Source organism: Ambystoma mexicanum, chromosome 6q (genome assembly GCF_040938575.1).
Source record: "Ambystoma mexicanum isolate Mex_15411 chromosome 6q, UKY_AmexF1_1, whole genome shotgun sequence".
In the NCBI taxonomy this organism is placed as follows: domain Eukaryota; kingdom Metazoa; phylum Chordata; class Amphibia; order Caudata; family Ambystomatidae; genus Ambystoma; species Ambystoma mexicanum.
The window spans coordinates 1,480,406,706-1,480,478,794 of NC_090937.1; positions in this window are offsets into that span (position 1 = coordinate 1,480,406,706).

The window sequence follows — 72,089 nt, forward strand, 5'->3', positions numbered from 1 at the left end:
ACATCATGCAATAACATCAACATTGGCAGCATGGTGGTGTGTGCATCACTCCCCCCTTTTCAATGCCATGTGCCAGTCCTGCTACTTACCAAGCAGCCAGGCACGTCGTCCAGCTTGTCGCTCCATGAAGCGTGGTACCGTGGAGTGTCGCAGGACCAAAGAGTCATGAGTCGATCCTGGATATCGGGCACAACAATGTGTGATGATCTTGCTTGCGTCGCATACCATCTGCACTTTCATGGAGTGGTATTGATTGCCGTTGCGGTACACCACCTCCATGGAATGCGGGACCACCAACTCCACGTGGGTGCAGTTGAGGGCACCTACACAATTTGGCATGCCTGTCAGTGCATGGAAGGCAACTTTTGTATCAAACACTCATGGGGAGTCTATGGTAGGAATGTGTAGTCCCTTGTGTGCTTGAGGAGGGCATCCATCACTACTACCTTCAGTAGAGGGGGGATGGCGGTGCATATTTCAATGAGGCTCACTATGCAGTTGTGTATCAGGTCCACTATGGTGGTGATGATGTCCCGGTCCAGACGGTACAGGGTGTGGATCTGCTCTGGGGTTAGGTTGAAAGGACTAGCTCTGATGCGAGTGATTGAGGGCTGCCGGCATGGTAACGATGGCTGCACTGGTGGGACATGCTGGGCCTGTCTCACCCTCCTTCTCATCCTGCGTCTCGTCTGTGGTGGCTGTTGTTGTTGTTGTTAAGGCAATGCAAGCAAGTCCTCCAGCTCCAGTAATGCTACTACTATTGAAATCATCTTGGTGTGACAGGGGGTGTGGTGTGTGGGTGTGCTCCTTTTGTACTGGACTCCATTGCCTCCACCTGTGCTGATTGTGTGCACCTGTGGCAGTTGGGAACACTGTTCAGGGCATTTAACGGTAGGTCGGCGATGCCGGTATTTACGGCATGCCGGTAAGCACTTTTTACGACTTCATGAGGCAGTTATTTGCATCTCTGCCTCACTTGGGATCTACTCCAGTTTACGGCATGCCTCTAATGCCGGCATGGTGGGTCATGTGCGCGTGCCCAGACCGGTATTAACGGTCCTGTACTTTAGGATGCCGTTAATAGCGGTCTGGTAGGTCAGAATATACCGTAGCAGTAATCAATGCCGGTATTCCTTTACCGGCATCATTTTTCCATTAGCACCAACCTCGGAATGAGGGCCATAGTCTTATTTCATATTGTTAAGTAACATAATGAAAAGTTTGTGAACAAACTAAATGAATTTAAATAATTAAAAAATATATATATATATTATTTGAGTTAAACGAAAATGAAACAGAGAAACAGTGTATTGAAATGGAAGCAGATATTCCAAAATATTTAAAGGTGGCAACTCTACAAAGAGATACAGCCACACGGTTAGAGGAGAGCACAGAGGTTCCTCCATTGGAGGATATCCCAGAATTTTCAAAAATGGTGGAGGAACAGGCTCAGACTGCAGATGCATGCACGAATGAAGAGGAAAGAAATGAGTTGAGAAAAATATTCATGGATTTTAAAGAGATTTTTGCCAAAGATGCATATGATTGCGGCCTAACTGATTTGCATTTTGCCACATTACCAGAGGGACATGGTCGGGAACCAGTATTTGTGCGTCAAAATCGGTTGCCACTAGTATGTTTGGAATCATTGGCTGAGATAATTAAAAATGTATAATCCAGAGGAATTATTAGGCCCATGCATAGTACCTCAAACACTCCCCTTTTGGGCGTGTTAAAACCAAATGGTCAATAGCGTTTGTGTGCAGACTTAAGAGAGTTAAACAAAAGAGTGCCTGTTTCCAGGTGGCCTCTTCCATTTATTGATCAGTGTCTCGCACAGGTCCACGGGTCAAAGGTGATTACCACATTGTTTCTTACAGCTGGATACTGGTGTGTGCCACTGTCTGAAAACATACAAAATTTGTTTGCATTTTTGTTTGTTAAAACCCAATATGCCTGGTCACGAACATCGTTTGGGTGTGTCAATAGTGGGAGTGAATTTGGGATAATTTTTAGGCAGTCGCTCCCTGATGCAGCAGAAAGGGGGACCATAGTTTATGTAGATGATGTGCTGGTTAAAAACGAAAACCTGAAGAGTCATTTCAATGAGATTAGACATGTGCTTGGCCAGTTACAGAAGGAAGGAGCCAAAGTATCTTTGCAGAAAGCACAATGGTGCAAAAAGATGGTACATTTCTTAGGCCATGAAGTGACTGAGCATGGGCTGAATCCACAAAAGAAAAAGGTGAAACAGTACAGAAATTGAAAAATCCTACTAACTTGAATGGATTGAAGAGTTTATTAGGGATGACAGGGTATAACAGGAGGTTTATTGAGCATTAGGCACAGATCACTCTACCCTTAACTAAATTACTGAAGCAGGGTGTATCCTGCAAATGGGAAAAAGAGCAACATGAAACATGTGGATAAATTGAAAGTATGTCTCATGAAGGCACCATGTTTGGCCTATCCTATAAAGAACCAGGATTTCTTTGTAGAAATAGGATTCAATAACCAATGGATGTCAGCTGTATTAGCTCAGAGGCATGACTTAAATCACAAAACTATTGCTAATGCAAGGCATTATCTCAGGTTGAAACTAAATTCAGTGAATGTGAAAGTCATTTTTAACCACTGTTTGGGCACTGCAGCACTTCCGCCCCATCATTCAAGGAGAACAAGTAATTATTGAAACAAATCACCAACCCCTACAGTTTTTGCAAAGTAAAGTTAGGTCAGGAGGTAATTTGGCACAGTCCAGGATTACATCCTGAGTGTTGGCATTACAGAGATTCCCTGCAGAAATAAAATACGGTCAAAATAAAAAGAGCCCAGTTGCTCAAGGGCTGGCAGATCTACATGATTGCGCATCTAAATATATGTCTGATGAAACCAAAATAGAAACCAGGTTGAATGAATTTGAGCAATACCCACATAAAGTCTTAAACGAGGAGGTGTGTAGAGGTTTGCCAACAGTGTATGTGGATGGATGCGCATATCATGTGGAAAATAATGTAGAAAAACAACTGGCAGGGAAAATAAATATGTAGTTAAAATGTGAACATATTCCAAGAGCGATCCTAAAAATTGGAGCTAGGAGTAGCCAAGTAGCAGAGCTGGCTGCTATCTATAAGGCAACTGCTAGCGCAGTTGAAAATAAATTCAAAGAGATAGTTTTAGTGACTGATTCTGATTATGCACAAAACTGTTTTGTAGAGTATTTACCTGGATGGAAGGCAAAAGTATGCTGACATATAATAACAAACCCCTTAAACATGGCAAGATTTTCCAAGCGATCGACAAACTAGTATCAGAAAATGATTTAATAGTACATTGGAGAAAAGTTGGTGGCCATTTAAAGGTACCAGGAGAGGACAAGGAGGGAAATGACAAAGCAGATCAGTTAGCCAAAATTGAAGCAGTAATGGGAGCGTTGATTCCCATTGAACACCTGCTTGGTGAAATACAGGTAGATGTGACCACATGCTCTAAATCACCAAAAGAAGTGGAACAGCCTGTAGTGCAATGGAGTTATGAATCCCCGGATGAGGATTTGATCCAAGCGCAAAAAAGAAGAACCAATTTCAGGCCTGTTCTATAATCATTTGGTAGATGCATAACAAAATCCTCTGTCTGAAAACAATTGCAAATGAAAAGAAGTGCTGTGGGTGTTGTTAAAAAAACAAAAAGAGACATAGGCTACAAGATGGTTTGATGATTAGGGAATCTATAACAGGTCAAATCCAATGGCTGGTGCCTCTGTCATTTCGGGGACTGATCTTACATCATGCACATGATGCAATGACTGCAGAACACATTGGTTCACAAAAAACTTTTGAAATTTTGAAGGATTATGCGTGCTGGCCACATATGTCCCAATATGTTGTACTACACACCAGAGGGTGTCTGGTGTGTGCACAGTTTCAGCCTGCTTCACCTATGCATAGTGCCCCATTAATGAAAAGAGATTTGCAAATTGACTATGTTGGGCTTGTAAAAATGATCAGCTAGGGGAAATAAATATTTATTAATTGTGGTATGTCTGATGTCCAAGTGGGTGGAGTGTATTCCCGCACCGGATTACAGTGCGCAAACAGCAGCCACACTATTAGTGAATCATATATTTTCAAGATTTGAGTTACCTCAAAGAATAGAATCAGACAGGGGAAGTCATTTCACTAGCGCCTTGATGAGCAAGGTGTGGTAGATATAAGGTGTGAAAAGGAAGCTGCACATTTCCTATCAGCCATCCTCCTCAGGTGGGGTGGAGAGAAGCAATAGGTCTATAGTAGATATACTAAAAAAAGTGTTGCTGAGGCAGGATTTAGTTGGGGCCTTCGGTTGCCTTTCGTATTAATGGGCATTAGATCGACTTACGCTAAGGCAACAGGTATTAGCCCTCATGAGATATTGATGGGAAGAAAAATGGTGTTACCACACCATTTACTGTACAGGACACATGAGCAAACAATTGTGAATGCCTCCACAATTCACGAATATGTGGAAGAATTGAGGAAGCACATACAACATGCATTTGCGTTTGTGTAGTGAAATCTGGAGAGAGCTGTTACTGGTGAAAAAAAAATATTATGATAGGAAGATATCTACAAGAGAATACAAGGTAGGTGATCAGGTATAGAAGTACAACTTTGGGAAAAATATGCATAAGAACTCTAACTTTCTTGCGGCTTGGCAAGCGCTGTTTGAAATTATAGACAAAGTCTCCCCTGTGGTAAATAAAATGTCAAAAAGGAGGGTAAAGTGGGCACAGGGCACTTTGTACATGTGAACCAGATTAAGCCCTGCCACCCAAGTCAGGAGTTGAAAAGGCTTGAGCAGGTTGAGACTGGTGAATGAAAATAGTAAATGCAATGAAAATAGAGCTAACAGAGAAATTTAAGGAAACATGCCTATTTGTAAGGAGATATAATGAGATCATGAAAAAACATAACAGTAGTTTTCTTGCTAGCATCTACATTATACAGAGAATACATGACACAAGAGCAAATATGATATAGTATAAAAGGGAGTTTCATTCCATGGGTAAACAAATACACAGCCTATTGAGCAAGCAGAAGGGAATAGAGCCACACATAACATTTAAACATAGTCCTTTATTTTTATAATATGAGGCTGAGCTATATTGGACTTTCCTAATATTTTGTAGTGGGGACATGACAAGGTTTTGAGATGGAAATATTATGGAGGGGGGTGTGTGTATTTTTGAGAATTATTTTGATTGCATAATGTGGGATGTTGTTTTGTTTTTGTATAATGATGAATTTAAATCCAGTGTGGCAAACCCATGGAGCCACTATGTGTTACAATACGCCAAGTTTTATTTTCAGGCCTTGTAGCAGAAGAGGGATAGAAAATGGTTTAATGCTAGGTACTTAATCTGTTTTATTCTATTTGCTCTATAGTAATAATCCCTTACTCCAGCAGAGCTGGATCCTTGGAGCGCTGGACCCTTGGAGGATGCCACGGGAGGAGGCCCTGGGAAAGCCCCGGACTGAAGAATGGGGGTGAAGATAAGGAGCCTGAGATGCCAAAAAGATGACATCTGTGGAGGAGATTCTATGAAGTGCTGAACTGGAGGAATTCTGCTGATGACAGCGTTATGTGCAGGGCTGGTGCAGAGACTGATGGACAGGGCATCCCAGAGGCGCAATCCTATGTATTCTGGGTATCAGGAACTGAAAATACATAATATTGATTTTGTTTTGTTCATCTTCACTTTTGTTTCATTTTTCATTTATGGCTTATGGAGTATACTACTATGCTGTGTTCCACCAAATGGATATTGGACTGTGGACGAAAGATGTTGTTTTATTAAAAGTTGTTTTTTATACATTGATGTATCTGTGGGAGAGGTTGCATATCCCATGGAAAATGTACGTAAGTGATGAGCATGTGATTCAAGGTCTATGGTGTTTATTTTGCAATATGGACTTTCCATTTCTTCCGAGACATGCAGATGTGGATATTTCAAATATGGACATTTATATACATATTTATTTTATTTTGTTTTTTATTTTTTTACTGTATCTTGTTTTTATGGTGGCTTGAGGAAAAGGAGGGTGTAGAATATTGAATTCTCCCAGAGAAACTCATTCTTGTTGAGACACAAGAAGTTGCATACTAACAAAATGAATTTAAAGAAAGAAAATACAGGTTTGATGGGAGGAAACACATTCAACTGGGGGACCTGGGTAGAAAGAGGTATGGTGATTTTGGCACTCTCTATTGTGTTAATGGGGGGATGGTTTATTGTCCTTACCATTAAGTTGAGGGTGTTAGTCATGCTGCTGACAACAATCGGAAAGGAGAGGTGAACTGTGACGCATGCATTCCAGTAAATGTGGTTGTTGTTCCTCATGTAGTGGTTGTCGCAAGGGCTCCATAAATGAGCAAAAGGAGCGATGTGTAGGATACTGTGGTACATGGCATTATTTTCAATGGATATAGTCAGTAAAAATAAAGGCAAATAGAGACAGCAAATTATTTAGTGCATGTAGAGGCAGCAAATGAAAAGGTAATGCATTGGGTTCATGGGGGGCAGTGAACTAGACTTTCAATGGTGCTAGCAAAATGAATGCAAAGACAGCATATTTAAATGCACTGAGCACTTGTAAAAAATGTTCCATATTATAAATGAATTCACCATTTGTGTAGTTTTGCATTGAAAAACTAACCCAGATTAATCCATTAACAAATCCTTATTAAATAACATTGAACCCTGTTTATTTGTGTTCCCTTTAACAATGAAATGCAAGGTGGCTCAGATTGAAAATCCAGTTTTCGTTCAGTGGAAATGTGAATGTGCAACAAGATGTATTTGCTGTATTATTAATTTTGAAAGTGCTATTGTCCTGTGCAGGAAGCAAAATTGATATATGTAGGCCCTTGCCGAGTGATTGAACTGAGAAATGTTATGGTTCTAGAAGCTTACTTGGGTGATAGAAGATGTCAGGAAAAGGGCAGCAGGTACTTTTGACTAACAGGGCTGATCTATAAATGAAGGAGGCAGAAAAAGGTGGGGCAGTCTGTTCTTGCTGTCCGGGGAAGAAGGGGAGAGCAGAGAAGACAGAGGGAAGAGACAGAGGGAAGAGCTGAGCTGTCCAGGCCTTCTAGCTGGGGCTGTGAGTTGACCTTCGTGGGTGGCGAAAGCAGCACAGAATTTGCAACACTCCATTCGGAGAGAGGGTTTCTCCTGATAACAGTGCAGAGACTTCACAGTTTGATGTGAGTATCTGTGGAAATTGAGGAGAATGCAGAGAGAGTGTATCTTTTTCAGTCAGATATTCAGAATTAGACCATTATTTTAAACAGAGCTGTTATTTCTTTTCTCACACTGTAATTGAGAACACTGTAACTTTAAATTAAAAGTTGCTTGTAGTATATATGTTTGTTTCTGTTCTCTTAGAAAGTACGCTCTGTAATCGCATTGGGGTTCAAGCTTTGGAAAGGAAAAAAAATATGTTTTCACTGTGTACATGCTGGCTCATGTATTTTCCACAAAAGTGTTCATTGTGAAAAATATGTATTGCAACAGCTATTTCGAAATGCTACATGCATAAAAGAAAATAATCGCACAAAACCTGAAGCGGTAGGGCTGCAATTTTGTGTCTCTGTTGGTTACTTAGAATGAGGGGAATATTAGGGAGGTGTCATAGAGCAAGCAACAGCGGTAACATTTTTACCTCATGCGGTAAAAAGTGAAAATAAATGTTGGAGGACCAGATAGCAAGTTAGAAAACCTGTGATGCATGTGTGTGTGTTCAGCTGTGCATGCTGGAAGCTGAACAGATCCGTTAAAGATGGTAGGCCGATCTCATAAATAAGTTATCGGCAAAACAGCTCGAGCTGTTATGTTCCTCTATGTGTAAGGTCCAATAATCTGCGCTTACAATCAACCCTAAAGAGAATATAAATATAAGGGTTAGGAGATTTGTCTCATCATGTAGGGCAGTACTATACATATGCTCACCACTGTTATACCACAATACTAAGATACCACCACTTTACCACCAATTTACCATGAAACTAAAATACCACCCAAGTTATGTAATAGCCCTATGACAAAAAACCCTAACAGGAGACAGCCGCTCCCAGGGAAACACCAGTGTTATGCTGGCATCAAGGGCAATTTGTGGCCTGACCCTGCAATTGTGTCCCAGCCCACCAAAATACCTCCCCTGATGGCCCACTCCCACCCACACCACCCACTGACAATAGGCTCTAACCATAGAATAATAAAAAACAGTACTCAGATAACGTTGCAGCTGCTTGCGTGCAAACGGTTGTAGACAAAACAAAAAACATGTGTTAACTATGGTCTCCCAGGCAAAAACAAATCATAACTACCACTCTTTGATCACAGCTCCCCTTTCAAGCCATCGCTGGTGGTCTACTGACCCTCACCCCCTAGTAAAAACACATTTGCCCCTTTCTAGGGGCAGATTGCAAGATTGCACTAGCCATCTTCCCCTAGGGAGGGCTACATGAGAGCCCCACCATCCATTTGGGTGGGCCACCCTCCTTTTCATTGCATACGTCGCTGGTGATTTAGGGTGCCCCCCACCCACCAACAACAAAGTTTTGCTTTTGATTTTTGTTTTGCCCCTATCCTAGGTGCAGGTGGCCACATTACTGTGCCCACCTGCCCCGAGCAGTGGGCAAAACGTACTGCGCCATGCTTGGGGGGGGCTGTACCAAGATTTCTGGTGACCCTCTCCCCCCACCCCAAATGGATGCATGGTGGGGGGAGAGGGCCACCCACCTTTCATTACATATAATGGCTGGTAGTCTAATGTCCCTCCAACCGCACCAAAAACATAATTTGTTTTTTTTGTTTTTTTTGTTTTACCCTTGCCCAGGGGCAGATCGGCACAATATTGTGCCAGTCCACCCCCAGGGGGGCAAAACATGTTGCCCCACAGTTTGGGAGCAGGGGGGCACAGCGTCGCTTACATAGTAAGCAGCCCCCTCTCCCCACTTCACAAACAGATCCCTGGTGGTCTAGTGGCATTGCAGGAAGCGGATAGAGCAATCCGTGCCCGATCCGCGCACTGCAATGCTTCAAATAAGGTGTTATTGGAAAGGGGAGAATCTCCCCTTTAAAACGCCACCTCCATCGATCTGAACGGCTCAATAATGCCACAGTTCGAGGGAGAGGAAGGTGGACACTCACCTTCTTTCTCACTGCGGTAGCTGAAAATGGCTGCCACAGTAAAAATCACTTTCAGTTTCACATCAGCGTGCGTTACACACGCTGACCTGAAACTAAAGGAAATCCAACTCCTCGTCCGTGAGGAGGAACCTCCTCCTCACATAGCCTGGGGGTTGGATTTCACTTTCGTGCAATCCCTTCTTTGCAGGGATCGCACAATGTGCAGTGCCAAAAAGGATGAGGTGTCTCGTCCTTGGCACTGCAATGGTAATGTCAAGGACGAGATACCTCGTCATTGGCAATTAAGAGGTTAATTATTCGCCATGGACCACACACTTTAGTTAAGCAGCATGCTCCAAGCCCCTTGTTTTATGGCCGGCTGCAAGAATAACATATGCCCAGGTACTTTCTGCACCGATAACGAAAATCAAAACCTGGCACCCATGAATATACACACAGTGGGTGAACATATATCTTAAAGTGAACTATACAAATGTAGTTCATTTTAACTTCCCCTTAGAAGAAAGTGACCAAAACCAAATATCATTGGACTTTTTAAATAACCTGAGAGAGGAAATCTTCCAATAAATATGCTGGAAAAGTATAAAAGGTGCTCAACTTTTAAAACCAGCAATCTGTCGTAAAATATTCCCTGGTAAACTAAATCCCAATATGAAAAGTGCTTGTGGTCTTGTGTGTAAGCGTCTGCACTGGGAACATGACAACCTGAGTAAAATCCTGGTAGCCATATACTTGAGCAAACTTGCCAACCTCAAAAAACCCATATCTGTTTCGTCCGCCCTCTGAAATAATGTTACACTCTTCACCCACGTGTCCTTTATTTGTGTCCTGAAAAACAGCCACAATAAAGGAGAATAACTGCACCAGTGTCCACTAGCTAACTGCTGGGGCAGAGGAGTCCCAAGGGTGGGGTACATCTTAACAGTAACTTCCCTTTAACAATGTTTTTTCTGTCAATTCATATGTTTACATAAGTGAACATGTTTCATAATGTTACCCTACTATATGAAATAACTGTAAACCTCCTTTAAAAAACATATTTTTTGCAACACATATTTATGTGAGTCGTTATCAGCAGCGCATGCCCCAATAAGCAAAGCAGAGTAGACATTTGTCCTTGCCGAAGGCCAGGCCCTCTGCCCACAGCAGAAAAGTTATATCATAATTATTTTTGTATGTACGTTTCAACAATTTCAAAAAAGTGAAACACAGAACAGATTTCCACAAGCATGCTTTCAGGTCCTTGCTGATGCTCCCCTCATAACTTTGTTGCAATCCCGTCCAGCACTCCGGGCTGCAGCCGCAAGCAAATCCCACCCCCATTTACACCTAGAGCCTCGGCCATGCTGCATGCCCCAATAAGTAAATAAGAGAAGGCCTTCGCCCTTGCCGAGTACCAGGCTCATTGTCCATGCACCAAACTCATTTCACTATTTTTTGTGCTTACATTTTGGACACTTTGGAAAAATAAAGCATAAAACAGATTTGCAAAACCATGCTTTCAGGTCCTTGTGATGTTCCTTGTGCAGGTTTGTTATAATTCAGAACAGCACTTCAGGCTGTAGCTGCAAGCAGAATATTTCTTCCCATTCAAACCTAGCGTACGGCCAATAATCAAATCAGAGTACACGATTATCAAATAATGGCAGGACGACATAATGGATAGATCGCTGCGCTTCATCTAGTACTTTAAACAGATTACCATGCTGCTGGTGTGGGGGTTCTTTTGTGAAGGTGCCCTTCCTTCTTCAAGTGTTAGGTTTCGAATAGGAGAGTGACCCCTGTTCACCTCAGCGCTGGGCTATTCAAAAAGTAACTGTTGTCATAATGTAGCAGTCTTCAAAACTATTCCTGATGCTATATTTATTGTTAGAAGTCAGCCGACACGTGATTTGACTCTCTACAGTCTTTCTCAAGGCATGTGGATTGTGGGCCAGTCATTGCTGTGAATTTGTGAAACTGAGTCCGGCATCCAATTCTAATATCTTGTCCCAGTATGTTCACAAATAAGGGTGGTTAATGATTTCAAGGGGTGGCCTGGTGACCACTTTGGCACCTGATATGGCATGCTTGGTCATTATCTGCTGATTAGCATCATCTCGCAGTGTATGAAGCGATAGTCACAGTGATCTGTTGATGCAATCCTGTGCAGCACTTCAGGCTGAAGCCACAGACAGAAGTTTAGCCATGGGGAGAATGAATTTTCCCATTCAAACCTATCCCAATTTTGAAATACTTCACCACATAGCCAGACACTGGTGGCCATGCCCACTTTAACCCCATTGCCAGTCCCTCGTGGTCATAGCCAGTAGCCAGATTAGCAGAGTCATGGCCTTTGGAGTCACAGGCCATGACTCAGGCAATCTGGCCACTGCCCACGGCCACCAGCTAAACCTCAGTCACCAAAGGTATATGACTATTTTTTGTACCCACATTATGACACTTTTCAAAAAATAAAACATGGACATATTTGCAAAACCATGCTTACAAGTCCTTGCCAATGCTCCTTGCACACATTTCCTGCAAATTCATCCATGTTTTATTTTTCGAAAGTGTCAAAATGTACATACATAAAATACTCATTTAATTTAGCTCCCAATTGACAAAATCCATGCAGAATTTGCAGAAGAATTCACGGTTCGGTGTATAATCTTTCTAATATCTTTTGGGCACATTCGACAAATGGCTACAAAGTTATAACCCATCCAAAAATGTTTAAAACTCCAATCTAATTTTGCCCCCTCTTCACAAAATCCCACCAGACTTTGCAAAAGCATTCACATCTGGGTCTTAAATTGTTTTGCAAACTTTTGTGCAGATTCGTGAAATGGCACCACATTTATAAGCCTTTGACATTTTTTGTGAACCCCCTAAGTTTTTACCCTCTTGGCAAAACTTTGTACATCCATTCAAGGTCATGTCTAGAATTATATCACACAATTTCATACAGTTACATTGAGTGGCGCCAAAGTTATAATCCATCCAAAAACTGCTTTAACTTTTTCTGGAAATATCCCATCCCATGCTCATCACACCTCACTTCCCAGAGAATGTTTCATTAGTTTGTGCAATGTTGTGTTTTTTAATATTTTATTACCATGTTGTTCGTGGACAATGGGCGATGTCCACGAATCCAACATGGTGGGAGTTTCCCAAAAATATGACACACCTCCCGCTTTTCACCATCCAATTAGCGGGTGTGTCCGATGTCTGCTGACAATTTAACGATAACTACAGGCTCGCTACCACAGGCCCTGTAATATGCTTATGTTGCTCAACTCATAGAAAGAGCACAGAATAGGAATATTGCCCCGTCAAAAGAATTCTTCAAAGTTTGGTGAGGTTTCGTCCAGGGGGCAAAGTTATAGGGGGGGCGAATTTATTGGTGGTGGCCCAACATTTTTGAAATCCTCATAGAAACAATTAAAATAAATGTTGGTACGGCCAAAACGATCAGATTTTCAAAACATTTGAGCCAGGATTGGCAGCTTAGTCCAAAAAGCATGGGGTAAATCCATCCATAGTTCTATCAAAAATTGCCCAAAAGCTGGTCAAAACAATGTGTGATATCTGCGTCCGGTCGACAGACTAATTTCCTGATTCAGAGTCCGCTGACGCCTCTGGATTAATCAGGGAGCGGCCTCGATGTCTGCAGACACCAAAAACGCACATTTTTGGATGATGAAAAATGTGAGCTGGATCATAATTTTCGAAACAGTCACCATGTTGGATCCACTGACAGCCACCAGTGACCGCGGTCATCGTGGTGAGCAGAAAGTTTGGAAAACATGTTTGGGGTTATTTGGTGGCCAAAAGAGGGCCTGGAAAGGGTGCAGGAGTGGAATAAAGTTGAAATGGAGCAGTTTTTATAGGGAAAAAAAGTTTGCAGGTGCCACTGCGTCTGCGGACATCGCTGCTGACCACGGACAGAGCATGGGAAAAAAGTGTGGAAAACACATTTGGGGTAATTTGGTAGCCAAAAGACAGCCTGGAAAGGGTGCAGAAGTGGAATAAAATTGACATGGAGCTGTTTATATATGTGAAAAAAGGGTGTGCAGGTGCTGCTGAGTCTGCAATCGATTTTGCTGTTTGCAGACATCGTTTGGACTGCAGTGGGTTCTGGGTGAGTCTTGTTAATTTGCAGGTGTATTGTACATACGTGTTATATGGTTTAATTATATTGTGGTGGTTGTGGCCAGTGGCAGATTCTTGACCCACACTATAGTAATATGTGTATAGTAATATTAGATACTATAGGGGGAGTGTGAGTGTACAGTATTTGTTATATGGTGGAATTATATAATTGAAGTGTATATGGTATTTATGATTATAGTACAATTGAGGATAGTGTTTATATTTGTTTCATTCTGCAGATAATACATATGATAATACTTTGTATGGCTACTTAGTTGCGTACGGTAATACATCTGGAATCTCTGGTTCTTTTTCTGTGAAATAAAACAGCAGAATTTGTTAAGCAGGATCGTTTTAAAGCTTTAATTGCATTAAATTTTACATATAGATTTTCTTTTTTGACCCTCATAAATAGTACATTCTGTGTACTACTTTTGGTACAACCTTAGTGTGTGCTACACTGTTGTTGTATTGACATGAACTAATCATCCATAGAGGATTACACAAAAAACGACTGTAATTATGTGAGTGTTAATGTGTTAATATGTTGGTAAGTGTGTTATAATTAAAGGAATGTTTAAAGTCGTTAGATATCTGTTGGTGTAATCTATCTATATTGGACTTTACAAAAGTTTTGCAGTAAGAATAACTCTGATGGCATATTTGAAGTGTATTTCAATGAAGGGTGTTTGTTAATGTTGTTACATACCCGTTGGTGTATTCTAAATGTCTTGGATTTTCGCAAGTACTATTATAGTATTTTAGATGTAGTTATATACCAGTTGGCACATTCTAACTGTTTATTGTACAGTGGTTTAGTTAGTAAATTTGGGGGGGAAGGAATATTAAGTAGGCATTTGTAAGATTTGGTGTTAACGTCGGCGTATTGTAATTATATTGGATTTTAGAAGAAGTATTGTAGTAGTCTCGGGAGGATATCTTAGGGGCAACGTGCTCTCCTTGGAAGCAAGACTACATGGAGCAACACAGGTTCGAATCCCGGGTCTGCGCTTAGAAACCTCTGGGTATTAAGAGTGTTATAAATAACCAATCATATCATATTATATCACTAACAAGAACTGTAATGGCATATTTGAAGTGTATTGCAATGAAGGGTATTTATGAAGTAGTTAGATGCCTGTTGGTGTATTCTAACTGTCTTTGGTTTTAAAAGTACTATTGCAGTATTATGGATGTAGTTAGATTCCTGTTGGCATATTCTAACTGTTTATTGTACTATACTTTAGTGACTTAATTTGGGTTGAAGGAATATTAAGTATGCATTTGTTGGATTTGCTGGTAGCCTATTTAGAGTAACAGAGGTGTTGTTATATTCAAACCAACTACCTCTTTTTTGAAATATGCTACATTTGCATAGCAATTTACTCCAGTTGTGTTGCTGAATTTAAATGAACAAGAGAGTTGTGCTTCTGTATCCTTTGATGGGCCTGCATTTGTTTTTTGAGAAGAGACATTTGTCTTCTGATGGATATGTAGTTGTTTTTGGACTAGACCGTTTTGTGGTTGTATTATTTGATGGATCAGCAGTTGTTCTTTGTTTATTTAGCAGTATTGTTGAGAGATCTGCTATAGGTTCTGTTTGTATTGGTTTTCTTTTTAAAGGTTTTATTTTTTGAGGTACAGGCTACATATCTGCCTGGGGGGTGTATATTGCAAGTAGCGTGTTGTATTCTAGGATGCAAGGAATGTCAGCATTGACTTTGTTTGCATTGAAGTTAACTAGGAATAGACCATTGAGTGTACACTTATGAGAAAATGCTACATAACTCATTCCTTCTTTAAAGACTTTGCTTTCAATGTCAATCAATGCATGATCTAGGTTAGACCTTCTGATTTGTGAATAGTAAAAGCATATGCAAGGGATATAGAGAATCGTTCTCTGCATATGTACATGTCTTTGAAAAGAAGGAAAACATGCAATTATTGCAAGCAGCCTATTATTTTAACTTCTGCAAGTTTGTCAAACTGGATGTTGACAAACTGAATATTGTTGTCATGTGGATATTTTTGAAAGCCAACAACTGTACCAATTGCTCCAATGACTAAACCTTGTTCTACATCAAGGCTACATTTCAGAATTACTCTGCAGTTTAGACACATATTTAATACATTTTCTTATCCAGCTGTGTACGAGATACATTTCTGTAAGCTTTTTAGTCGTGCTGTTGCTTGCTGAAATACAGGGAGTGTCATGCTTTGCATTGACTACAGCTTGCAAGGGTTGGCATTAAGGACATGCATTTCATATTTTGTTGAGTTAATTGTTCTATGATAACAGGGGCATATATGTTTTTTCCCTTATAGCTCAAAGATTAGTCTAGTATTTGAGATGGATTTTGCCTCTTCAGTAAGCAGACCAGTTCTAATGTTTTTTTAAATGTTAGCATAGGTGAGATATGCAGACTGATGCATGTTTTGAGTTAGTTCTCTGTAGCAAAAATGTTGCCAGAGATTTACATTTCCCATGCTGCTGAGTGTGTTATGGCATTGTTTGTGTCCTAATGTTTTACTGGTGTTAACTGTAGGATTTCTCTGAAAACAATAACATGTTTTCATCCAAACAGTTGTTCGTAGACAGTTTTTAGGACTTCTTGCATTCTGAGATTAATTAAAGCCAACATGAGCTTGGAAACCATGCTTACTTCATCTATCAGAAGCACTTTTATTTGTTTCAGAATTCTCTGTACTTCGGTAGCAGCTTCTGCTGATAATTTGTAGTATTCTAATTTGTTTTTGTGTTCTACTGGGAGAAGCAGTAGTCGGTGTAAAGATACACCACCTATGTTGTAGGCAGCTAAATCTGTGGGGGCTGTTACAACAGATGAAAGGTTGTTATTTGTTAAGTCTTGTAGAAATTTGCTGATTATTTTACTTAAGAACATTTCCCCAGAACCAGCTTCACCACTTACATACAGGTGCAGAGATTTATCAATTATACAGCTACATATTTTAGTTTCATGTTTAAAATCACGTTCAATTTCTTCAGTCACTTCTAGATAAATGGTGAGTTGTTCATCATTTAGCTGTGATTTGAGCACTGTCAAGCCTTCATCAGATTGTTTAGATTGATATATGGTATTTTATACTTCAGTGATAGCTATTTCGGCTTCATTTAGAATAAGTGGTTCTACAAGTGTTTCGTGGCTTCCTGTAAGGGAAGGTTGACTTCCCTCGGAGTGTCTTTATCTAGTAGATCTTCAATGTCTTCCTCTTGTTGGCATTCATTGTTCAGCATTTGTTTGTATTGTTTGAAACCAACATTTATTATACTGCTTTCATTTGATTTAAATGCAGTTTCAAATGAGTCATGGTCACCTAAAAATTCTTCTATGCTCCATTGTTTAAAAAGTTGCAGTAGGGCCTTGTAATAATGTTCTCTATGTTGCAGAGATTTAAATGCTAACTTGATATGATTAATTTGGATGGGCTTTGTACGTTTTACTAGGCTTCCTTCACAAGTTGAGACAGAATATTTTCCAGTTGTCTCACTGGTGTGACATTGTTTTGTACAATTAGTTTTGGGATATATCGTACAGGCCCAATTTTTCCAAAGCAGTACTTCTGTTTTGGTAGTATGGGTCTATTAAATTGTTTTTTAAAATGTCGTGTCTGTTGGGATCATTTGTGGCTATTGTTTCTATCTTTTGATAGGATTTTACTACTCTTTTTCGGGATGAAGCTGGACCAAGGTTTAGCCAGACAATGTGTTCAGATTTTCCATATAAGGCTGTACCTGGTAAACCGTCTGCAGCTTTGTAGCATCCACATTCTCAATGGGAGAGCATTTTTATACCGAAGCTGTACAATGTTTGTGACAGTGTTTTGTCAGATGATATGGCATCCCAGACTTCTTTTAGCTCTGTTTTCAAAGCTGTGAAATATTGTGCATCTGCAGTGGAATTGTCTGCAATGTATTGTATGTCTATATTTGCATTCCACAAGAGGGCAATGATTGTATTGTAATCCTTGATGTACTTGGATGCTTCATCCATTATAATGTATGTGATTTTAGGGGATTTGCCTTTTACACCTTTGTCTAAAAGAAGACATCATGCTGTACATGTCCTTTGCACAAACTGGTCTAGGGAAGCCAAAGTGACATTTGGTATAGTATTTACCTTTGTTTTTATATCTAAGTCAGCAGTATTTGCCACACTAATGTTTTTGGAAGCATGATATCTGTGTACGTAGGTCACTATTTGTGGTTTCTGAAGGGATATTGCAGGTAATGTATTTTTCAATAAACTGTAAAACAGTAGCATCACTGTCATGGCCAAATGTGGTAGCATGTTTTTATCCACAAAAACATGTGGATGTGTGGTGCTCTCCTGGATTCATATTATTTTGTCCAAAAGAAGTGTTTCACTACTCTGAGTGGAGGGGTAGATGAAGTACAGCAGGGCAATGAAGCAATGGAGAAAGTACCTTGATACATTGACAAGGTCAAGAGAACAGAGTTCTCCTTGTGTTTTTGTAACGATTCCCTCTTTATTTTGGTTTGCAGTGTGTAAGAAGTCATGCAAGTCTTCTCTTGCATATTCTGCACAACTTGGTGATGTCAGAACCAGTATTATTTTGTACCACACATGTTTGCCAAGAGATTTGTGATACTTGATGCAAAACTTCATCTTTGTCTTTTATCTTTTGAAGCAGTTGGGTAGTGGACATGTTTAAAGAATTGGAGCCTGTTTTTAATGTGTGTGCATAACATACAGTTCATAATTCACTTTCGAACAGGAAGTGGAAAATGTATTCTACATTTTGTCTGTATTGGGTGTCTTCAGAATACATTTTTAAAGAGCAATATTCTGATGCAGTAATTTTAATGGATCTTTCATCATATCTTCCTCTTTTTTTCTTATAGGAAAGAGAAGAGGAAAAGAACATGCTTCTACACTTTTCTCCCATATGCTCATTGGGGATCCTTTGGCTTGACCCATTTTATATGTTTCTAAAGAATCTTCTATGGTGTCCTTGGAGTGTAGTGGGTGAATTGTATACGGGTCTAAAAGGTTGGCTGCAGTAACAGGATCTACATGTTCAAATTGGCCAGTTGTTGGTGAATCTTGAATTATTTGGGAGATTTCTCTTAAGTTAAGTTTCTCTTATGTAGTTCGAGTTTTGTAATGGGAGAAGTGAAATTACAAGTCACAGAATTCAAAGAAACAAAAAACCAAGACTTGATAAGCACCTACAGATTGGAATGGGTCAATTAAAAATGTTCTACAAATGTTTTCCTTCTGATGTTTCTTTCAGAACAAAGTTACACACAGTGCTGTTATAAATGCATTTATATACTTTCATCAAAAAGAAGGTTTCGTCCAGGGGGGGCAAAAAAAGAAACATTCCTAAAAAGAAACATGTTTAAATGCAGAGCATTGTAAGTAACTGCCACTTATTGAGAGCAGTTGCTGAATGCTGCAATACATGCCACTTGATAAGAGTGGTTAAATAGAGAATATGCTTATTGAGAAACTTGTAAGAAGCAGCAGCCCTTTATATATACCCTTTATATATATTTCTGAAGGTTGTTGAAAAAAATAATCCAAATATTAGCATACCTGTACTATGTCTTGTTAGGTGTAGATATTTTTAAATCTGCAAAAAGAAATCTTGGAGAGTTTCACAGTAGTTCTGATGCAGGTGGTTATGAGTAGCAGGAGATATGTACTTTGAGAGTTCAAGAGTACTTCTGAAGTGTTGAACTTAGTTGACAGGGTTGCATGTAGAGATTCTGGATGTGATTGGTGGATGGATGTGTGACTGTTTGAAATCAGCCAATAAGGGATTGTTACAAACATAAAACTAAAAAGGGTAGAAGGGCTGCCCTGTGCTACGGTGTCCACGGACACCGCGGAAGCACACGGAAACTGCACGTGCCATCCAGGTCTTTTAAGGATGCCTGCCATGGAAAGGGGACTGCAGAGACAGCAGAGAGTCGTGGATGTCCGCTGACATCGACGGATCAGCCAATTAAGTTTCGTGGGTGCGTTGCGCAGAAAGACTGGGTATCAAGAGTAATCTTTGTTGTTTGCAGTGATGATGGCTACGGCTGTGGCTTTGAGGAAGCAGAGTTTCTGGATTGTGGACGATTCTTGGGTCCATTGGCTAAAGGTGTATTCTGAACCGTTTGGTGGTGTTGATTGTCTGATAATTGATCGTGGTGAACTGTCCGGAAAATACACTGCCTACATGCGATCAATTATCAGAGGATTAAAACCACAAACCAAATGCACCAGCCCCAAAATTCCACCTCCACCCTCACACCACCTACCCTACTTATCTGTTTGCTTCCTGCCCAGACCCTTCACCTCTTCACCCCAGCAGAAACAACCGCTCTACATGTTCAGAATGTATTAGCCTAATAGTTTGTTTTTAATCGATTGAATGGTACTGGCCAAATGCAGTCAAATAAACAATTTGATCAATTAAAAACGTACAATTGTGCTCATACTTTCTGAGCAGTGTGGATTGTCTGAGAATCTTGCATTAGAATAATTTGAAGTTTCATTGTATGGAGTTCGAGGAATTAAGTAGGTGGAATTGCTCCCATTTTGTGAGAATAGGATTACTTTCAAGCATCCGGACATCATTGTGAGGCAACAGTTTTGGCTATTTTAACAGCATTTCTTTACAGTTTGCCATGAAGGATGCATTTGCAAAGTTAGTGGAACTGTTCCCACACTCCAAGGTATTTTTTTCTCAGATAGCTCAAAGACAAATGTGGATGTGTTCTAATTTATTTTGTCCACAAATCGAGAACGCAAGGCACAATGTGAATAAAGCTGTATGTGCATTTTTGCAGGATGGTTTTGGAATGTCTTCTTTTCATAATGAAATATCAAGTTTGATATTGTGAATATTTTTTGAGGAGTTGGAGTGCATTTGACTGATGTCAGAAATCAGATTTTTCTTTTGAATATCCAAAATGCACTGAAACAATTTATGTGAATCATGAAATATGTCATGAAGTGTTTTTTTGTAGTTGTAGTAAATAAAAAACAAAACCAGAAAAAAATTAGAAGCAGTTTTTGTGAAAGTAAGAAAAATACTTACATTCCATAGAACATTTGTTGGTTCAGTATATAAAACCCCCCAACATTTTTTTAAAAAAAGGTTCTTTTAAGAGCCACCATTTTTTAACGAAAAGCAAGTCAATTTATTTAAATTCCCAAACCCCATGCCTAAAATTTTCTGGGTTTCCGTGGACTGTAGAGGCAGCAAAAGGTCTTGTGATTTGTAATCTTAGTTCTATTTTGTAACTGTTAAATGTGACTCCTAAAGGAGCCTTTCAAGTATTTTACAGGAGAGGCAAGGTAATGCGTGCGATGGAAGGGAGGGAAGGGGCAAACAACCACAGATACGGAGGGGCAGGTGGACAGGGGAAAATGTTGGGCGGGTATTATATTTAAGGAAGGTGGCAGTGTTTCTCTTGCTCCTTGACCGCGGCCTCGAAAGCACTTTTAAACTGCTCCCGCCTGCAGATCGTTTTTTTGTAGTACAAACATAGTACTGTGACCCTCGAAATGTAAGTGTCAACAGTGTTCTGTGTAGACTGCGAGGCGGCCAACGTGATCATCTTCCCCACAAGAGTAGTGTGTGTTGTGGCAGGAGCGGTTGAGGAAGATGGGATAGAGCTTGTCAACATGCTTCTCCCTGAGAAAGGAACAGCCTTTCTCAGGGTGGTTGGAACTGGTGTGGCAGTGCATGGAGGTGATCCAATAGGAGCTCAACCCAGGTTTTCCACAACTGAGTATGACATGTCACTCAGTGCATCTCACCTTCGCTGCCCAAGCCTTCAGTCCACCCTCAGTGGTGGTAATAAATCGTCACACCCATGACTCACTCCAGGTGCTGGAGGTAAGCATTTCCTCTACCTCATCTTGCTCTTCCTCTTCATCCTCTTCTGCATTTCCACGCCTGTTCCCCTGTGCAGGCCCTCCAGGTGGTTGGTGTGGTGGTGGTGGCTGGGGAGGTGGGATGCCCATGAGTGATGACATTGATATTGGATGCAGTTGGTTTGCCAAAGCAGGATGCTCTCTCCTGGAGTGACATATTGAGAATGACTAAAAGTAATATGTGGGTCCCTTCAAAGCAGCCGTATGCAGACTGCGCAGCTGCCCACAGACTGATGAGTCGAAAATTGGCCTGTAAAAGTTTTAAAAAGTGGACAGATCAACTAAGTATTGGTCTAGGCACCGTGCAAGTGTAAACTTTCAATTTGAAACATCCTCAATTGTACAAAAAGTGCAGTTTTGAACTGTCTACGGTCACAGTCATGGTCCACGGAAAGTCTGTCACGCAGCACAGGTGTGGTCACATGGGGTCCGCGGATATCCAATGAGCGGGAGACACAGGGCGCATGGATGTCCGTAAATGGGTGTTCGGTCTATAGAATAATTAAAAATACATCATGCAAGAACGGACATGTCTGGACACAGCATGATATCCGCGAACACCCTTTATCATTAACAGACACCCCAAACAGCCTAATAGTCTGCAGACTATTAATTGAGGTTTAAAAAAAAGAAATTAACAGAAATATTTACAAGATACTTGCAGGATAAACATTTTATTTGTTTATGAAAGGGATGGGGTATCGGAATGGGAAACATAAATGGGAGGATTTGAAATTTCTATACAATGATCATCAGGAAAGGCAGGGAGTTTCATCAAAGCGTCTTACATTTACATTTTGGGAATTTGATGGGGGTGATTTCTAATAACATGATTTTTACCATAATTTAAAAGTTCCTTAAAGTCATTACTAAATTCATCCAATTTTGAAGACAAGATCATGATTTCATTATGTACAGTTGGGGCAAGAGATTGTCTTTATGATACTTGGGATTCTCCATAATTAAATTGGGGTGTTTCTTCCTGTACAGTATGTACTATAAGAAAAGAAGACATTATTATTTCACTGAGCTCTGTATAAATTCCATTGATACATTGTATTATTTGTTTACATTGACAATGTGTTTTTTACCTTTATAGAAGTCATCATTACTCATTTCTTCTTTGTGAAAGTTTTATTCTAACCACTCAAGTGGGTTTGCTATTTCTGTGAAAATAAGAAAATTGTGACATTTACTTATAAGAAATGTGTATAAAGAAATGGTAATAGTAGAGAAACAAACACAGTGTACTTACTATTTGGTAATAGGTTGTTTTGGAATGAACACCTGGTGTATCTGAGTCTTTATGAAGAGTTGTACTGAAGTGATAATATTAGGTGTACAGTTATGGTTTGTGCTTGGTGCATTCCATTATATTGTGTGCTAAATGAAAAAATATGTGTACATTTTGAAATTATGAATTGTACAAAAAGCTATATTTGGGTGTAGTAAATATAAGTAATGTTGTTTTATGTATATGTGTTTGTTGGTTGAAGTGTACAACATTTTCTGTTGTCCTCTGTGCTTCTGGATTTTGTGAATTCTACCTGATTTCTGCAGACAATCGCATTGTCCACGGACTCAGGAGCAGTTAATTGTGGGTGAGTGTGATTTTTATGTGTAATCATTACAAATAGGTATAAGCAAGTTGTAGCAAATTAGGGGGAGGTCTGATAAAAACCTATGAAATTCAGTGAAAAAGCATTGTTAAAGGGACGTTATGGTTACATTGCACTAATAAAAACCTATGAAATTCAGTGAAACAATTTTGTTAAAGGGACGTTATGGTTACAAGTAAAACCGTAAAACCCTTGAAATTCACAATCATAACTACGCAATCATAACTGACGCCACCACCATGCACTGCTAAGACTAACACCCAGGACAAATTAAGTACACTCCTAACACAACGCTACTTTGTCACGGTACTGTGCAGTTGGCAGGCCTTAAGATGGGCACAAAGGAGGTTGTGGGGCACTCTAACATTCAAACACACATTTCACTCACTCCCTTCTGTGTCATCTGGCTCCAAGGTCTGCACCCTCATTTTGAAATATAAAGTATCCCTCCCAACACCTCGCAATACAAATGATATGATTATCACTCAATGATGTGCACTGTCTGTCCTCTGTGAACATTTCTGGACTTGTTACTTTGGGGTTGGTGGTCCAAGGACCCCTGGTGCCATGGAATTCAGTGGTCTCAAAGTTCAGTCAGTTATATGGTCTATAACGTGATCGCCTGGGATGGGCCGGGTCATAGTTTGGCCAGTGTGAGACAACATGCACACTAGGGTTGTGATCACGGCCTTCCAGGGCACATTCCGCTTAAGTAAAGAACACATCTTTGCAACACTGTTAGAACATTGAATAGGGGGTGTGGGCTGTCCTCATGGGGGCTCGGGCATGGCTGGAGATTTCCCTTGTTTCGTAATTTGGGCCTAGTGCATGCAATGCCAAATTCGCCGTGCAGGCCTTGTCTTTTACCTATGATTAATAACATTATATGCAAAAGTTGTTTGAGCCCTGCGCTACACTATGTGGGTTGATAATATTTAATTATATGGAAGTGGGGTCGTTTAGATTGGGAGGTGGTCCTTTCACCATCCCTGCCCCCCCCAGGTGTATCATAGTGCTTTGAATGCATCTTGCCTCACTCTAAAGCACTGAGGGTGGTGGGACGGGCTGTCCCCTTCCCAATAAGTACTTCAAACAGGCCCAGGTGGGGCCTGGCTGCAGAGGTTAACACAGGACACAGGAAACACAAAAACCTTCCTTGTCTAACTGTTTCAACATGAAGCCAGCTCCCACCCTTAGTATCTAATGACAGTGAGCTTTCATGTCTTGGTCTGTTGTTTACAGTAGGCCACACCGCTAGGGGGACCCCATTCATAAGTTCCGACAATGTGGTTTGCAGGAGCCAGAGAATTGGGTCTTGCCACAGAAGTCAACGGAGACCTTCTGCTTTAACAGGGACCACACAGGGAGGACCATTAACCAGAGAGACTCTTTGAACACAACAAACAGGTAGTTGGGTGGGATTTAGCACAAGGGGGTGAGTCCAAAGCTCTTTGTGTTGAGAGAAGGATTCAGCCATTTTAGTTCTGGGTCACACTTTGTTCCTGTTTTCACCCCTTTACCTTTCCTGTTGCACATCACTCTGGTTATGACCTCACGGATACAGAAGATTGTTGGTAGGGACCCTAGGATTGGTTCATTAAGGTAGACTTAGCCTACATCAAACACTGTGTCGCACCTGGCTTTAAAATAGAGCCAAGCCCCTCTTTTGGCAGATCATCTGAAGACTTCACAAGAAGTAAGAAAAGAGAACTCAACCTTGGACCCTGGCTGAAGGTACAGTCTGTCTTACATCTACTGCCAGTGAAGGAAGGCCAGGATATCCAGAGAGGGAAGTAAGAGCCCTCTCCTAAACATCTCCAAGGGAACAGAGGAAGATACAGAAGTCAGAGGACCCTCCAGCCGCTCCAGAACTGGTAACCAGCCAGCAAACAACATGCCCTGATAGGCTTTATTGAAAGCCTCATGGATAGGAAGTGCCAGAAGGTCTCTAAACCTACAACCAAGGACAAGGCAGCTGCCTGCAACACACTCCTCAGCTTTGGGCTGTCCACCTAAAAGGATGACGCAAGCCTATTGAAGAAGCTGAGAGAAGTGCCTCGACAAGCACCTACCACTGTCCATCTTAATTGACCTTTTCTCGATCCAAAACCAACGGCAACGCTGACCGTTGTCAAGCCACTGTCACTTAAAGACATCTTAGACATCTCGACCAGCGCTTCATAAGCGCAGATCAGCACTGAGAGCATGATTCCTGACCCTGAGCCACTGTGTAGGCCAGCCTGCTCACCGAACCATTGTTCTGCCTGATACCCGCAGGGATTCCCATCTCAAACTCACAAAGCACTCTGAAGCCAACTGAACCCTGTTGGGCACAAAGAACATCTACAGCACAAGGTACATTGTGGTTCTTTCACCCTAGAGACATTTTAAGACCCTTTGCGTCCTTTTTTGCTAAAATCAGGAAATCCTCACACACTATTGTGGTTATTAACCATATTGAGTACACTCCTGTTAGTATCCACAGTGTATCCCTTTTCTTTATTTTAAATTGTCTGTCCTCTGCATTCCTATTCAGGGTGGGTTGTATTTTGTAGTGTTGTTAGACTGTTGTGGTTAATAAAGTAGATATTTTGAATGCAATCTTGACTGGACACACCTTTTATCATTGGGTAATAATTGTATTTTTGCTGTGTTGCAACTAACTGACGATCCACGATGTTTCAGAGATAAGCCTGCCGTCCGTTTCGTCCACTTTACCAAAAAGGAGATTTATAATGTGCTTGATATTACAATTTGTTTTAATCCCTTCTGGTGTATTACAGGAGTTGGTCTGATTGAGGGTTTAAAAAACGATTTTCGTCCTTGGCCCACTAGTACCCGAGAAGTTGTTTTGTCAGTCTTGCTACATAAGGGCAGTGCTTTGAAGTGGGAGAATGGAAAACCAGGCTCCCGTCCTTCGCCTCTCGCGCTTGGCCTAGAGGGTCACGACCCAAACACCCGCCACGAGAAGAGTTTGCCCATTTACCAGACGACCAGGTACCCTGGTACAGGAACATACGGATGTGTCCATCTGCTTGCCCAGCAGCCCGCACTGGCCATGCCGACACCTGCGGCACGGATCAACTAGACTAAAATCTACACGTCGTTAGAGATGCCATGACGACCTAGACAACGGGAAGCACATCTGTACAAATATACACACTGGACATTCCCACACCAACCTACACGAAGAATATACTCAGTGCTATGACGTAGGCGACAGGCATATTCACGGACGTGCATCTTTATTATTTTCATATAGGCTTTCAGAATGCAGAAACGCAAGACGCGTCATGAACTTTTATTTAGCTTGCTCACGCTTCTCTTTGAAACCAGGTACGACGATGAGAAATATAATAAAGACAATACCGATTATGGAATTACATGCTCCTATAACCTAAAGCACCTGTGCACCAAACGAACAACTTATGCACCGGGCCTAAGTAGGCCTCAAACAAGAGCTCCCGTGGACATCAACAAGACAAAAGTCAGTTGCTGATCCTACAGAATGAGCTTGGCAAAGCAACCAGCCAAGGTCGCAATGTTGCAAACCCACGTTCCAAGAGCAACTCATCAAAGGCACGATGTTGCAATCTCGCACTCCGCGCACCAACGTTAAAGTCACACCGACAAATTAAAGCAGACGCACAGTAGAAAAACAATATTAATTGTGCAGAATTATGCCTCTTTCACGGTCCCTCCCCACGTGATCAAGCCGAACCTGACGAGATGCCAAACCCTGGAGAACAGAGGCGTCTGGATCCCTTGCTACGAGACACTGGCAGATACACTTGAAAGGCTCAATGGACATTTGCAACGGTGGGAACGGTACCCCTTCTAGCTATGAATAAGTCCTCACATTGTCTGCATGTACCCATAGTGAAACATTGTTGCAACTTACAGGTACACCGAGAGCTGGGAACGACGGTGGTCCCAGGCTGGGGAGCTCACGGGTGCACCAATCAGAACTTGGGGCTCTTATCACTGACGCCAGCACATTTAGCCAATCCTCAGGAGCCTTCATGTAACAATTTTCATGTATCTTATTGTAGGGACAACCCAGATATACCACCTGACTACACCTTATCCACTAATATCTTTCTCTATATGTGTGCTATACTAATCCTACCACTCGAACATCCAATTAAGAGTGGCAATAGGTTTTTTGTTAACTTTCTGAAGTGACGCAAGTAGCGCGTCATAATACAGTAAAAAGGGCCTGCGAGCCCCACAATTGTATGTGTGTCAGGACGAACGCGTGCGCTCCTTGACCCATCCCTGCCGTTTTGTCTAATAAACAGCAGAGTCACCTTGCTCCTTGTGTGCGTCTCATACTCTATCTCATCTTATCTGGGATAACACACGGGAGGAGTTGGGGCCTCCCTGCCTGGAGGTCTGCGGACGGCCCGGCCGACCCCGGCAGAATTTCCCCCCGACAAGTTGGAGGCACCGCTGAGATCTGTTTAAGATCGACTTTTATTTTTACTTTTTCCAGGCACTCCCGTTGCGAGGAGGCCCGGCGGCGCGGCCCCCTCTGCCGTTGCCCCCTCTGCCGTTGCCCCCTTCTGAGGACTACAGGACCATCGCGGAGCTGCGAGAAGACCGGACAGCGCAATCCGGATATTGGCCCTCGGGAGCCGGTTGAGAAGTATCCCGCCCGCGGTTGGCGAGTGTCCAGACGTGGTCCAGACGAGGGGAGGTGGCGAGCCGCTTGGAGGGGTGCACGCAGTCGAGCGGCCCTGCATCGAGAGAACTTGGTGAGCATGGCACACACAACGAGCAATGCGAAATTGTGAGGGAGGGGGGAGGAATTAAATAAGGGAGGAGGGAGGTGTTGCACAGGTGCGCGGCGAAGGGTTGACAATATAGTGTTGGCAATGGAATGAAAGAGAGTGAAAAGAGTGCGAGAGCAGTGACGTGAAAGAGGGGGGGGGCGGAGCACGAAAACATCACGTGTGGTCGCTCGCAGACACTGATTGGCCTAAATCGCGACTAACGTGTAGGGGTGGGCGTGTGTGGTTTCCTACGATTTGGCATTTATTGATCAATGAGTAGATGAGGTTCCCTATTGTTCGAGCAAGAAACTCGATAGGTAGATGAGGTTTCCTATTGATCGAGCAAGAACTCGATAGGTAGATGAGGTTTCCTATTGTTCGAGCAAGAAACTCGATAGGTAGATGACGTTTCCCTGTAGGGGGTAGCTAGTTGCATAGTTGCCAAATACGGAAGATAGTTGGCTGGTTAAGCCCTCCTGTTGAGGGGCGTATCACACGCGAGGCGACGCAGCGTGTGCAGTCCAATTATATTATTGATGAGATTACCTTGTTCCAGGAGAGACAGGAAGACAGCTGTAGGGTTAGCGGGGATAAATTGCAAGTGTATTTTGAAACTAATAATGAGATTGTACTAGTAGCGTAGAGACATCGGTGACGTCACCAGTAGGGATTTTATAGGATATCACGAGCACAAGGAAGATTGAGTTTTGAAGGCGGTGGGGAAGAGAAAAATGATGAGGGAGTGGATAAGAAGATAAACAATAAACGAGTGGATTGGAAGAGGAGAAGGGGAGAGGGGCGTGGCTGAGCACGGAGAACGCCAGCCACGGCAAATGTAAAAGGGGGAGGAGAACGAGGAATAAGGACGACTGTATAAGATCGTCGTAAGGGGTACGCAGCCACAGGGGGCTGCGTGCGCTTCGGCCGCAGGGGGCCGTAGGGGAAGGAATATACAATACAAAATTATACATATATATATATATATTTGTGTTTTATTATTTCTTGTTTTTTATTATTTTTTTTTTTACTATTATTGCACACTTTGTAAAGAATTGTCGTAAGTCCCCACACTTACGGGGCCAGGTAAACAATATAAGGTTGTAAATTGTAAACTGATAACGAAAGGAGGAGTAACAAGTAGGGCACAAGTATGTCATCTGGGAAAGGGCCAGGAGGGTGGGGGAACACCCTCACTACCCCACTACAACACATATGCACAACACTGCCACCCCATAGGGAGAAATTAATTAAGTACAGCATAGAGTGGACCCAGGGGACGGATAACAAAATGTTAACACCATGGCCGCCCAATGGTAGTTTCGATCCATATGCCCAACATTCATTGCTAAACCATCTGCATAACACATACAAGGGGAAGAAGTTGGCGAGCCATATGGAGGTGTTTAACTTATGGAGGATGTTCCAGGGATCCCGACCAGGACCAAATGGAATGTTCTCTGTGGGAGAAACACCGGAAGTAAAGGAGATTACAAAGGAGGGAACGGATGGGGGAAAGGAGTGTGAAAGGAGAAAGAATGAGGAAAATGAAGGAGAGGGAAGAGAAAAGATTGACACTTTAAAAGACATAAAAAAGGAACCGAGCAACGAGATACCCATAACACCGGGAGTGAAAACTGAGAGAGAAGGGTTGTACCCTTTAAGAGAACTAGGAGAAATGGAAGGACAGTTAAGGGCGGCTGAAGGATACTCGAACCCGGCTTACAGCCCTCCACCATATGTGGCTCACAGGAAGATAGTGGGGGAGGGGAGGATTGGAGAAGAACAGATTGTGGAGATAGGACATGATGAGTGGGTAGCTGCACAGATATTATTAAAATTACGGGGTTCACTAACGGGAGAAGAAAGGGAGGCTGTAAAGAGAACAGGCGAGTATAGTAGAAGGGAGAGTGAGATGAAGGGGGAGGAGCTACTAACGCAAAGAGAAGAGATTTTGGAGGAAAAATTGGCAAAACTAAGGGATGAGCAGAATGAATTACTAACACAGCTTGAGAGGGGGGAAAAGAGAGAGTGAGGAAAAGGAAAGAGGGTAAAAAAGAATTGGACAAATTAAGGGAACAAAATGAGGAGCAAAGGATAGAAGATGGAAGGGTAAGAGTAGCAGCAGAAAGGGTGTCAAGAGTAGTATTGAGAGAAAAAAAGAAGGAAGAAGAGGAAAAGGAAAGGGAATTGGAAATATGGAGGAGGAGGGTAGTATCAGAGGCAGCTAAGAAATATGAAGAAGAGAAAGCAATAGAAAGAGAAAGGGTGAAATGGGAAAGAAAGAAAGAAGATGAAAGAATATTGGAACAGATGAGCAACGAAATGATGGAGGAATTAAAAAGGAAAAGGGAGGAAAATAGTAGGGAAATGGAGGAGAGGAGTGATGGGGAAAGAGAAGGGAGAAATAAGGAGAGTGAAAAATGGGGGGATGTATATAGAAGTAGAGAAGTAGCGACAACATCAACACCCGGGGGAACAGTTGATAACAAAGGAAGAGGAGAAATGGAGCGAATAGACTTAGAAACAGTAACAGTAAAAGGGAAAAGAACAGAGTGGGGGATAACATCTATGAATGATTTTTGCAGTGAAGAGGAAGAAGGAGTAGAAAGGGTAGGAAGAAAGAGTGAAAGGGAAAGCTTAGATAAGCTGTACCTCACTAGAACCAATATAGACTCGCCAAGGATCCGTAAGAGAAGGGAGGAGCTGGAACAAAGTGAGGAGAGGGTGCAACAACTAGTGGAAAAACAAACCCATGAAACCACACCATCGCCATCTCCATCACGCCCTCCCCCATCGCACCCTACATGTTCAACGACCACACGCACGCTGCGCAAAATAAAGCTTGCGCCATTCATGGACGAAGTGACTCCCTATGCGTGCAGGCTTAGAGACCTCCCTAGCCGCAGGCAAGACAGACAGATAAGCATACCCATATTAAGCACAGAGGATGACGAAAAAAGGGGAAGGGAAGGAGAGGTAGGTAGGAGGTGGGGTAGCAAGGAAGGATTTGATGTGGTAAGGGAAATAGGGGAGGAGGAGGGGTGTGAAGATCCAATATTATGGAACATAAAGGGTGATTTAGGACACAACTTAATGCCACTGCTGGAGAGAGGAGGGGTTAGGCCGCAGTATGTACCATGGAAGCATACGGATAAAGAAAATATAAAATGTAGGCTCCCATCACTAAGTGGAGGTGCGGGTAAGTGGATATATGAAATGGAAAAACACACCGCAGGGCAGAAACTAGCAGTAGGAGATGTGAAAGGCCTGTTAATATCAATATTAGGAGATAGAGCGGACGACATTTGGAAGAGAGCGGGATTCCATGGGATAACAATAACAAACACATCGCATGATGGGGCGCCATTTGCAAACTGCAGATATGCGCTATGGCAGGCACTGAGAGTACAGTACCCAGACACATCAGATATAGGAGCAATCACTTCCCGTAAGATGCGCGAGAATGAAGATCCCGTTGATTATATACAGGATATTCAAGAAAAGTGGCGCATGGAAACGAGAGAACAATGGGATAAAACACCAGCCATATTTTATCATATACTAGTACAGGGGCTCCCAGAAGGAGTACAGAAACAACTAAAGAAAGTAGTGGGAATGGAAGTAAAACCATGGCCTGAAATACAGCTGACAATAGTACATCACTGCAGGATATGGCAAGGAAAAATGAAACAAAAGGAAGAGGACAGGAAAACGGAAGAGGCCAAACTAGTACAGAAAAAATTAACTAAATATACAATGGAGGGGGCACTAATAACTGCGCCCACAACAGTGGCCCAAAGCCCCACGCAAATAGTGGCTGCACAAGACCCAGCTCTAATAGCACCTCGACAAAGTATAATACAGCAAATGCCGCCACTACAATTACAGGCACAAAACGCGGGAGGAGGGTACCAGATGCAAGGAGGTGGGTATTATGGGTATAACAGAGGGAGAGGTGGATTTATGAGAGGGAGAGGATACGGATATAATACCCAACAGCAGGTGGGGGGAGTTGGAAGTTCATACCCCACAGGGCAACAGGTATACCAGGACAACACAGGGAGCTTTCCATGGCAAAACAGAGAACCACCAGTGTGTTGGAGTTGTGGAATACTAGGACACATGTCACGCACGTGTAGGGTCAGGCCAGGGACACCAGCATGGAATGAGCAGGCACAACCTAGGACATCGCAAGAACAACAACCACTGCAGCAACAGCAATTAACACAACAACAGCCACTGCAGCAACAGCAATTAACACAACAACAGCAGCCACTGCCACAACAACAAATAGTGACAACACAACAACCCCAAAATGAACAAACACAATTGGGTAGGGTGACAGTATTGGGACACAACCCTTACACAGGAAATGGCCAATCATTGTACCCCCAATAGGACAGCCCACAGACGGCCTTGGTGTGTCCCATCCTGTCAATAACACCTAATAGTGCGGAGGAGCCACGCATAGAGGTAACGATAGGTGACAAAAAATTATCTTTCCTTGTTGACACCGGGGCAACCCGGTCTTGCATAAGGGAAGGTAAATTTAAGATGTCAGGCGAAGCCATGAACACCCAAGGATTTTCTGGGGCTAAAGGATTGGTTCCTTTTACTGATAACGTTCCCTTATCTATCGGAGATTACGATCTGTCAGTTCCACTATTGTATTATAGTGCCTCACCAGTAAATATACTGGGGAGGGACATAATGAATAGGTTAAATATGACAATCTCCTTTACAGAGGATGGTATAATTTGCTCTACTCCTGGAATTAACATGCTAGCAGCGCGACAGATTATGCAAGCATACTGTGGGCAGACAGCGATTAGGGCGGAACCAATAGATGGCGCGATATTCCAGTATGGGACAGACATGGCAATTGCATGGATGCCAGGGATAGAAGGTAAAATATGGAGGAGGCCAGCAGCTTACCTGTTCCGACCAGAAACACCTGTTAATGAACAGGAAGGAAAAGTGTTTGCAATAGACATTGAAAGCATTATTACAACAGCTGAGTATATTGCTGTGCACGCCCAAGACAAAGAAGGAAGAGCATGGAGGGCAGTGATTGCACTAGCAGAAGGATGTAGGTTGACCCAGGTGTCAGATGAGGAACTGTTTTCAGAAGAAAAAGAGGAGGGGGAAATGGTGTTCATGATGAGTGTAGAAATATGGTTACGAGTGGCTCACAAACATATAGCGCAGAAAATTGCTATGGCACTTGAGGCACCTGCATGCACCCCAGTCCCCTTCTTTAAGGAGGATATGGCAAAGGTACCCAAATCATTATGGACCACTAGCCCTTATGACGTAGGATGCATTAAAAGCATAGGGGGTGTACGGATAAAATTGAAAAAAGGTGCAATACTACCAAGAGTAAAACAGTACCCATTGTCAAAAGAGGCAGATGAGGGCATATATGAAACTATAACGGCCCTTATAAACAATGGCATATTGGTCCCCTCAGAATCACCATGTAACACGGCTGTGTACCCAGTGCGCAAGGCTAAAGGGGGGTCTTGGCGCTTCATACAGGACCTAAGGCCCTTGAACAACATAGTGGAAGCAGAATATCCAGTAACAGCAAACCCGGCCACAATATTGTGTGGCATCCCAGCAGAGGCATCACGATTCACAGTAATAGATCTTAAGAATGCTTTTTTCTCAATACCACTACACCCCGACTCACAAGATCTAACAAGTTTCACTTACCGAAATACTAAATGGAAACATACCAGGTTACCACAAGGGTATTGTGAATCACCCTCAATTTTCAATAGAGTTATACAGATGGATTTGGGTAACGTTGAGGTGGAAAGCACAGTGTTACAATATGTGGATGACATAATAATTTGCAGTACAAATGAAAATAAATGCAGAGATGATTCTCTAAAAATGTTGACTATATTGGCTGAAAAAGGGTATAAAGTAGACATGGAAAAAATACAATACTGTCAGGAACAGGTACTGTACATTGGCCAACTGATATCCCAACATGGAAGAAATATTGCACCACAAAGAGCACAGGCCATATCAAGCACTCCCATACCACAGACTGTGAGAGAACTGCAGCAATTTTTGGGGCTATGTAATTACTGTAGAGCATGGGTGTTTGATTACAGCTCATACATAGGACCCCTGCTTGAGGGGTTGAAGGAAGCAAATAAAGGGGAGAAAAGGTTGGGGTGGACTATGGAAATGAGGGAGGCATTTGATGAATTAAAGGACGCGATATCAACAGCTCCAGTACTGGCAACCCCAGACTATGAGCGGCGATTCTTTATATTTTCACATTGCGATTCAGCAGTAATGAAAGCAGTATTGGCCCAAAAAACAAGCATGGGCTATAAACCAGTAGCGTTTTATAGCGGTCACTTAGATCCCGTGATGTTAGGCCACTTCCCTTGCGAACAAGGCCTCGCTGCAGCTGCTTTTGCAGTAGAAAAGGCATCAGCAATAACCATGGGGTGTCCAACTACACTGTTTGTGGAACATGCATTATTTGCAATATTGAATAAACCGAAGTCCACACTAACGACACAAAGGGCATCAGGTTATGAGATCATTTTGTCTAGGGCTGAACTAGCGATTGTTAGATGTAGCACTGTTAACCCTGCAAGATTTCTAGCAGAAATAATTGAAGAGGGAGATTACGCCCACGACTGCACCCAAATGAAATGTATTCATGTACTAGAAAAGTTGAAGAAAATGCACTAGAGGGAGGTGAGCTTTTGTTTATTGATGGGTCATCAACTATTGATCAAGGAGATGGGATAAGGAGAACTGGGGCAGCAGTGGTAAAAATGATGGAGGCTCCGGTGTGTGTGGCTATGAAATGTGTACAGTTACCACAGCATTACTCTGCTCAAGCCGCTGAACTAGTTGCACTAATATTGGCATTGAAAGAAAGTTTTAACAAACGTGTAACAATATATTCCGACAGTGCATATGTTACATCCACTGTCCACTCAGGGTTAACAAAATGGAGGAGAAGAGGGTTTAGGAGAGCTGACGGCACTCCAGTGCAACATGCCCTCTTGTTGGCTGAATTAATTGAAGTAATAAACGACCCCCAAGAGCTAGCCCTAGTAAAATGCACCGCACACACCAATGGTGAAGACCATGTCTCAAAAGGGAATGCAGCAGCAGACGCACATGCGAAATATGCTGCATACTTTGGTGAGATATGGGACCCCACAGACTCACAGAGAGGGAGAGGGAGGGGAATGGCTAGGGAGATGTTAATAAGAGACGGGTATACCCATCTCCCAGCCACACAGATTATGGAATTACAAGCAGCAGCACCAATGGCCGAAAAGGAAATATGGGTAAAAAGAGGATGTACAATGTCACCAACCGACGCACTATGGCGCCAGAGTGGTACTGGGAAAGTTGTAATACCATTGGCACTTTTAAATACCGCCCTGAGCCAATTACATCACCCAGCCCATACAGGCAAGGAAATAATTGCAGCACGAATTAGAGATGATTGGTTCTGTCCCGAGTTAAATTCCCATGTTTCAAATTTTATCAGCAATTGTCTCACATGCCAACAGTTTACGGCCGGTCACACCCTAAAAGTAATAAGAGGTACCATACCCCGGCCAGAAGGACCCTTTCGGCACCTCCACATTGACTATGTTGATATGATCAACGTATGTCAAGGTAATAGATACATGATTGTAGTAGTATGCCCATTTTCTAGGTGGATTGAAGCAGGGCCCTGTTCACACCCAGATGCATTTAGAGCAGCCAAATTCATAGTAAGAGAGGTCTTCCCCAGGTGGGGAGTGTGCGAAGTATTAAGATCAGATAATGGCCCACATTTCGCAAACGAAATGTTCCAACATATCACAGCCCTGCTAAGCATAAAGCACAAATTTGCATGTGCATATCACCCACAGGCTAATGGCGTATGTGAACGCCTAAATGGCTTATTGAAGGAGGCAATTGCAAAGATACAACAAACAACAAAGAAAAGTTGGTTGTATTGCCTTCCGTTAGCATTGTTTGAGCTGAGGAACAGGCCAGGGTCCGACCACCACCTCACTCCACATGAGGTGGTTACTGGACGTCAAATGCGCCTTCCTCTAACGCCAACGTCAAGGGCATTTACTGACCATGAAAGTTCAGCGAATATACTAGGTGATGAAATGTATCAATATGTGTCATCTTTGATTACTAGCGTTGTGTTTGTGTCTCAACAGCTCGAGCGCACACGGGGCGGGTCCACCAGAGATAAAGAAGAAGGCGCCAGTACAGAATTGGAAAAAGAGAACTTGTGCAAAATTGCCAAAGGTGACCACGTGCTACTTCGTAATTTTAATAGAAGATGGAACAATAAAAGGTTCACCGGTCCACATCTGGTAGAAGACGTATCAACAAGAGCAGTAAAACTAAAGGATAAGCGTGCTTGGAACCACCTACACGATGTAAAGATATACAAACTGCAGACCCGCCCCAGCGCCAACGACAGGTCCAGTGGAACAACAGCAACAACATCCCTGACGGCGGAAGAAAGTTCTACCACAGATAACGACCCAATTGTTCCCTTACCTTCCCACTACCCAGACACCCCAGAAACTATAACTAACGAAGAAAGGGGTGATCACTGCACTGCCCACCCCATGGTCACACGTTCAAAGAGTAAAAATAATTACGCCATCCCCCCCCCAGGACAGTTGTAACATAAACTAAAAGAACTTGGTCGCACAAATACACATGTAAACACGTGAATGTTCTTTTTCTCTCTCGCACATACAGGAACTGCGTATTATTGTATTGTTAAGTAGAAAAATAACTAACAAAGTCCACTGTCCAGGCGTAGATGGTACTCCCAGACGATAACTACCCAGAAGAATTGTCACACCAATTTGTATACGAAATAAAAAGGCCAACATACCTAAAAAGAAGAAGGGTACGTGTTTACTACACAGCCTTCCTCCTGGCCATAGAATATCACATGCCCCACCTCCGCCCATACTTGCCGGTCTTAAGAGACCAATCACTTAGAGTAGCGTGGGAGCAGCTCTTCGCCTGGGCACTGAATGACTATTTGATAGGGAGAGCTTAAACAAAACAAAACTAACATTTAAAACGAGCATTTCTGAGAATTTTCAGGCGGGCAACTTTAACGTCGCAAGAATAAGCTGCCAGGACTGCAGCAAGGTAAGAGCAAAATGCCGGTGAGATTAGCAATTGTAATAAAAATAATAGGGATTTTGATAATCACCGGATTTGTGGCTGCGTCTGTATGGCAGTATAGCTGTGCTATCAATTTTGTTGCTGCACCCAAACCTAATGTACCCCCGTTCCTTGCTGCAACAGGTGTTACGTCAGGTGGTAGTAGTAACATTACACCAAAGAAAAATAGAGTTAAACGCAGCACATACTCAGACAATAAAGGTATTGATAATTATGTACAAGATTCAGCACACGTCACAAACAATATATGGTACCAACACATGACCCGCATTGGTAAGCAGACAACTGAGGATAGCTGCTACGTCTGCTCATTAATACCATACGCCATGAGTGCGTCACGAACATTTGTTGCTACAGAAATAAATGAGAAGGTAGCACAGTGCATAATATACTTGGCACTGTTCCAGACGAAAGGAAGATTTCAAGGAACTGTAGTGCACATGACATGGAAAACACGAGACTCATACCCATATGAAAACAACTTCCTCAAGACCTACCTGAGTTATCACAAGACCAGTTTACATGCTGAAGCATTCAAATATATAACAAGTGGCCCTGCAAAAGGAGAAACACAGAAAGTAACACTGAAGTATCTACCATGTGATTGGTACGCCACTGAAATTCCGGGTAAACAAGGATGCTGGGAGAGGCCGCTACTGACGATAACGGGAAATGTGTATCTGGATAACAGCTGGGAGATAGGAGTGATTGGCAGCAACATGGTAACAAAAGAAACTATCTCAACTATCGAGACACACAATCACCGATGTTGGACGACGTGGATCAAGTATGTACCAATGCTCACATGGGTAGAAGAAGATGAAGACCCAATAACGATACTACCGTTGACTGCGCCCAAGGTATGTTACCAACATAAAGGAGAGGTGGACGTAGGATATAACACCAATTGCGCAAGTGTGACGGAGTTACCTGAGGGGGGAGCAGGAACAGCAGTAATAATGGATCATTATTGGGCCTGTGGAGAAAAGGCATACCATACACTGCCTCCCCTGTGGAATGGTGTGTGCACAATGGTACACGTCAATGTACCATCACTAGTGGTACCTAAGAAGCACGTCGATGTGGCGAAATTTCCCAGAATGAATGAGGGGGATAAGAGAAAAAAGAGATCTGCACCACTCCAGGAGGAGCAAAGGAACAGGACCAACAGCAATGACACTGTCCTAACTAGAAGAAAAAGACAGGGAGAGCCGCTGACAGGAAATTACCTATGGGGAAGGTTGGAAACGGCACTAACATCAATACCGCCAGAACACAGACTATTCAGCAGAGCAGCAATGTTCTTCTCCTCAATAATACACCCGGGATTACAGGCTTACGCAAACGCAAAATGGCTCCAAATAACTAGATGGGAACTAATGATGACCATCAATTCTACAGTAAATGGGTTCAACGCAATAAAAGAAGAGCTGCGAGCTGTAAGGATGGTAGCACTACAGAACAGATATGTATTGGACCTTCTCACAGCAATGGAAGGAGGAGTTTGTGCAAAGATAGGACAATCATGCTGCACGTTCATACCTGCCAATGATGCTGACAATGGTACACTGACAGAAGCTGTTTCACAATTAGCCCAAATGCACTCTAAAATGACGGATGAAAGCAATGGTGTGAACAAGGATGAGAGCTGGTTTTCACTATTATGGTCATGGATGCCATCTTGGCTGTCAGATGGACTGAAAATAATAGTGGGCTGCACCATATTGGCTGGAGCTACCCTGATCATAATTAGATTTTGGAAGGCACGAAAGGCACGCAATACTGACGAATTGCTGGAAATGGTGGGAATGCACCCCTTGATGCCAGCAGATGACGGCCAGCATACAGGTGTAATTATACAGGAAAGGGAGAAGCTGCGCACCCAAATAATTACCAACCATCTAGACCCACCGTCAGTAAAGACCGAGAACCCAAGAAACCCCAGGAGCTACATAGGAAGATGGGTATATTGTACTCCTGGGGGTACCTGTGAATATATGTATTGGTCATTTGAAGATCATGTAAACCACTATGGACATCTCGGAGGAATAACCAAGATATGGCGAGTAAGAGGAGATAATGAGAAGGATATGTTTGTGGTCGACAAGTCGACCAGAGGGGGGACTGAAGTGGGAGAATGGAAAACCAGGCTCCCGTCCTTCGCCTCTCGCGCTTGGCCTAGAGGGTCACGACCCAAACACCCGCCACAAGAAGAGTTTGCCCATTTACCAGACGACCAGGTACCCTGGTACAGGAACATACGGATGTGTCCATCTGCTTGCCCAGCAGCCCGCACTGGCCATGCCGACACCTGCGGCACGGATCAACTAGACTAAAATCTACACGTCGTTAGAGATGCCATGACGACCTAGACAACGGGAAGCACATCTGTACAAATATACACACTGGACATTCCCACACCAACCTACACGAAGAATATACTCAGTGCTATGACGTAGGCGACAGGCATATTCACGGACGTGCATCTTTATTATTTTCATATAGGCTTTCAGAATGCAGAAACGCAAGACGCGTCATGAACTTTTATTTAGCTTGCTCACGCTTCTCTTTGAAACCAGGTACGACGATGAGAAATATAATAAAGACAATACCGATTATGGAATTACATGCTCCTATAACCTAAAGCACCTGTGCACCAAACGAACAACTTATGCACCGGGCCTAAGTAGGCCTCAAACAAGAGCTCCCGTGGACATCAACAAGACAAAAGTCAGTTGCTGATCCTACAGAATGAGCTTGGCAAAGCAACCAGCCAAGGTCGCAATGTTGCAAACCCACGTTCCAAGAGCAACTCATCAAAGGCACGATGTTGCAATCTCGCACTCCGCGCACCAACGTTAAAGTCACACCGACAAATTAAAGCAGACGCACAGTAGAAAAACAATATTAATTGTGCAGAATTATGCCTCTTTCACGGTCCCTCCCCACGTGATCAAGCCGAACCTGACGAGATGCCAAACCCTGGAGAACAGAGGCGTCTGGATCCCTTGCTACGAGACACTGGCAGATACACTTGAAAGGCTCAATGGACATTTGCAACGGTGGGAACGGTACCCCTTCTAGCTATGAATAAGTCCTCACATTGTCTGCATGTACCGATAGTGAAACATTGTTGCAACTTACAGGTACACCGAGAGCTGGGAACGACGGTGGTCCCAGGCTGGGGAGCTCACGGGTGCACCAATCAGAACTTGGGGCTCTTATCACTGACGCCAGCACATTTAGCCAATCCTCAGGAGCCTTCATGTAACAATTTTCATGTATCTTATTGTAGGGACAACCCAGATATACCACCTGACTACACCTTATCCACTAATATCTTTCTCTATATGTGTGCTATACTAATCCTACCACTCGAACATCCAATTAAGAGTGGCAATAGGTTTTTTGTTAACTTTCTGAAGTGACGCAAGTAGCGCGTCATAATACAGTAAAAAGGGCCTGCGAGCCCCACAATTGTATGTGTGTCAGGACGAACGCGTGCGCTCCTTGACCCATCCCTGCCGTTTTGTCTAATAAACAGCAGAGTCACCTTGCTCCTTGTGTGCGTCTCATACTCTATCTCATCTTATCTGGGATAACACACGGGAGGAGTTGGGGCCTCCCTGCCTGGAGGTCTGCGGACGGCCCGGCCGACCCCGGCAGAATTTCCCCCCGACAGCTTGCTAGCTCCATGGGTTCTTGTGGAACAATTGAACAGAGGATTTAGCACTGGGGATACCTCTGTCACCTCCATTTGGGAGTAATATGGACTGTGGCATGGCTGGAGCGGATGACTGTGACTGTGCTAGTCTGACCTGTGGTGTACTTTCACCTTCTCATACGCTCAATGTCACAGTGTGTGTTTTTCTGGGTTTCCTTGCAGACCCGGCCATGGAGCTTCCACCCACACATGGTGTTTGGGGTTCACCTTCTGTTGCCAGGTTCTTGCAACCTATGCAGGGGTTGGAAAGGGATCACATGCATCAAGTCTTTCACATGTTCATGTGTTTTCATATAGCCACATATCCCCTATATTTTGCCATTGCATTGAGAACTTCAACTCAAGTGGCAATGGAAGGGATTGAGTTGGCAATTGCTTTGATGGCAACTTGTGCAGTACTCACTCATCTGTGGTACAGGATGATGCAGCAGAACAGAAGAACAGAATTAAGTTATCTACACTTAATTCCTCTCAGCAGCTGCCTACTCCCCACCATATCAACCCTCTCCAACGCCTTCCTTAATTTCACTTCACCAATGGCTCCAAGATTGATGTCAAAACTATTTGAAAGGGTCTTGGCGGAGCAGATGGGCCTCACATTGACTGAGTGCCAAATATTGCGGTATGGCTGCTCTGCGTGGGTGGGCCATTGTAGAGCCATGTATTTGCAGCCTATTGCAATATCTTCAGTAGCTTCACGAGCATAGGGATGGGTTCACTGTGCTGTGCTGAGGACTGCCACTCAGATGCTCACTCAGAAATCATTTGTAGAACCATCTTAAGTAGGAAACAGTAAATGCATCGCACCTAAACATCAAGCATTCCAGATAGGGTGTTACATATGTGGCAGATGCTGGTACAATGGCCCCTGCAAGCCTGGTTTCCAAACATGAGGGGGGCCACAGATGCAGCTGGCATTGCCTTTGTTGCTTTGCTTTTACCATGTTGACGCCTAATATGAATATGTGTAAATTACAAATGACAGTGGCTGTTGTTCAAAATGGACTCGGGCTCGCTGAATCGCCTTGTAGAGATGGCTGGCTCCTCTTTTGTGGGTGATGCACGTGGGTTTAGGAAGTGGATCGGCACCCCACCTTTTCACTACTAATAATGACTTAGGGTTTAAGTTGGGAAGCTTTTATGTTGTTTCTCTGCCCACTTTGTCTCTGCTCTGGAATGCGATTTCGAGAATGAAGTCAAATAAAAACCCAGTTAATACGGTCAAAAGGGAAGATAACCGCACATATAACCACTGCATTCATTCAAATAAGACCCCACAATGAGATGGAGGTTGAAACAGCCGGTGAAGACAATGTATTGATGGCATTCTTAATAAGCAAAAGACTTGGATAAAACCGTAACTTAAAACATTGGCGTTAAGGACAATTTTAGGCGGAATGAGGGCATTTGGAGATTTGCCACAAATAATAGCGTGCAAGGATGCCTTTTGAATTCCATCTGAAAAAACGGGTTAATTTCACAGACACAGCCTCTATTGAATACAGCAAACACCATTGATTAAATGCTTCGAGGAATTAAGTAGGTGGAATTGCTCCCATTTTGTGAGAATAGGATTACTTTCAAGCATCCGGACATCATTGTGAGGCAACAGTTTTGGCTATGTTAACAGCATTTCTTTACAGTTTGCCATGAAGGATGCATTTGCAAAGTTAGTGGAACTGTTCCCACACTCCAAGGTAGTTTTTTCTCAGATAGCTCAAAGACAAATGTGGATGTGTTCTAATTTATTTTGTCCACAAATCGAGAACGCAAGGCACAATGTGAATAAAGCTGTATGTGCATTTTTGCAGGATGGTTTTGGAATGTCTTCTTTTCATAATGAAATATCAAGTTTGATATTGTGAATATTTTTTGAGGAGTTGGAGTGCATTTGACTGATGTCAGAAATCAGATTTTTCTTTTGAATATCCAAAATGCACTGAAACAATTTATGTGAATCATGAAATATGTCATGAAGTGTTTTTTTTGTAGTTGTAGTAAATAAAAAACAAAACCAGAAAAAAATTAGAAGCAGTTTTTGTGAAAGTAAGAAAAATATTTACATTCCATAGAACATTTGTTGGTTCAGTATATAAAACCCCCCAACATTTTTTTAAAAAAAGGTTCTTTTAAGAGCCACCATTTTTTAACGAACAGCAAGTCAATTTAGTTTAATTCCCCCACCCAATGCCTGAAATTTTCTGGGTTTCCGTGGACTGTAGAGGCAGCAAAAGGTCTTGTGATTTGTAATCTTAGTTCTATTTTGTAACTGTTAAATGTGACTCCTAAAGGAGCCTTTTAAGTATTTTACAGGAGAGGCAAGGTAATGTGTGCGATGGAAGGGAGGGAAGGGGCAAACAACCACAGATACGGAGGGGCAGGTGGACAGGGGAAAATGTTGGGCGGGTATTATATTTAAGGAAGGTGGCAGTGTTTCTCCTGCTCCTTGACCGCGGCCTCGAAAGCACTTTGAAACTGCTCCCGCCTGCAGATCGTTTTTTTGTAGTACAAACATAGTACTGCGACCCTCGAAATGTAAGGGTCAACAGTGTTCTGTGTAGACTGCAAGGCGGCCAACGTGATCATCTGCCCCACAAGAGTAGTGTGTGTTGTGGCAGGAGCGGTTGAGGAAGATCGGATAGAGCTTGTCAACATGCTTCTCCCTGAGAAAGGAACAGCCTTTCTCAGGGTGGTTGGAACTGGTGTGGCGGTGCATGGAGGTGATCCAATAGGAGCTCAGCCCAGGTTTTCCACAACTGAGTATGACATGTCACTCAGTGCATCTCACCTTGGCTGCCCAAGCCTTCAGTCCACCCTCAGTGGTGGTAATAAATCGTCACACCCATGACTCACTCCAGGTGCTGGAGGTAAGCATTTCCTCTACCTCATCTTGCTCTTCCTCTTCATCCTCTTCTGCATTTCCACGCCTGTTCCCCTGTGCAGGCCCTCCAGGTGGTTGGTGTGGTGGTGGTGGTTGGGGAGGTGGGATGCCCATGAGTGATGACATTGATATTGGATGCAGTTGGTTTGCCAAAGCAGGATGCTCTCTCCTGGAGTGACATATTGAGAATGACTAAAAGTAATATGTGGGTCCCTTCAAAGCATCCGTATGCAGACTGCGCAGCTGCCCACAGACTGATGAGTCGAAAATTGGCCTGTAAAAGTTTTAAAAAGTGGACAGATCAACTAAGTATTGGTCTAGGCACCGTGCAAGTGTAAACTTTCAATTTGAAACATCCTCAATTGTACAAAAAGTGCAGTTTTGAACTGTCTACGGTCACAGTCATGGTCCAAGGAAAGTCTGTCACGCAGCACAGGTGTGGTCACATGGGGTCCGCGGATATCCATTGAGCAGGAGACACAGGGCGCATGGATGTCCGTAAATGGGTGTTCGGTCTATAGAATAATTAAAAATACATCATGCAAGAACGGACATGTCTGGACACAGCATGATATCCGTGAACACCCTTTATCATTAACAGACACCCCAAACAGCCTAATAGTCTGCAGACTATTAATTGAGGTTTAAAAAAAAGAAATTAACAGAAATATTTACAAGATACTTGCAGGATAAACATTTTATTTGTTTATGAAAGGGATGGGGTATCGGAATGGGAAACATAAATGGGAGGATTTGAAATTTCTATACAATGATCATCATGGAAGGCAGGGAGTTTCATCAAAGCGTCTTACATTTACATTTTGGGAATTTGATGGGGGTGATTTCTAATAACATGATTTTTACCATAATTTAAAAGTTCCTTAAAGTCATTACTAAATTCATCCAATTTTGAAGACAAGATCATGATTTCATTATGTACAGTTGGGGCAAGAGATTGTCTTTATGATACTTGGGATTCTCCATAATTAAATTGGGGTGTTTCTTCCTGTACAGTATGTACTATAAGAAAAGAAGACATTATTATTTCACTGAGCTCTGTATAAATTCCATTGATACATTGTATTATTTGTTTACATTGACAATGGGCCTCATTACGACCCAGGCGGATTTCGCGGTGCTAAATGCACCGCGAAGCATGGCGGAAAGCCGCCGATAGCGCCATGGGGGTTGGCGGATTTACCGCCCCATTCCGACCTCGGCGGAGCGGTAAATCCCCAATCCCCATTCTGCCCTTCCCCATTCCCATTTTTGCCCCATAGGGTATAATGGGAGTGGGGAAGGAGTTAATTACGCCACCGTAAAATACGGTGGCGTAATTAACAACGAGGTCCCGTAGCGCCATGGTTTTCTCCGGCTGGTAAAACCAGGCGGAGAAAACCTCCATGGCGCTACGGGAACTCGTAGTATGGCGGAGAGGTACGCCATGCACTACGCTGGCGTAATACCCTCTCCGCCAGGGTCCTAATGAGGCCCATATGTGTTTTTTACCTTTATAGAAGTCATCATTACTCATTTCTTCTTTGTGAAAGTTTTATTCTAACCACTCAAGTGGGTTTGCTATTTCTGTGAAAATAAGAAAATTGTGACATTTACTTATAAGAAATGTGTATAAAGAAATGGTAATAGTAGAGAAACAAACACAGTGTACTTACTATTTGGTAATAGGTTGTTTTGGAATGAACACCTGGTGTATCTGAGTCTTTATGAAGAGTTGTACTGAAGTGATAATATTAGGTGTACAGTTATGGTTTATGCTTGGTGCATTCCATTATATTGTGTGCTAAATGAAAAAATATGTGTACATTTTGAAATTATGAATTGTACAAAAAGCTATATTTGGGTGTAGTAAATATAAGTAATGTTGTTTTATGTATATGTGTTTGTTGGTTGAAGTGTACAACATTTTCTGTTGTCCTCTGTGCTTCTGGATTTTGTGAATTCTACCTGATTTCTGCAGACAATCGCATTGTCCACGGACTCAGGAGCAGTTAATTGTGGGTGAGTGTGATTTTTATGTGTAATCATTACAAATAGGTATAAGCAAGTTGTAGCAAATTAGGGGGAGGTCTGATAAAAACCTATGAAATTCAGTGAAAAAGCATTGTTAAAGGGATGTTATGGTTACATTGCACTAATAAAAACCTATGAAATTCAGTGAAACAATTTTGTTAAAGGGACGTTATGGTTACAAGTAAAACCGTAAAACCCTTGAAATTCACAATCATAACTACGCAATCATAACTGACGCCACCACCATGCACTGCTAAGACTAACACCCAGGACAAATTAAGTACACTCCTAACACAACGCTACTTTGTCACGGTACTGTGCAGTTGGCAGGCCTTAAGATGGGCACAAAGGAGGTTGTGGGGCACTCTAACATTCAAACACACATTTCACTCACTCCCTTCTGTGTCATCTGGCTCCAAGGTCTGCACCCTCATTTTGAAATATAAAGTATCCCTCTCAACACCTCGCAATACAAATGATATGGCTATCACTCAATGATGTGCACTGTCCGTCCTCTGTGAACATTTCTGGACTTGTTACTTTGGGGTTGGTGGTCCAAGGACCCCTGGTGCCATGGAATTCAGTGGTCTCAAAGTTCAGTCAGTTATATGGTCTATAACGTGATCGCCTGGGATGGGCCGGGTCATAGTTTGGCCAGTGTGAGACAACATGCACACTAGGGTTGTGATCACGGCCTTCCAGGGCACATTCCGCTTAAGTAAAGAACACATCTTTGCAACACTGTTAGAACATTGAATAGGGGGTGTGGGCTGTCCTCATGGGGGCTCGGGCATGGCTGGAGATTTCCCTTGTTTCGTAATTTGGGCCTAGTGCATGCAATGCCAAATTCGCCGTGTAGGCCTTGTCTTTTACCTATGATTAATAACATTATATGCAAAAGTTGTTTGCGCCCTGCTCTACACTATGTGGGTTGATAATATTTAATTATATGGAAGTGGGGTCGTTTAGATTGGGAGGTGGTCCTTTCACCATCCCTGCCCCCCCAGGTGTATCATCGTGCTTTGAATGCATCTTGCCTCACTCTAAAGCACTGAGGGTGGTGGGACGGGCTGTCCCCTTCCCAATAAGTACTTCAAACAGGCCCAGGTGGGGCCTGGCTGCAGAGGTTAACACAGGACACAGGAAACACAAAAACCTTCCTTGTCTAACTGTTTCAACATGAAGCCAGCTCCCACCCTTAGTATCTAATGACAGTGAGCTTTCATGTCTTGGTCTGTTGTTTACAGTAGGCCACACCGCTATGGGGACCCCATTCATAAGTTCCGACAATGTGGTTTGCAGGAGCCAGAGAATTGGGTCTTGCCACAGAAGTCAAGGGAGACCTTCTGCTTTAACAGGGACCACACAGGGAGGACCATTAACCAGAGAGACTCTTTGAACACCACAAACAGGTAGTTGGGTGGGATTTAGCACAAGGGGGTGAGTCCAAAGCTCTTTGTGTTGAGAGAAGGATTCAGCCATTTTAGTTCTGGGTCACACTTTGTTCCTGTTTTCACCCCTTTACCTTTCCTGTTGCACATCACTCTGGTTATGACCTCACGGATACAGAAGATTGTTGGTAGGGACCCTAGGATTGGTTCATTAAGGTAGACTTAGCCTACATCAAACACTGTGTCGCACCTGGCTTTAAAATAGAGCCAAGCCCCTCTTTTGGCAGATCATCTGAAGACTTCACAAGAAGTAAGAAAAGAGAACTCAACCTTGGACCCTGGCTGAAGGTACAGTCTGTCTTACATCTACTGCCAGTGAAGGAAGGCCAGGATATATATCCAGAGAGGGAAGTAAGAGCCCTCTCCTAAACATCTCCAAGGGAACAGAGGAAGATACAGAAGTCAGAGGACCCTCCAGCCGCTCCAGAACTGGTAACCAGCCAGCAAACAACATGCCCTGATAGGCTTTATTGAAAGCCTCATGGATAGGAAGTGCCAGAAGGTCTCTGAACCTACAACCAAGGACAAGGCAGCTGCCTGCAACACACTCCTCAGCTTTGGGCTGTCCACCTAAAAGGATGACGCAAACCTATTGAAGAAGCTGAGAGAAGTGCCTCGACAAGCACCTACCACTGTCCATCTTAATTGACCTTTCCTCGATCCAAAACCAACGGCAACGCTGACCGTTGTCAAGCCACTGTCACTTAAAGACATCTTAGACATCTCGACCAGCGCTTCATAAGCGCAGATCAGCACTGAGAGCATGATTCCTGACCCTGAGCCACTGTGTAGGCCAGCCTGCTCACCGAACCATTGTTCTGCCTGATACCCGCAGGGATTCCCATCTCAAACTCACAAAGCGCTCTGAAGCCAACTGAACCCTGTTGGGCACAAAGAACATCTACAGCACAAGGTACATTGTGGTTCTTTCACCCTAGAGACATTTTAAGACCCTTTGCGTCCTTTTTTGCTAAAATCAGGAAATCCTCACACACTATTGTGGTTATTAACCATATTGAGTACACTCCTGTTAGTATCCACAGTGTATCCCTTTTCTTTATTTTAAATTGTCTGTCCTCTGCATTCCTATGCAGGGTGGGTTGTATTTTGTAGTGTTGTTAGACTGTTGTGGTTAATAAAGTAGATATTTTTAATGCAATCTTGACTGGACACACCTTTTATCATTGGGTAATAATTGTATTTTTGCTGTGTTGCAACTAACTGACGATCCACGATGTTTCAGAGATAAGCCTGCCGTCCGTTCCGTCCACTTTACCAAAAAGGAGATTTATAATGTGCTTGATATTACAATTTGTTTGAATCCCTTCTGGTGTATTACAGGAGTTGGTCTGATTGAGGGTTTAAAAAACGTTTTTCGTCCTTGGCCCACTAGTACCCGAGAAGTTGTTTTGTCAGTCTTCCTACATAAGGGCAGTGCTTGCTAGCTCCATGGGTTCTTGTGGAACAATTGAACAGAGGATTTGGCACTGGGGATACCTCTGTCACCTCCGGCTGGAGCGGATGACTGTGGCCCTCATTACGACCTTGGCGGAGAACCATGGTGCTATTTGCACCATGGTCCATGGCGCTAAACTGCCAACTCCGCCATGGTGGTTGGCGGACTTACCGCCCCATTTCGACCTTGGCGGGGCGGTAAGTCCCCAATCCCCATTTACCCTTCCCCATTCCCATTTTCGCCCCATAGGGCATAATGGGAGTGGGGAAGGCGTTAATTACGCCACCGTAAATTACGGTGGCGTAATTAACAACAAGGTCCCTTAGCGCCATGGATTTTAACGCCTGCAAAAAGCAGGCGTTAAAATCACCATGGCGCTACGGGAACTCGTACTCAGGCGGTAAGGGTCGGCGAAGTTTACGCTGGCATAAACCCCTTTCCGCCTGGGTCGTAATGAGGGCCTGTGACTGTGCTAGTCTGACCTGTGGTGTACTTTCCCCTTCTCATACGCTCAATGTCACAGTGTGTGTTTTTCTGGGTTTCCTTGCAGACCCGGCCATGGAGCTTCCACCCACACATGGTGTTTGGGGTTCACCTTCTGTTGCCAGGTTCTTGCAATCTATGCAGGGGTTGGAAAGGGATCACATGCATCAAGTCTTTCACATGTTCATGTGTTTTCATATAGCCACATATCCCCTATATTTTGCCATTGCATTGAGAACTTCAACTCAAGTGGCAATGGAAGGGATTGAGTTGGCAATTGCTTTGATGGCAACTTGTGCAGTACTCACTCATCTGTGGTACAGGATGATGCAGCAGAACAGAAGAACAGAATTAAGTTATCTACACTTAATTCCTCTCAGCAGCTGCCTACTCCCCACCATATCAACCCTCTCCAACGCCTTGCTTAATTTCACTTCACCAATGGCTCCAAGATTGATGTCAAAACTATTTGAAAGGGTCTTGGCGGAGCAGATGGGCCTCACATTGACTGAGTGCCAAATATTGCGTTATGGCTGCTCTGCGTGGGTGGGCCATTGCAGAGCCATGTATTTGCAGCCTATTGCAATATCTTCAGTAGCTTCACAAGCATAGGGATGGGTTCACTGTGCTGTGCTGAGGACTGCCACTCAGATCCCCACTCAGAAATCATTTGTAGAACCATCTTAAGTAGGAAACAGTAAATGCATCGCACCTCAACATCAAGCATTCCAAATAGGGTGTTACATATGTGGCAGATGCTGGTACAATGGCCCCTGCAAGCCTGGTTTCCAAACATGATGGGGGCCACAGCTACACGCGTTCGCACGGCCACAGCTGCAGCTGGCATTGCCTTTGTTGCTTTGCTTTTACCATGTTGACGCCTCCTATGAATATGTGTAAATTACAAATGACAGTGGCTGTTGTTCAAAATGGACTCGGGCTCGCTGAATCGCCTTGTAGAGTTGGCTGGCTCCTCTTTTGTGGGTGATGCACGTGGGTTTAGGAAGTGGATCGGCACCCCACCTTTTCACTACTAATAATGACTTAGGGTTTAAGTTGGGAAGCTTTTATGTTGGTTCTCTGCCCACTTTGTCTCTGCTCTGGAATGCGATTTCGAGAATGAAGTCAAATAAAAACCCAGTTAATACGGTCAAAAGGGAAGATAACCGCACGTATAACCACTGCATTCATTCAAATAAGACCCCACAATGAGATGGAGGTTGAAACAGCCGGTGAAGACAATGTATTGATGGCATTCTTAATAAGCAAAAGACTTGGATAAAACCGTAACTTAAAACATTGGCGTTAAGGACAATTTTAGGCGGAATGAGGGCATTTGGAGATTTGCCACAAATAATAGCGTGCAAGGATTCCTTTTGAATTCCATCTGAAAAAACGGGTTAATTGCACAGACACAACCTCTATTGAATACAGCAAACACCATTGATTAAATGCAACACAATATTTATGTATTCTAAGAACGTATTTTGAAGCTGTATCGATAAAAAAGATAAAACTTCAGTGGTAATCAATATTCATTCTAATCTTCGCTTGTTTTAAAATTTGACTGATATAATTTGATTTGCAAACACCGCCGCCATTCGTCTTTCTGAACAGATGACTCACCGGTGCCATTCATTCATTCTCCACGAGGATCATGCTCCAGCTCTTCCCTCTGCCTGGCAACCTCGTAACCACTGCTGGGAGAACTCACATGCAAATATGAGATGAAAGCTCAAGGCCAATAGCTCTAATGGTGCTTTGAAATTCACATTGTCTTCAGGTGGATGCAGATCTGGTGCAACGGTAACAGTGAAATAGTTATGCATGAGAAAGTATTCACAGCCACTACAGCATATCTCCAAGCCACTTACACCCTCCCCTTCTCCTATAAACCCCACACACACATATACTCTTCCTTCCTCGTCTCAGTCTCCGGGAAGTTACAACACATTTTAGCATTGTCATAAAAAGCGCTGTACACCAGACTGTGCCTCAGTGTTTACCATCCACATTGCTTCCTCGCTCCCTGCTTGTTTTACTTAGCATCCAGAGACATGATTTGGGTTAATGGGTTCTTGACATTCACTAAATTAGTGATATCTGGGTTCGATCCACTGACTCACGTCTCTGTTCGGTCAACGGACGGGCCTCCGGTTCGGTCCGGATGATGGCATGATGTCTGCAGAGATCGGTCATGCCCATGGATTGGTCAATAAAAAACTTGAGGTACGTGATATTATCTGAAACACCTGCCATGTTTTTCCATGGACAGTCGCGAGTGACCGCGGACATCGCAGTGAGGAAAAAGTCTGCAAAACACATTTTGGGTTATTTGGTGGTAGAAAGAGGGACTGGGGAGTGGGAAGATGATATGGGGCTATATTTGCAGGTGGAGAAAGGTTGGGCAAGTATTGTAGCAGCCCGCGGACACTGTGGTAGTTTACGAATATCGCTGTGAACAGAGGGATTGGGAAACACATTTAGAGTTATTTGGTGGGTGAAAGAGGGTTTGGAAAGGGGAAAAGGAGTGGGATAAAGATGATATGGAGATGTTTCTATAGGTGGAGAAAGGGTTTTCAGATGCTGCTGAGTCCGCGGTCAGTTTCGGTGTCTGCAGACATCATTTCGATTCCAGGGGGTTCTGGGTGAGTTTACTTATTTGACGCTGTATGGTCTGGTGCATACTTGTTGTATAGATAATTGTATCGTGGTGGTTGTGACCACTGGCTACGACCACCACAGTAGTAATAGGAGTACAGTTATTATAGGTAATGTAGTAGGAGTATGGCCATAAACACCATAGTAGTAATATGTGTATAGTGAATTTAGGTAATGTAGTGGAATGATATAATTGAACTGTGTATGGTACTTATGATTGTAGTACAATTGAGGATTTTGCTTATATAATATGCATATGATTATACTTGATATGGTTACTTAGTTCCATAGTGCTATGAAGCTGAAATCTCTGGTTCATTTTCTGTGGAAAAAACATGTATAATTTGTTAAGCAGGATAGTTGAAAAGCTTTACTGTTTACAAATGTTTACAATTGTACATTTACATTTACTTGTTTAGACCCTCATAAACAGTGCATTCTAAGTACTATGTTTGATACAACATTAGTGTGTGACACACTGCTGTTGTATTGACATTGAATAATCATTGGGTCATTGGGAAAGAAAATCCACACTGGATAGAAAAAAAAAAGATTTAAATGATATGAGTGTAAATGTGATAGTATGTTTGTTTGAAGTATGTTGTAATTGAGGGAATAGTACAACTAGTTACATACCTGTTGGCGTATTCTAACTACATTAGAGTTTAGAAGATATTTTATCATATAAGAATTGTGATGGCTTATTTGAAGTGTGTTGCAGTGGAAGTTATTTTTTAAGTAGTTAGATACTTGTTGGCATATTTTAACTACATTAGGCCTCATTATGAGTTTGACGGTCCAGTAACAATGTTGCCGGTAAGCGCACCGGCACCGTTGTTACCGGACCAGAACACTCTGAGTTCTGTGGGCGGCTGCCATCTCGCCCGCCAGGTCAGACCTTGACGGAAGCACCGGCACTGTTGCACATGGTTCCGCTGCTTCTGTCCTTTGGACTCAAATGGGAATGGGGAGTAACATTTTCTGGCACCTGATTTCATGGACCGCCAGGGCTGTAATGCCCCGGTGATTCCATGAAGACAGGCGGCAGAAAAAATGACAACTCTGGTGGCCTCATTAAGACTGTGGTGGCCACAGTATGAACGGTGCCGGTAAGGGACCGGCACTGCTCATACCGGGCCGCCCCATTATGAGTTCTGCAGTGGGTCCCGCTCTGTACGCCTGGTCAGACCAGACGTGCAGAGTGGCAACAGCTAGCAGAACAGGATGCTAACAATAGACCCGTCATTACAAAACCAGGCGTCCTTAGCGGGTCCTGCGAGGAGACCTCGTTATGAGGCGGTAGGGGGTTAACTTTTATTTATTTATTTATTTATTTATTTATTTATTGGGATATAGTTTAAATTATAAACTTTACACAAAACAGAAAATAAATATCATAAAATTGAAATATACGATAAAAAACAAACATAAAAATCATCTTCATGAATCCGGTATAGATTATATAGCTCTACCGGCCCCATTATCCCCTACCCCCAGGGTCATAATAACCCGCATTGTTTTTATAGGTGTAGTTTTGTTTTCCAAAGTAGTCCTGGGTAGTGTGTGTCAATTGCATTGTTTTATCAGATGTCCTGGCAGTTGGGATCATGTGTGGCTATGTTTTCTATCACTTCATAGGATTTTAGTACTCTTTTTTCGGGATGTAGCTGGACCAAGGTGTAGCCAGACAATGGACCTCATGCAGAGTTTGCTAGTCTGGAAATAACGGTGCCGGTAAGCTCACTGGCACTTTTGTTTCCAGACTGGCAAACTATGCATTGGCCTGCCAGAGCCGCTGTGCCCGACTGGTCTGACTCTGCCGGGCACAGCAGTCACGGTAGGCAAAGCCATCATGAAAGCACTGACACGTTAACAGCGGTGCCAGTGCTTCCATGTCTCCACTCCCATAGATTCTTATGCGACTCTATGGGAATGGGGATTAACAAACTGTACCTCATTATGGCTTTGGCAGTAGCCATGCTGCTATTTGCGGCATGGCTACCACCAAAACTGGGTCCGGGTTCTCAGAATGGGGAATTACTGGGCCATTCCGAGTTTGGAGGGCCCGGTAATTCCTCCCTCTGGGAACCCGGGCCCGGATCTTCCCCATTCCCATCTGAGCCCCCATAGGGCTCAACGGGAATGGGAGAGGGAGCTAACAACGGGCTGATTACGACCGGCCCGTTGTTAGCTCCCTGGTCCACTCGCGGGACCCGGTAACGATGCCTGGTTTTACCAGGCGTCCTTACTGGGTCCCGCGAGGGGACCTCGTAATTTTGCGCAATGGGTTTAACGGGTCCGCCTCCATTAGATGAGCCTGTTAACCCATTACGCAAAAGTCGTAATGAGACCCAATGACTTCCCAGCCACTGGATTTGTAATAGCCCGGTGGCACCGGGAAGTCAGGCGCCGGTAATTATTTACATGTCTGGCGGCCACCAGCCGGTAGCACCGGCAGGGTTATCGCCAGACCCGTAATGAGGCCCAACGTGTTCAGAATTCCATATAAGGCTACACCTGTTAAACAGTCTGCAGCATCATAGCACCGCAGAGCATTTTTATACCGAAACTGTACAATTTTTGTGATAGTGTTTTGTCAGATTATATGTCATCCCATAAGTCATTTAGCCATTTTTTCTCAACTTTGGTGATATAGGCTGTTACATATCCTACAAATGCAGTGAAATTGTCTGCAATGTAATGTATGTTTATGTTTGCATTCCTTAAGAGGGCCATGATTGCATTTTTTTTCTGTGCTCGTGCTGCCTGCAGGTGAGGTCAGCATTGCCTGAGCCTCTGCTCAGCTACATTGTGTAATTTAGGCTGTGGCTTGATTTTCGCGCTTCAAGTGCTGTTGGTCTCCCTTTTCCTTCCCTCCCTCCCTGCTTCCACTTCCCTGTTGCCTTCCCTCCCACCTCCCTGGCTGCCCACCTCCCCGGATTGGCGGTGTGCTGCCGTGTGTTTGGTGTATTGGCTTCCGAGGCCCAGACTCGCTTTCTGTTGTCGTGATGCCTGCAGGTGAGGTCAGCATTGCCTGAGCCCCTCCTAGGCTTCATTTGTGTAATTTAGGCTGTGGCTTGATTTTTGCACTTCAAGCGCCATTGGTCTCCCTCTCCCTCCCCTGCTTCCACTTCCCCGTTGCCTTATCTCCCACCTCCCTGCCCGCGCACCTCTCTTGATAGGCGGCCTTTCTGCTGTGTGTTCGGTGTATTGGCTTCCGAGGCCCAGACTACCTTTCTGTGCTTGTGCTGCCTGCAGGTGAGGTCAACGTTGCCTGAGCCTCTCCTAGGCTTCATTTGTGTAATTTAGGCTGTGTCTTGATTTTCACGCTTCAAGCTCCATTGGTCTCCCTCTTCCCTCCCTCCCTCCCTCCCTCCCCTGCTGTCACTTCCCTGTTGTCTTCTCTACTGCCTCCCTGCACGCCCTCCTCCCCTGATAGGCGGCCTTGCTGCTGTGTGTTCGGTGTATTGGCTTCCGAGACCCAGACTAGCATTCTGTGCTTGTGGTGCCTGCAGGTGAGGCCAGCGTTGCCTGAGTCCCTCCTGGGCTTCATTTGTGTAATTTAGGCTGTGGCTTGATTTTCGTGCTTCAAGCGCTGTTGGTCTCCCTCTTCCCTCCCTCCCCCCACTGTGTCCACTTCCCCGTTGCCTTCCCTCCCGCCCCCCTCCCTTGATTAGCGGCCTTGCTGGTCATTGCGGACCCTCCCAGGGCAGCCCTCTGCCCAGCAGCCCCTTTGGCTAAGGGCCCCAAGGCTAAGCAGAGCTCCAGCCAGTGTCTGCAGGTGTCCGCAGGGGAAGCCAGTTGCCAGCCGTCAACCAGCAGCGACTAAGGAAGATAGGAGTGGCCTGGGTTAGGTTTAGAACCTCACTCTACCCTGCAAACCAGACCATATAGCAGACTCTCAAATCTAGGTGTGTTTTTCTCCTGTTTTTAAAATTCCATTGTGAAAGCATTTAAAATTGCATTGTGAAACCTAGGCCTTTTCCCCACTATTCAAGACTCTCAAACTTAGGTGTGCTTTCTCCTGTTTTTGAAATTGCATTGTGAATGTATTTAAAATTGCATTTTGAAACCTAGGCCTTTCCCCACTATTCAGGACTCAGAACTTAGGTGTGTTTTCACCTGTTTTTAAAATTACATTGTGAAAGCAGTGCCAGTCTGTCGCTTTGCCTCTAGCAAAAGCACTCATCTAGCGAACCTTCTGCTACTATTTCGTCTTGTACAATTGTCAACGTGTCTCGCCTCTGTCTCGTCTGCTTGCACCCTGCCCTGTGTCTTTCCCTAGTGTTCTGTCCTACCCCTTCCCACTCCCTTTCTCTTCTCTCCTCTCCCTACCTACTCTGTGGTGCTTTGTGTCTCTCCCATTTTATTTAACTGCTTCTCTATCGACTATACTGCTCTCTTCACTAAATCTGGTACGAAGAAGTTTAAAAAATACATTTTGGTCTCCAACCCAGGCCTCCCTATCGCTGACACCTATACCAGTGCCTACTCCAGGCAAACTTTCACCAACATCCTCTTTGTTGTCCCCTCACCAGACCTATGGACTCTGTATTCTCTCCTTTCTCTTCCTCTCCCATTAATGGTGGCACCCGGTGGGAGGCCCTCCTGGACCCCTTCTACTGCATTAAGGTCATCATTAATGTTAACTTGAATGGTACTGTCTTGGTCCAAGGCCCTAAAGCCAACCTTCTCCTCTTTGATAGACGCTTCCCGCAACCTCATCAACTTCCTTGCTTCTCCTCCTGTCCCCTCTCTTTCCTCCACACGCTCCCTCGCCTCCCCCTGTTGCCTCCTCCTTGGCTACCTTACCCTCTCCTCCGCTCTCTTCTGCCCCCCCTAGGTCTGCTTCTACACCTCCACAGGGCATACCTCTGATCTGTACCACTCCCTGGAAGTCTTTCAAGGATGGCAACCTTCTCCATATTGCCACTCTAAACTCTTGCTCTCAGCTGTCAAACACTCCTCTGACATCTGCCGCTTCCTGGAAGTACTTGACCTCAATGTCCTCGGTCTCACCAAGACATAGTTCATGGCCAGCTCTCTCACAAGCTTTGAGACTCTGCTCCCTGATGGCTAGAAGATCCTCTTCACGCCCAGATCCAACAGTTCTGGAGGGGGTGTAGCCCTGATCTTCCCTGAGTTGATTCTTGCCTCTGTCATTCTAACGCACGTCTACTCCTCTTTCGAATGCCTAGTCTGCAGGCTCTCTCTCTCTCTCCTGGCCACTCCCGTACTATGACTACCATCTATCAGCCACCTGGTCAGATATCATCCTTCCTCTCTGAGTGGCTGGACCTCTCCTCTTCCCTCCTGGTCGCAGGCACTCAACTCCTCTTTCTTGGAGACTTCAACATCCACCTGGATGCTTACTGTCCTTACACTGGACTCTTTCGTGACATTTGCGACTTGCTCTCACTCTCTATTCTCCCCTCTGGCCCGACTCACTCTGCAGGGCACACACTGGATGTTCTGATCTCTTCAGACCTTCCACTTTTGATCCCTCTCACCACTCCTCTCTCCTGGATAGACCACTTTCTCCTTTCCTCCCATCTCATCCCTCTCTACCCCTCAGGCCAAGCCAACCCCAGTACTGCCACCTACCTTCTCGGTTATCTGACCCATGAAGCATGTGTAACGCTCACCTGATTCTCGCAGAGGCGCCGGTCTTGACTGGGCGACTACCGTATCTTCAAAGGTGATGTGTAGCACCCGGTTGGCTCTTTGGGCTGGACCTCTGTGCACTGTATGCCTGACGTGTAGAGTAAGATGTCTGCAGATAGAAAATATGGGGTTAATGAACTGGGGTTATTGGGGTGTCCCTATCTCTTTCCTCTTCTCCTCTCCTGTAGACCCCCAAAGGTTAACGCTCTCACCTTAGGTAAGTGAATGCCAAGCTCTCCATCTGCCTCGGGGCAGGGTGCTGTAGCCAGTTTCTTCACTGGAAAGGTAGCACAGGCCTCTTGACTTCAGAGGACTGCTGTCCGTCGTTTACTGCACGAACGGTAAGTTTCGAGTCATTCAAATGTCTTTTTAAAGTCTTTAGTAATGATGTCTCTTGTTTTGCAGGGTTCCGGCGATGGCGGATGACGGGCTGAAGTGAGTTGTAGATGGAGCCCGTGTGATGAATAGAAGCGCCTGGAAGCACGTGAGTAAGCGCTTGTTGCCTGTTTCACGATGCGCTCTAACTGTCTTTTTATTTTGCAGGTACGAGTTCGGAGCGGCTGCAGGGTGCCGGAATACCCACTGGATTAGATGTGGAAAGGAGTAATGGCACGTGAGTATTAAAGTTCCCCAATGTCTTTAAACGCACCTTGTTTTGTCTTTCAGATGCGGATGCAGCGCCGAAGGCCTCCGGAGCGTGCGAAGAGTTGGTAAGCTTTTGTCTTTCAGATGCCGGAATGCAGTATGAAGACCTCCGGAGCGCACGAAGAGTAGGTAAGCCTTTGCCTTTCAGATGCCGGAATGCTAACCTGTTCTTTCTTGTCTTTATAGGGGTTGCTGAAGACTGGATTCAGGATGGTAAGCCTTTTTCCTTAGGCCCAGGACTGGATGCAGAAGACACGATGAGCGTCCTGCTGCAGAGGGTGCAGAATAACGCAAAGCAAGATTCATCCACCGGGTGTGGTTTAAATAGCCTCCTGTAGTGCTTAGGTGTCTCCTTCCACAGCCACGCCTAAGTAAGAAAAGAGTTCCTGGTAAGAAAAGAGTTCCTGCCTTCCAGAAGAGTTCCAGTGTTCTAAATCTAGGGAGTGGCTCCAGCCCCACCCAACAGGAAAAGTAGTTCCAAACAGAAGAGGATCAGAGGCTCAACTGGTAGGCAAGTAAGCAGCATGGTCTGCTGCAGGTAAGTCCACCCAAGCATTATGAGCCCGGCGCTTCCAGCGCTGGGACTGGGCATATTTATGAGCCTGGTGCCACTGGCGCCAGGACTGGGTCCAAAAGGTCCCAATTGGGACTGGTTGGCACTCGGAACCTGGGTTATGGATCTGCTTCCAAGGGAGTTGGGAAAACCCTGACCTTTTGGAAGCAGAGATCATGACAGTACCCCCCCTCAAGGCCCCTCCCAAACCGGGCTTCTCCGGGGGTTTTGGCTTGTCAGGAAATGTTCGGTGAAATCTTTTGATTAGGCGAGGAGCGTGGACATATTCAGCAGGTTCCCAGGATCTCTCTTGGGGGCCGTTGCCTTTCCAGTCAATTAGGTAGAATAGTTTAGATTTGGAGATCTTGGAGTCCAGAATGCTTTTGACTTCAAACTCGAGTTCTCCATCCACTAGGATAGGTTTTGGAGATTTGGTTAGTCGGGTTTGAGGTTGCACGGGTTTTAATAGAGAGACGTGGAAGACCGGATGTATCTTCATGTGCGGGGGCAAGTCCAACTTGACCGCTACTGGGTTTACTATGGTAGTGATGGAATAGGGACCAAGGTATCTTGGGTTGAATGTGCGTGGCCCTTTTAGAGATAGATATTTGGTGGATAACCAGACTTGATCCCCTACTTGATAGTGAGGGGCTTCCTTCCGATGTTGATCTGCTCCTTTCTTGTATTGTTCTCTAGCCCTTTGAAGGTGAGAAACAGCTTCCTTAAAGGCTTGGGTGATTGTAGAATGCAGGTAGTCTACTGCTGGTGTTTCAAGATCTTGGAGGGGATCCAACTCCGAGGTTCGAGGGTGACTGCCGTACAAAAGAAAAAACGGGGTTTTCCCAGTTCCCGAATGGACAGAGTTATTGTAGGCATACTCGGCTATCCAAAGGATATCTTTCCAAGTTTTTTCAGTTTGTTGCAGCATGCAGCGTAAATACTGTTCCAGAGTTTGATTGGTCCTCTCGGTTTGTCCGTCGGTCTGAGGGTGGTGACTGGTCGATAGTCTCACATCAATTTGAGCCGACCGACAGCAACTTCGCCAAAAATGAGAAATAAATTGACTACCTCGATCCGAAATTAGAACCGAAGGAAAACCGTGCAGTCGGACGATGTTTTCGAGAAATTCTCGGGCCAGAGTTGCTGCTGTTGGCAAGCCTTTGAGCGGAATGAAATGCGCCATCTTGGAGAATAAGTCCACGATTACTAGAATCGTATTGTATCCGGAGCATGGAGGTAGATCGGTGATGAAGTCCATAGAAAGCGTATGCCAAGGGCGAGGTGGGATGTCAATAGGGCGTAAGAGGCCTGCTGGTCTTTCCTTTTGACTCTTGTTTTGGGCGCATACTCCACAGGACATTATAAAGTCTCTGATATCTTTTTTCCAAGACGGCCACCAGAAGTAGCGCTTGATCTTTTCTGAGGTCTTGGCTATACCGGGATGACCTTCCATTAAAGAGTCGTGATAACAAGAGATTACTTTTTTCTGTAAATCTGTGCTGGGTAGGTATAATCGTTCTTGGAAATACAATAAGTTGTCCTTTACTGCAAAGTCCTTTCCCTGCAGATGCCAATTCTGTATATCTGCTGGAGTTACAAGTTGCCTGGCTTTATCCTTAACTTCCTCTATGGATTCTGTGGCGATTACACCCAGAATTCTTTGTTCGGGAATGATTGGTACAGGTTTAGGGTTGATCAAGTGTTCTTCCACTCCCATCCGAGAAAGGGCATCGGCTTTACCGTTCTTTTTACCAGGTCGATAGGTAATTATGAAGTCAAACTCGGCAAAGAATAATGCCCAACGGAGTTGTCTAGAGGATTGGGCTTTTGCGGTTTTCAAATATTGCAGGTTTCGGTGATCCGTAATCACAGTAACGGTGTGTCGGGCCCCCAGCAGATAATGCCGCCAAGCCTTAAAGGCAGACTTGATAGCCAGAAGTTCCTTGTCAGTAATCGTGTAATTGACTTCAGGAGGTGAGAATTTGCGGGACCAAAATGCCACGGGATGCAACTGATTGGTTACCGGGTCCTTTTGTGATAGAACTGCCCCCATGGCAAGGCTTGAAGCATCAGTTTCCACGATGTAGGGGAGTTCGGGGCGAGGGTGTTTTAAGATTGGTGCAGAGATAAATTTAGTCTTCAAATCCTGGAAAGCTTGTTCCGCCTCGGTAGACCATTCAAAACGTTTGTTTTTCTTTAACAAGGCAGTGATGGGCTGGACTATTCGAGAGAACTCGGGGATAAACCTGCGGTAAAAGTTAGCGAAGCCTACCATGCTTTGCACACCTTTTACGGAGGATGGTGATGGCCATTTGAGAACTGCATCGACCTTCTTTGAATCCATACGCACTCCGCCAGGTGATAATATGAATCCCAAGAATTCAACTTCAGTCACGTTGAAAACACATTTTTCCAACTTAGCGAAAAGTTTGTGTTGACGCAATCTTTCGAGGACCATTTTCACGTGTTTCCGATGTTCAGATTCCGATGAAGAATAAACGAGGATGTCGTCAATGTAAACAACAACACATACATCTATGAGCTCTCTGAGGACATCGTTCATAAAATATTGAAAGGCGGCCGGGGCATTGCAAAGTCCGAAGGGCATGACCTGATATTCAAATAGCCCATACTTGGTGCGGAAGGCCGTCTTCCATTCATCGCCCTCTTTTACTCGTACCAAGTGGTAAGCTCCTCTAAGATCCAGCTTTGTATATATGCATGCTTTTCTGACTTGGTCCAGGAGTTCAGGGATCAAAGGTAACGGATATCTATTCTTAACGGTGATCTGGTTCAGGGAGCGATAATCGATACAAGTTCTAAGGTCTCCTTCCTTTTTTGGAACGAAGAACAAAGCTGAAGAAGCAGGGGACTTGGAAGGACGAATAAACCCATTTGCCAGGTATTGATCCAGGTATTGTCGAAGGTGAAGGTTCTCAGGCTCGGTGAGGGCATAAATTCTACTACAAGGAGGAGTAGATCCAGGTATCAGGTCTATCTGGCAGTCATAAGACCTATGAGGAGGTAGAGAGTTAGCCTGATCCTTCCGGAAAACATCTTGGTATTCTAGGTATTCGGGAGGTAACTGGGGAGTCTCTGAAGAAATTGCGGCCAGTGCAACACCAGGTGGAGGGTGACAAGTAGAGTCACATTCTGGAAACTGGACCGTTCTTGCTCGTCAATCGATCAGAGGATTGTGTTTCTCTAACCAAGGTATTCCTAGAATAATCTGAAACTGAGGGGCCTTGATCACATCGAACACGATCTTCTCATGGTGTCCATCTTGACTTACTAGCGTCACTTCTTGAGTGGTATGCGTTACTGGCCCGGAGGCTATCTCCGTACCATCCACCGTAGTAATGACGTCCTTTACAGCCTTGGGACAAAGAGTTAGATTCATCCTCAAAACCATTTCATGATCCACATAATTGCCGATGGCACCGCTGTCGACGTAAGCTTCAATTGCATGTAATCGATCCGGATTATCAGGGCTAATGAGGACCATAGGTATCACGAAATGCAAGGTCACGGAACTGGTTTTTACGCTCGGCAAGAGGACCTCTATTCTTGTCGGGCGAGGTCGTTTCCCTGCTCAGAGTTTGTAACTATGGTAACTGCAGCTCCTACTGCCTTCTTGGCAGGTTTCACCGGACAGTCTCGAAGAAAGTGCCCTGAGTTTCCGCAATATAGGCATAATTGCAACTGTTTCCTCCTTTCCCGCTCCCGTTGTGTTAGAGGACCTTTCAGACCCCCTATTTGCATGGGTTCCCCGGAGTCTACTCCTTTGGAAGGAGTTGGCGGTTTGGAAAATACTCGAGCATCAAACTTGGAACGATCGGCCTTCCTGTTCTGCAGCCTGTGATCTATTTGAACGACCAAGTCTATGTAATCCGAACAGTCTTGTGGGGGATTCACTACTTGGGCTAAAACGTCTTTGAGCTCTCCACGTAGACCTCTATAAAACAGCGTAATCCTTTTGTCCTCAGGCCATTGAGTTTCCACTATTAGTCTATTGAAAGATGCAATATAAGCCAAAAGGTCTTGATTACCCTGTCGCAACGAAAGAAGCTCATTGTCCAAGGCCTGCCCCTGTGAATGTCTTGCGAACAGTTTTTCCATACTAAGCTGAAAGGCTTGAAAATCATGGAGAACCGGATCATCTTGATGAACTAGAGGGATCGACCAGTCTGCCGCATTGCCACTAAGGTACGAAAGTACAAAAGCTACTTTAGCTTGATCAGTTGGAAAGGCTGCTGGCCGGCATAAGAAGTGCAACCGGCACTGATTGATAAATACTGCAAACCTCTTTGGGTCACCAGAAAATCGCTCAGGCGGGGCCAGAGGTACATTCCCAGGTAGGTTGATCTGCACTTGATTCATAGAGGATGTTGAAGGAAGATTTGCCCCTGATGCGGGTAACGGGGTCTGTCCGGCTTGTGACTGTAGCACTTGTCTAGCAAGATTGTCTGTTCTCTCCTTGGAAATAATTAGTTCCCTTCTTAGAGCATTCGTTTCCTGACGAGTTGCATGCACTTCTGCCCTTAGTTCCCCAAGTAACCGGGCTAGGGGGTCAGTATCCGAGGTTTCCATAGCGCCTGGGCGAGAGTTTTGCGGTAGGCTTTGCGTTCTGTAACGCTCACCTGATTCTCGCAGAGGCGCCGGTCTTGACTGGGCGACTACCGTATCTTCAAAGGTGATGTGTAGCACCCGGTTGGCTCTTTGGGCTGGACCTCTGTGCACTGTATGCCTGACGTGTAGAGTAAGATGTCTGCAGATAGAAAATATGGGGTTAATGAACTGGGGTTATTGGGGTGTCCCTATCTCTTTCCTCTTCTCCTCTCCTGTAGACCCCCAAAGGTTAACGCTCTCACCTTAGGTAAGTGAATGCCAAGCTCTCCATCTGCCTCGGGGCAGGGTGCTGTAGCCAGTTTCTTCACTGGATAGGTAGCACAGGCCTCTTGACTTCAGAGGACTGCTGTCCGTCGTTTACTGCACGAACGGTAAGTTTCGAGTCATTCAAATGTCTTTTTAAAGTCTTTAGTAATGATGTCTCTTGTTTTGCAGGGTTCCGGCGATGGCGGATGACGGGCTGAAGTGAGTTGTAGATGGAGCCCGTGTGATGAATAGAAGCGCCTGGAAGCACGTGAGTAAGCGCTTGTTGCCTGTTTCACGATGCGCTCTAACTGTCTTTTTATTTTGCAGGTACGAGTTCGGAGCGGCTGCAGGGTGCCGGAATACCCACTGGATTAGATGTGGAAAGGAGTAATGGCACATGAGTATTAAAGTTCCCCAATGTCTTTAAACGCACCTTGTTTTGTCTTTCAGATGCGGATGCAGCACCGAAGGCCTCCGGAGCGTGCGAAGAGTTGGTAATCTTTTGTCTTTCAGATGCCGGAATGCAGTATGAAGACCTCCGGAGCGCACGAAGAGTAGGTAAGCCTTTGCCTTTCAGATGCCGGAATGCTAACCTGTTCTTTCTTGTCTTTATAGGGGTTGCTGAAGACTGGATTCAGGATGGTAAGCCTTTTTCCTTACGCCCAGGACTGGATGCAGAAGACACGATGAGCGTCCTGCTGCAGAGGGTGCAGAATAACGCAAAGCAAGATTCATCCACCGGGTGTGGTTTAAAAGCCTCCTGTAGTGCTTAGGTGTCTCCTTCCACAGCCACGCCTAAGTAAGAAAAGAGTTCCTGGTAAGAAAAGAGTTCCTGCCTTCCAGAAGAGTTCCAGTGTTCTAAATCTAGGGAGTGGCTCCAGCCCCACCCAACAGGAAAAGTAGTTCCAAACAGAAGAGGATCAGAGGCTCAACTGGCAGGCAAGTAAGCAGCATGGTCTGCTGCAGGTAAGTCCACCCAAGCATTATGAGCCCGGCGCTTCCAGCGCTGGGACTGGGCATATTTATGAGCCTGGTGCCACTGGCGCCAGGACTGGGTCCAAAAGGTCCCAATTGGGACTGGTTGGCACTCGGAACCTGGGTTATGGATCTGCTTCCAAGGGAGTTGGGAAAACCCTGACCTTTTGGAAGCAGAGATCATGACAGCATGCATCAGTTGAGGCTTTCGCCACCAGCTTCTCACCCCCTCATGCCTCCTTGGCTGACTCACACACTGACACAGTCCTTTCCATGCCCACTCTGCTGTATCTGATACTCTTGATGTTCTTGCCCCTGTCATGAGGATCCGCTTGAAGTCCAAAGCCAAGTGCAACTCTTGGTACGACCCAGACCTCATCACACTTAAACGCAATTGCAGCGTGGCCGAGAGGAAATGGCGTGCTTCTGGAACACTATCTGACAAACTGTCCTGCCGCCTGCTCCTGTCCACACCAAGAAGAGAGCCTAAATCCAAGCCTGCATCTCCGCGGCATTTAACAACTCGGCTGAACTCTTTAAAATCTGCAAGGAGCCGGCTAATCCTGCTGCAGTCTCTACCTCTCCTGTCCCCTCCCAGGCCCTCTGCACGGCTCTGTCTTCTCATTTGATCTCTAAAGCTCTGGACATCCTGTCCTCTCTCTCTTCCTCTCCTCCTCTTCTGTCAAATCCCTGCTCTTCCTCTGGCCCTTCCTTGGCCACCTCTGCTCCCTCCTTCTCTGCCTTCCCCCTTTTCTCCTCAGACGAGGTTTCTAGACAAATCTGATCTATGAAAGTCTTGTCAAAACAGGTTCACCCTTGTTCCTCAAAACCATCAAGGATCACATTGACACCCTGGCTCCTGCTCTGGCTGATTTCTGCAACCACTCATTCACCACTGGAGTCTTCGCATCCCCCTTGAAGCACTCCCTTGTGCACCCACTTCTTAAGAAACCCTCTGCTGACTCTTCCTGTCCAGCTAACTATCATCCAATCTCCATCACTCCTTTCCTAGGCAAACTCCTGGAAATCTGGCCATCTCCCAGCTTAATCTTCACTCTGAAACTGTTGGTTGTCTCCATGACCATCAGTCTGGCTTCAGTGCTTCCAGAGGCACAGAAACTGCTCTCCAGAACATCTGTGAAGACCTGATCTTCAACCTCGATTCTAACACCCCCTGTGTCCTCATCTTTCTCGATCTCTCTTCTGCCTTTGACACGGTCAACCATGCCATCCTGCTCAACTGTGTCTGTGATAATCTGGGTATTCCCCATCAGGCTTTGGCTTGGCTGACCTCCTACCCCTCCGATCGACCATCCCAGATCCAACTTGGGTCCTTCCTCTCATCTGTCTCTATCTCTACCTGTGGTGTTCCCCAGGGGCCTAACCTCTCTTCCTGGCTGTTCAACCAATACCTGCCACTTCTTGCCCACCGCGTTGCCGCTCTCTGCCCCAACTTTCAGTGCTATGTGGATGACAATCAATGCATTTTCAGGCTCCCTTCAGCCACCTCTTCTCCTTCTCTCATCTCTGACTATCTGTCCGCCATCCAGGAGTGGTGTGCCACAAAATATCTATGCCTTAATGCCAGTAAGACTGAGATTCTTCTCATCGGCAGACCTGCTCCCTCCTTTCCTCTCACTCTCTGGCCGGCCTCTCTTGACCATCTTTCTGCTCCTACCTGTGATGCTAAAAACCTCGGGTCATCTTAAACTCCACACTTTCCTTCTCTCCTCACATCTCTGACGTCTCTAAGAAGTCACACTACCAGTTGCACCTCCTCAGAGGTATTCATCCTTTCTTCTCCTTCCCCATGATACTCACTATCTCCAGAGCTCTGGTTCTCTCTAGGCTGGACTACTGCAATTGCCTCTTTCTAAATCTGCCTGCCTCTACTCTCCACCCTCTGCAACACATCCAAAACAGGACTGCAAGACTTGACCTTGGCCCCAAGCCCAGGGATCGTATCTCTCCAGGACTGAAATCTATGCACTGGCTTCCAGTGGCGGCGAGGATTAAGTTCAAAACCCTCAGCATTGTCCACAAGGCCTTCTGGGACCCCAATACCTTCAACTCTCTCTTCCTAAATATCTTCCTTCTCGAGCTCTTCGCTCATCCGCCTCCAAATCCTTAAGGATTATTTGCTTATCCAAGCAGCGAGTTGATGGTAGACCTCTTTCTTCTGCTGGGGCCCTCCTCTGGAACAGCCTCCCTGCCTCTCTGAAACTTGAGGAGAACCAGCTCCGGTTCTCGAAGCACCTCAAGACCTTTTTCTTTGCTTCTGCTTTCTCTCCTCCTCTCCCCTGCTGATCTGGTTGAATCTGAAACTGCACTGGTTACCTGGCTACCCTCTGATCTCGGGCCCAGGTTCCCCCACCAGTTGCACATCTGCACTGCCCCTCTGGCAACTCTGCACTTGTGGACTGCTTCTATATCCCTACAGCCCCTACTAGCACTTGACACCTGATGTCTGCACTTACCCTTGCACTTTCTACTAGCTGGCTGTACTTTTATTTATTGTCTTTATTTATTTTACTGCTATCCTATGTGCTGCACTGCCCTCTCCACTTCCCCCTACACTTTTACCCTTCCCACTTCCTCTCCACTTGTGCATCTCAATTTCACCTGGCCTAGTAGGATTGTTGTCTCTGTCTTCCCTCTGTTTACCCTCCCTTGCCTCGTTGCGCCTTAGTACACTTGTGTATAGGCACGTTATAAATGCCTTATCATATCATATAATGTACTTGGATGCTTCGTTCCTTTTAATGTTGTGTGTGTTTTTATTAGATTTGCCTTTTAAGCCATGTTTAACAGAAGCCATTAAGCTATTTACTTGTCCTTTTGTGCTAACTGGTCTGGAAATCCAAAACGACATTTGGTATAGTATTTGCATTTGCTTTTTTGTATCTATGTCGGCTGTATTTGCCACATCTATGTTTTTGGAAGCATAATACGTGTTTATGTAGGTCACTATCTGTGGCTTCTGAAGGGGTGTTGCAGGTTTTACTTGTAACCATAACATCCCTTTAAGAATGTTTTTTCACTGAATTTCATAGGTTTTTGTTAGGGCAACATAACCATAATGTCCCTTTAACAAAGCTTTTTCAGTGAATATATATATATATATATATTACAGGGCATGCGGTAGCAGTCCTGTAGTTATAGTTAAGTTGCTCAACTCATAGAAAGATGCCTTTTTCGGGTGGCTTATAACTTTGGCAGCGTTCGACAAATTGTCACATTTGCTAAAAAGGTACACAGCACCCTCAGAATGACTTTTTGAAGTTTGGTGTCATTTCGTCTGGGGGGGGGTGCAAAGTTATAGGGGGTGTCCCATCATTTGTGGAAATCCTCCTAGACCCAATGGAAAAAAAATTCTTGCGCCTACAGCCCATTACCGCTGGACGGATTTTCACCAAATTTGAACCAGGAGTGGTGGCTTGGGCCCAAAAGCGTGCTTTTGTAAATTTGGTATAAATCTGTCCAGTAGTTTTTAAGAAAATGGCCAGAAAGTAGGTACAAACAAATGAGTGACATCTGGTTCTGGTCCGTGGACTCATTTCCTGATTTGATGTCTGCGGACACTCTGGGACCAATCACGAGGTGAGGTAATGTCACCTCTAGTGTCAATGGACTGCACAGAATGGAAATTATATTTGGGGTTGTTTAGTGACTGAAAGAGGTCCTGGAAAGGGTGGCGGAGTGTAATAAAGTTGATAGGGAGCTGTTTCTATAGGTGAGGAAGAGCTCTGCAGGTGCCGTTGAATCTGCAGACACCACGATAGTCCGGGGACCTGCACATGACATCCATGTCTTTTCATGGAGATTAGCCTATCAGGTTTTGTGAGTCTGGAGGAGTTGAAGTGAACAGGAGTACAGGGTAGGTAATGTTTTCTTTGTTGTGTGTAGTGAAGATAACAGTGAAAGGTGGCTCCTACAGTAACCTTTTTTTGTGTTTATAGCTTTTTTTTTTTTTTTTTTGGATAGGTGAGGAGGTAGGGTGAAGAGAGAAGGGAGGGATTGGGCATCAACAATAGATATGGTGGGGCAGATGGCCAGGGGAAGACATTGGGCGTGCCTTTAATGTAAGTTAGTGGGCAGTGATTCTCGTGCTCCTTGACTAAACCCTTTAAAGTACTTTTAAACTGCTCCACCCTGCAGACCGGTGTGTTGCAGTCCATGAAGAGAACTAGGACCCTCGAAAGTTAAGGATCAACAGCCTTCTGTATGGTCTGCAAGGCAACTGGTGAAATCCTCTGCCCCACACAAGTATGCTGTGTGGTGGCAAGAGCGGTTGAAAAAATTAGGTAGAGGACGTTAACCTGATTTTCCCTGAGAAAAGAGCAACGTTTCTCAAAGCACCTATGGGATTGGATGTGGTGTTGCAGTGAATGGGGGTGGTCCCGAAATATTACTAGATGTTTGTCTGCAACTGAGTGTGAAACCACACTCGATGCATTCAACACGGGCAGCAAGAGCCTCTGGGAGCCTCCCTACGGTCTTAATGAACCGACACATCCATTACTATCTATGGGCACTGTAGGTTGACACTTCCTCTACCTATCCATTGTGTTCTTTGTTATCCTCCTGTGCATCACTTTTAGAAAGAGTACTTTTTGGCATGATAACTTTGGTGCCATTTGATGAATAATCACCAAACTTTGCACAGAGGCGCACACTATTTGGATGTTGAAAACGTGAGGTCTGTTATAATTTTTGAAATGGTGGCCATTTTGGATGGGCGGATTGTGACAAATTCTGCATGAGCAATATATGCTTGCCTGGGCTTTTTTGAAGTTTTGGCATTACAATGAATGATGGAAGATCAACATCAGAAAATGTGTACGGCTAATCTGCACACATTTTCCTATGCACACCGCGCAACAAACACATAGTGAAGTGTACTCTGATGGGGACACAGCCTATAGGCGCAGTCCTCCTTGTCACATTTAGCTGGAATGTGACAACCATAGGTACATCAAATCATCCCTGCAGCGGGAAGACAACACCTTCCTCTGGCCATGGCCAGCCTAATTAAAATATTAAAGGCTCTATGGATCTGCCCTGTTGTATTGTTGGAGTTCTGTGTGGTGGCAGTTCATACTGATGAGAGTTAAATGAAAATCGGCCTGCGAAGAGGCCTGGTCACAGAACTAACACAAGGGACAGGAAACACCAACACCTCTTTAATATGCAATGTGTCAGCTTAAAGCTAGCTCCCACCCCTCTTTATGAAGGGTAGTGAATGTCATTTCTGGGACAACTGTTTACAGTAGGCATCCCTTGCAGGGAACCCCCTTTCAGAGGTAAGAAGTATGTGATTTTATGGTGACAGAAAGTCGGTTCTCACCACGAACTTCAAGGGAGACCTGCACTTTGATCAGGAGTCACAGAGAGCTCAATTAGCCTGAGAGACACGTTGATCCAAAACAAACAGATAGATGGATGAGACCTAGTAGTACATGTTGTCACTACTTACATTTCCTGTTGCAAAGCATTCTGATTATGACCTCACGCATAACAGAAGATTGTTGTTGAGGACCCAGTATTGGTTCATTAAGGTGGGATTAGCCTGCACCAATAACTTGGGCCCATTTGGCTTTTAAAGAGGGTTGAGCCCCTCAGTTAGCATATATTTTGACAAATTTTAAAGGAGCAAGAAAAAGGACTCATTTGGACTCTGGCTGAAGGTACAGTCTGCCTTACAACTTCCACCAGTGAAGGAAGGCCAGGATTTCCAGAGGGAAGCAAGATCCCTCACCTACACATTTCCCAGAGAACAGAGGATGATACTAGACTCAGAGGACCCATCCAGGAGCTCCAGAAACCAGTACCCAGCCAGCACACAGCGTGCCCTGGTAGGTTCTGCCATCAAGCTTCCTAGGTGGGAAGTGCCAGAGAGTCTCTGAAAAAACGACAAGGCTGTTGATTGCAAACAATCTCCTAAGCTTTGGGCAGTCCACCTCAATGGACGACACAAGCCCTGCAAAGAAGCTAAGTGAGGTTCCACAACAAGCGTCAACCAGCGTCCATCTTTTAACTACATTTTCGAGACAGTCGAGCTCTTGAACCGCGAGCGGCTGCTGCACCACTGACTATTGTCATGCTGCAGTCACTAAATCCATCTGAGACGCCTCAACCAGCATTCCAGATCCACCAGCCAGCACAGAGACAACGATACATGACACTGAACCACCATGTAGTCCAGCCTGCAACCGTCCATCCAGCCTCGCTTGCCGAACTGCCTGCCGCCTGATACCTAGAGCTGTCTCCCGTCTTGAACTCTGTCGCACGAGCTGCGAAGCATCCTGGATCTGAAACAATGCTGTCGACAGGCAAAATCATCTGAAGCCAATGGCCACATACACTATAGTAATATTTGTCTAGTTATTATAGGTAGTATAAGGAAAGTTTAACGTATTTGTAATATGGTGTAATGATATAATTGAAGTGTATCTGGTATTTTTGATTGTAGTACAATGAGGATAGTGGTCCCTGATCTCTCGTCTGACTTTGATATGGTGAATCCTTCTATGTTTATTGAATTCCTCCATGATACCTTTAACATCACAGACCGGGCACTCGACTGGCTGCCCTTTCCAGCTGCAATTGGGCCGGTAGTCCTCCACCAACTCATTTTCTACATGCAGCATCTCCCAGGGTCCATCGTATTGCTGTGGCTCTTTAATATGTATTTCATCCCTCTGGCTTCCCTCCTTTGCTCTTTCTCTCCTAATTTCCAGTGTTTTGGTGATGATACACAGCTTTGCTTGAAACTTCCCTGTACTAATTTCTTATCTGCCTCGGTAATCCCTGATTTTCTTTTCGCCCTGCAGGCATGGTGTGCGGCTAATGATCTTTGTATGATTGCCAGTAAGATGGAGATTTTTCTTATTGAGAAACCTCTGCCCTGTTTCCTTCCTACTTTCTGGCCGCTGTTCTTGGACTCTTTATCCTCGCCATCTCCTGAGGCCAAAACTTTGGGGTTATTTTTAACTGATCTCTTTCCTTGACTCCTGACATTATAGACATTTTGTGGAAGGGTCATTTAGAGCATCATGTCTTTACAGGAATTTTACATTTTCTTACATTACCTACTGTAGCAGCCTCTTTGTAAACCTCCCTCTCTGTTTCATACGGCCCCTTTAGCTAATCCAGAATATGGCTGCAAAAGATATGTTTGGCCTGAAGGCTAGGAATTGTATCTTGGCAGCCCTAACATTTATGCAGTGACTTCTGGTGCCTATAAGGATACAATTGAAGACCTTCTGCATCATATATAAGGCTTTCTGGGGTCTGGGACCACCCTATTTCCAACATTCTGGCCCTAAATCCTCCCGTGCTAGAGACTTGTGCTTCTTTAATTCCAATTGTCTGCTTGTGAAATGCTTTTCCAAACAGAGAGGTGGAGGTAGATCTCTCTGTTTAGCTGGTATCTTTCTTTTGAACAGTGTCCATGCCCCTTTTAGAGTTTGAGACTGACTTCATTACGTTTTTTGAAACTTTTAAAAATTCTGCTTTTGTCTTCCTGTTTCAGTCTCTCGTTTCTCTGCTAACTGATCCTGCTGCCACTAAGAGTGGTGGCCTAGTGCCTCATTAACTACACAGGTTTGAAGGAACTATACCTAGTTGGCAGCAGTACCCGCCCCCCTGCTGAACTGCCCTTAGAGGCCCACTGCCCGGCTGCTGTGCACCCCACCATTGGGTTGCTTCCGCCACAGCACTTAGGTAATGGCCTTGTGCATTGGCACCCATTGGCTCTTCCTTCCCAGGCTCCCATCAGCACTTGCATATCCCTACTCCCCCTTTCATTAATACACTTCTCTTACTGCACAATGCATATGTG